The sequence below is a fragment of the Aulostomus chinensis genome, chromosome 7, assembly GCF_037954235.1.
Source record: "Aulostomus chinensis isolate RoL2024-O1b breed Wild chromosome 7, RoL_Achi_v1.0, whole genome shotgun sequence".
Classification (NCBI taxonomy): domain Eukaryota; kingdom Metazoa; phylum Chordata; class Actinopteri; order Syngnathiformes; family Aulostomidae; genus Aulostomus; species Aulostomus chinensis.
Genome location: NC_141326.1, coordinates 24,963,586 through 25,035,674, shown reverse-complemented (window position 1 = coordinate 25,035,674; position 72,089 = coordinate 24,963,586). Strand labels below are relative to the sequence as shown.

General features: G+C 42.0%; 1 protein-coding gene across 2 annotated transcripts; it reads right to left on the bottom strand.

The window, feature by feature from the left end:
- Positions 1–25,753: 25,753 nt before the first annotated feature.
- On the bottom strand, positions 25,754–57,249 carry wnt7bb (wingless-type MMTV integration site family, member 7Bb). Of its 2 annotated transcripts, none has more exons than XM_086209507.1 (4): positions 56,680–57,249; positions 49,799–50,025; positions 33,732–34,003; positions 25,754–29,683 (listed from the first exon to the last, which is right to left on the bottom strand). In XM_086209507.1, the coding sequence occupies exons 1-4, from the start codon at positions 56,748–56,750 to the stop codon at positions 29,204–29,206; spliced, it is 1,050 nt and encodes a 349-aa protein (XP_086065633.1). In that variant the 5' UTR covers positions 56,751–57,249; the 3' UTR covers positions 25,754–29,203. The 2 variants fall into 2 exon arrangements, with proteins under 2 accessions (XP_086065633.1, XP_086065632.1); XM_086209506.1 differs by lacking the exon at positions 56,680–57,249 and adding an exon at positions 54,313–54,814.
- Positions 57,250–72,089: the final 14,840 nt, after the last annotated feature.

The window sequence follows — 72,089 nt, the reverse complement described above, 5'->3', positions numbered from 1 at the left end:
TGATTTGTTGCATGTTCATGCTCTTATTTATTTCCAGTCGTGCCAGCATGTTTCACACATATCACCAAGGGTTTTAATCTTTGCTGTGAGAATTTGTCTATTGTGCAAATGCAGAATGTTGAAGAGAGGATACAAAAAAACCATGATCACAACACAAGTGTTCCTTAAAATGAGATGAGGTCAATAGAAAAGCTCATGACTTGTGACATCAAAAATGATGTCACAAGTCAACAGGAAGAGACATGACAATTGAAAATTGCTGCAGATGTTCAACTCAATTTTTGTTGTTTTTCTTCAAACAACAAAATAACTTAATGTTTCCATCCTTGAAGCATTTGCAAACATTTCATTCTAAACAAATGTCTCTTAATTTTCATCTCATTCAAGAAAATCCTTGACATGCAGCAGGATTTTTGGTGGAGATCAATGAAGTGAATAATATGAAGGATAACCTGAATCAGATGTATGTGGTTTTGATCGGAATATGAAGGAGAGCGACACTGAATACTTCCTCTCCCAAATGTAATACATGGATCTTGCCTTTCACAATTCATTATGTCCAGCCGCAACAGAAAAACCGGCCCTTTGATAGTATTAGCAGTAAAACTTTTGATAATGTTATTGAAGAACTTATTTCTCCACTTATTCTCTCTTCCTCCCACATGTTTTTGGTTTTAGGATGCATGAAGTTTCTGTATTAGCCAACAGCTGTAAAATGGCATAAAATACATTTAACATCAGACAAAATGAGGCTCTTAAAAACCTTCTGAGTTGAATATGAATCATAGCTTGTTTCTCTGCGGTGGAATTAATCTTGGCAACCAAACATTGATTGGGTTTGAAACAATTCATCAAGCAATTTAACTGTGAGAATATCAGTCAGCAAGGCCTTGATGGTCAAAAACAGAAACACTCAGGTCTTAACAAGTAGCTGACAAAAGGAATGCTGGAACGTTGAACACAAGGAGGGAGGGCAGGGAAGACGCATCTTACTACAATGAAGGGGGGGGGGGCAGTGAGACACAGGTGCAACACATTAGGGTGGGGCCAGGTAATCACATAGGAGGGAGGCACACAAGGGCAGGAAGAGGATCTGAAAGAAGACAACAACAGGTCAGAGCACGGTAAAAGCACAAGACATGAAACTTGATGAATGATGAAACAGAAAATACAGCCTGAGTTGCAGAGCAGGACGTGATAGTGAGTTGTGGAGGGCACCGAGCATCAGCGCCCCCCCCCCCAAGTGAAGTGATGGTCTAACTGTCCAGGTCTGAAAACAAATTAATGTTACGGATTAATATGTGACAGTATGTTTACAGGTCGCAGGCAGTTTGTTTGTGAATTAAATTCATCAAAACTCAAATTAGAAGTTAGTTTTGAGAAAAAAATTAACCACACAACCCTCCCAGTTGCATCTTCAGTTTATTAGATTGCAGTGAGGAGGTTGAGTTTGGTGTGATAACCTTTCAGTCTGGCGAATTTATGTGAGCCTTCTAATAGATATCACCACTTAAAGTAAATCATTGCCCTGGGGTTTATATTCAATTGAAGCAGTAAAAATGTAAATTTCACAGAAGGCAAAACTTTTTTTCATTCAATCAATCAGTATCAATACAATACTTGATTACTAAAATGACTGACAGCCAAAGTGCAGGCCTCATGTTGACTTTGTCCACTTGTTCACGGGTAGAGTGAATTCTGATCAGACTGGTTTTGTTTGAGTTGCTGTTCTTATTTTATGTTGTTTGCTCCAAACTGCTGGTCAGAGAAAAGGTGGAACGCCAGGGTGTGTGTCCGTCCCCAGGTTGTGGGTTTCCCCACCAACCTGTCTGGAGTGGACACTTCTTCACCTCCACCCTCCTCCACCCCCCTCCTTCACGCAGCCCCAGAGCTCCAAACAACACATAGGATTAATCCATATAATAAAGCAGGTTGCTGAATGGGTTTTGTTGAGAGTAGAAAGGAGGTAATGCTCTGTGTTTTCTAAATGGGGAAGCAGAGGGCCTTTCAGAGGGAAAACATGCTGATTACTGTATTGTAAAATGGCTTTTGATTCCCCTTGCCTGTTTTAATCCCCGGGACACAACAGTGGCCCTGTCTCCCACCAATGGCAATTGAGCCTCTAAGGAGACTTGTATTACAAGCGAGCGGGGTTTAATTGTGAGCTCGATCAGTTATTAAAGAAGCCAGGGCCCACTGAATTGGAGACTGGTGGGCTAGTCCTCCACTGCTTTTGACCGTTGTGCCTCTTTCTTTCTAGACTGTGGTTCGCAGTTTGTTTTTTGCAATGCATAGGCCCAGAATGAATACAGGCTCACTATAGAGTTCTTTCTTCCCCCTCCTCCCTCTACGTTTTTCCTTCTCTTTTCCTTCTTGCTTCCAGGGAACGCAATTAAAGGAGAATTTTATGGGAAGATAAGGCAGTGGTGGGGTGTAGAGGGAGAGCAGGCCAGAGAAGCTATTATCCGTCTCATAGGCTTGAATGGTTGGCCCCCCTCAACGAATACAAAAGGGGTGGTCAGAGCCAAACTAGAGAGTGGCCCCATCTGAAGAATGGTGGCCATCCATGGTGGCTGGTCCCTGCTGGTTTCACTTCCTAGGTTTTTCACCCAGAAAAAGTGTTTGGTCTAAATAATGAAATAGATCTTCATCCATCCTGCATCCTCAAAAATGTATGGAAATATTAAAATATTAAATACGTCAGTCAGGTTTCTGTGGTTGGCTGTATCAGATTTGATAAGCACCTCCAAAATCCTCTAATTATCACCTCTAGGTGTGACCCTCCACGAGGTCCCTTGGTAAATCTAAAGGGTCAAAAATAAATAGGGGGAAAAATGAGAATGTTTGTAGTGCAAACTTATCATTTCCTTGTGTTGATATAATTTGATTTCCTCTCTCTCCACAGACATCTGCTCTCTCCGGGGACAGCAATCCAAACTCATTCCGGAGATTTAGCGTTCTCCGCCGGTATCTGCTTGCAGCCAAACGCAAGGTGATTCCATGTAGTGCAGATTCTTCGGAGGTCATGGTGGTTGAAGGCTAAGTATGCCTCAACATTGCACTCCAAAACAAGCCATTGTAAAATCAACACAAACTGTAATGAAGAACCTTTTGGGGAACACCAAGTGGCTGTGTCCATGCACGCCATGGTAATAGGCATGATAATATAATATTATTTACGTTTCATTACTATAATGGTGTTGTTCCGTTCCTCCTGGGCGAGGACTTGGAAGAGGGAGAAAAGCCACAAGAACATTGCACGAGCATGAACAGCCCCTGCTGCTGATTGGCTGGAATAATGTTGTGTGGCTGGGTCCGAGACACTTTGTTTGTTTTCCATTTACAGAGCCAGAGTTGTGTATGAACACCAGATTTTTTTTCCATAGCTCATACAGCAGACCATGAGGAGATATGTGCTGTATTTCACCAAAAGTGTAGTGAATGAGAATCACTTGGGTTACCTTTAAATGATTGCCATCCAAATGTTTAGAACAGCTAAACTAAATCCATGTTTGATTACGACTCACCTCAAAACACTGAACATATTCATCAATACTGAGCTCTGCTCCTAGTTCACAAGCAGTCAAGAAGTGAGGCGTGAAAATGAAGCAATCCACCGTACCAGCTATACGATGTTACTCCGGCCCTATTCATGCCAGGTTTGCACTCAACCCGCAAGCTGCAGCCTTGTGTTTCTTTTTCTCGAATGGAACGATGCCCTCGTCTCCCACAGCCCATCACTGCAACTGATGCCAGTGCTTGTACTGTGGTCCAGGGGGCAGCTCGGGTCAGACAGACTGGGCTGTTGATGCTTGCTTCAACAACACAAATCCTGTTGACTTGTTGCCACTGCAATTCCTTCATGGTCAGGGAGGTGGAAAGGGTGCAGATGTGTTTCGTGGCTTGGTGACAGTGGACTCTTGTGGAAGGTTCATAGCAGAACACTGGATCCCTACATTTATCAGGTTTGGAAGAATGCCTCCACGAAAGGCTTGATCCCTCTATGAAGCTGGGCCAAAGCCATTTTGACAGTGGCTCCTGGTCATAGAAGACAAAAGTGAAATTGCGATCCTCATGTTTACCGCCTTTTTTACTATTCAAAGCACAAGTTATTTAAAGACGGGCAACTTGCTAACACAGTATTGTTGAGGTGGTGACCACAGTTGTAGGCTTGTGGCCATTCTGGGCGCAGAGAAAGCCACGGACACAGGGCTCCAGAACCATCATATACTCCAGGGCTTTCAATGGGGGGACAGGAGAATCTGGAAGAGAGGCAGTGATGGAGAGTTGTGGATTAATTCTCTGTCTTCCCTTTACACTCCTTGACTCTTTGATGCTTAAGAAAACTAAACCTGTATTTTACTATAAGACCTCAGTAACCTGGTGCTTAGCTACTCAGTGACATTGGATGGTTTGCCTTACTTCCTCTGAGATTTAGCTTCTTTTCCCCATGAGCCATGGCCTTAAATTATTTCTCTTGGGAATAAACTCCAATGTTCTTCTCCCAAGTTGACACCTTTACTATTGTCTCCCATGAGTTGTGGTTTCCTGCAACAACTCCAGATTTTCATCCTGGACATCTCAATCAACAACTGTCTTTCAAAGCTGTCTAGGCTGCTACTCACACATCTGGTAACTGCGTCTCCTGAACAACCAGCATGTCCATTCCTATTCCACAAGGCCTAGTTATCCCGTTTTGAGAGAATTCACCTGGCTATCAACTGCTGACCCTCTTGCAGTGGTTGCAGGAGTTCACTGAGCAGTCCAGTGTCAGTCTCAGCTGCCCAGCATCATTATTAAGGTTCAGCATGTTCCCCCCATGAGCCCCCTGCCACTTTGTGTCAGTATTCACTCAGGTCCTGTTCTGTAGGGAACAGGCCAAGACTGCTGATGTCCACTGAGTTCATGTTCCTGTCAGCTGAATCCAAGCCAGTTCCTGTGTAATTGGCTGCTCACACTGTCTCCAAACTTGACCCCATTTGTGAACTGCTCTGATCCCTGTTTATTACAACTCAGCTTGCCTCCAATTTTTGGCCACTGTACCTGAGGCCCAGTTTCCCATGGTAGTGGTACTGCCCTCTAAGTATTCACACAGCTGCAGTAGTTCCAGGCATCAGCCTTCTAAGCCTCCAAAGACGGTGCTGTTGCCTTAAAAAGTTTTTAAAGCTGCAGCATTCCAAGTCTTCTGAGCCAGAGCCGTAGCTCCTAAAGTCAACAAAGCTTCAGCTGCTGCTATCCAAGTCTTCCATAGTTGCAGCCATTCCAGCCTTCAAAGCCACAGCTGCAGCAGCCCAAGTTTCAAGAACCTGTGCTGCAGTGGTTTCAGTCACCAGGATCCGTACTGCTGTCATTCAAATCTCTAGGGCCTGTGTTGCTGCCAGCCCAATCTCATGTTTTTCCTGGCTCCACCGGTGCATCTGCCTATAACCCAGCTGCAACAGTCTGCTCATCTCCCAGTCTTCAGCTCTTGGTCAATCCCCTGATGTCCTCACAGATCAGCGTCAGTCTTTAGCCTCAATCTGCCAATCCAGCTCATAGTGGCCCACCTCCACAAGCCTCCCAACTTCCCTGCAGAGCAGATCCTCTTGCCCTGTCCTCGTGCTATCCACCTGAGGTCTCGTGTCTTGACGCTGTCAGGCTCCCAGGTTGTTCACCTGAGCCTCACATTTCCACTCTCCTGAACTCTCGCCTGAATGGAATAGTTTACTCTTACCACCTGAAATATTGTCAGTGAACCCAACTCCTCTATCTGAATTGTTCTCTTACCTTCCATTTATACTGTGTACCATCACAAGTAAACCATAAAAGATGGCTGTGAGCTTTCCCCTTCTTTCTTGTGTGATCCTGAGACTGGGCCTATCCCTTGTCTCACGATTGGGCTTTTTTTTTCTTTTTATGTGAAGGACTTGCTGAAACAAACAGACTATAACAAAGTGTATTCCATCTTTATGTGGTAACAGTATGGTGCTACACAAAAATGAAAGCAGCAAAATTGACACAAACATTATTTTACATACCAAGTCTCTGGAAGCAGCAGCCTTTGGCTTGATAAGATTTCTTTTTTTACAGGTTCACCAACAATTCAGACAGACCAAGAACAAAACACCTGTTCAGTACTCAATGTTACCTCAGCATTCCTTTCCATCCATCTGCCTAGTTATCCATCACAGAACAATGGTGGATTGAGGACACCCTGGGCAGACCTGTGTCTTTGGACTCTGTCATGAGCTCTGTGCCAGTGTGGGTAAATAGAGGCTCTTTAATATCCAACAGCGGGCCAAGAAGTGGGAGTGGGGTCAAGGTTTGGAGCTCAGGAAACTGGCAGCCATACAACCATTGTTGCTGTTTGCTGACAGGTATGTGTGTGTGTGTGTGTGTGTGTGTGTGTTAAAATAGGAGTCTTTCAGTGGAGCTGCTACATGAGCCCATGGGGCCCAAGCACCTCTCACCCCTTCGTTCTCTGACTTCTCCTCAATGACAGCTTTTCAGCAGTCTGGGGAAGAGGAGGAGGAGGAAGAGGAGAGGGAGAATGATGAGGCTGGCTGACGGATTAGAAGTGTGAGTATGAGACTTTGCAACAGTACAAAATGTGTGAGCAGGTACTTTATAGTCAGGGAAGCTGAACTTGAAACTCTGTTGGATTAAGAGAAACAAATTAGTTCAGCCTAGAAGATTGCTTGCAGTTGACATGTATTATGTTTTATGCAGATTCAAAAACATTTCCATGCATTACCAAGCGAAATGGACTACAACACTTTTTTTTTGTTTATCAGATAAATGAAGTTAGCTGAGACTTTTGCACGTCCATGCCTCTTTTAATTCAGTGCCTGTTACAATAATTATGATAGAATGATGTATAAGTAATGTTTGAGAAAATATCTCACTCAAGCATCCATCCATCGTCCATCGTCATCTTCCGCTTATTCCTACACATTAAGGGTCACGGGGTGGCTGGAGCCTATCCCAGCGTCAACAGGCGAGAGGCGGGGTACACCCTGGACAGGTCGCCAGTCCATCACAGGGCCAACATAGAGAGACGAACAACCATTCACACTCACATTCATACCTACGGTCAATTTAGAGTATTCAATCAGCCTAGTCCCCAATTGCATGTTTTTGGACTGTGGGAGGAAGCCGGAGTACCCGGAGAGAACCCATGCAGACAACATGCAAACTCCACACAGAAAGATCCCGTGCCCGAGCCGGGACTCGAACCCGGAACCTTCTTGCTGTGAGGCCACAGTGCTAACCACTGCACCACCGTGCAGCCCTCACTCAAGCATATTTAACTCTAAATATTTTACTTGTAGTAATGCAGCAGTAGATGCTGTGTACTTTCACTACCCCATGGAAGCAGGTGACATGACATAGTCTGGTTTATTAATTCTTTTTCAAACTTCCATATCTCTTTTATGATACACCACCTTTTTCAACCCAACTGAGCTTGAGAGCCTGTTAATCCAAATTTGTTGCATCTTTATATAAATGAAAATGCTCATGAACAACTGTGGATGGAGACTTAATTATTAGCATTACTCTGGGAAGGGAAGCAGGAAATTGTATTTCTCAGAAATACACTATTGTTTTAAACTTTAAGCTGCCCTTTCACAGTGCAGTTTAGTCACGTATTGCCTTTGTGTTGACACTTTGCAAAACTATTTTGCAGCCGGACGGCTACCACATTTTCCTTCCTATGTCACCCGTGCCTGTGACACACTGAGGCCCATGAAAAAAGGTCAAGTCTTACGCATTTATACCATGCACATATCAGGAAAAATCGTTACTCTGTGGCCTTGGAGGTTTTAAAACAGAGGGTAGCAAGTCTTGCCAGCTATATTGGGTTATGTGTTGACAATTACTGTAGTGAGAGGGAGGCAGAAAAGGGGAGGGAAAGCTGTGTGAACTATAACCTTGCCACTTTGCGCCATGGAGCCCTGCCCTGTTAATAGTTTCCGTCATAGGCTTGTGTGGAGGAGAGCAGGAGAAAGAGGAGGAAGTGGAAAGGGGAGTAGTGGAAGATGCTTCGTGTGTTGCTGGATGGGTGCTCGCCGCACCATGGAGAGGGAAGCGGCCTTGGGCACTGTGGAAGAAGTGATGAAAGATGCACTTTTCTTGTAATGCAAATCAATTTTGGTTTGTTGTTTCATCAGCAGGCTGACGCTATATGACTTCAGTGGATACTATGATTATGATGCGATTATGCAGCATGCATGCTATAATTTTAAAACCCATGTGTCATACGCATGAATGAAATTGCTTCAGTTTAACAATGACGAAAATTCATTTTCAATTACTGTAAGACTTTCAATCAGAATTTGATTATGGAATGTCAGTTTCTATTATTTTAGTCAATGTCTGTGTTTTTATATGGTTTTTGTCTGAGTGAAACCTTGTCTTCTCTGTCCTGGTTTAGCCTGGCCTGGTCTAACTATATCCCAGTGTTTTCCAGGTTATCGGTTTCACCATGAGCCAAGTATCGGTCTTCCAACATGGCCGTCAGAGGTCCAATCCTGTCTAAAAGTTGACTTCACATGTGCAAAAAAAAAAAAAATCCACAAATACACTGTGATAAATGCTGAGATGTCCCAACAGATTAGAAACAGATGGACAATTATATTGTTCAGTTTGAATATTGTAGCCTTGGTTGCCAGTTTGGTGTTAGAATGAAATTTGGGTCTTTATGTTCTTTTGAAACATTTTTGAATGTTGAACTGTCATATTTGAGCTGTCATTATTCCCTTCAAAATTTGAGTTATATCCCTCAATCTGAGATTTATCTGTACAAAAGCATGAATTATCCACACAGCACATTTGATTCTAAGATTAGGATCATAATGCATCATATATCTTCCTGCAACACAATGTGACAGTAACGATTTCTTACCTCAACCAAAACTGCTGTGTTCCATAATCAAAGTGATCCATGTCCAAGTATCTCACCTCTAACTAGTGAATAAAGGAGGTAGTCACTCCTGTCCTCAGGTGGGGAGATATGATTTTGGAACCAAAGAGACAAAAACAAACTTCTGAGGCTTGCACCGCCCAAGCTACCACAGCCCTGGCACTGTCAGACCTCAGTGGTAGAACAGTAGTATGTAGTAAAAGGCAGCTGTGCATTACAGATTATACATGTCAGAATGGCCCTGCTGATACGGCGGGTTGAGAAACCCGTCTGCTTGTCCCTCTGGGAGATCCCGACCCAAGGAAAAGCAGTGTTTTCCTCTATAGGGGAGAACAGCCGTGACATGTTAAGCCCTTCAACCTAAATAGAGAAGAGTATATTTAGGGTGAGTCAACATCTCCAGAAAACAGTCCCCCATGCTTGAGTTAGCAAGCCACAAGGGTCTTTAATGTCTTTTTATTGTGAGCTAAAAGATGTTGTCAAGAAAAATTCTAGAGGGAACAATGAAGCCTGCGTTATTGTTTCTTCATATAATTCCTCATGCGCCTCACAGTAATGCCTTTGCCAACCAGTCCAGTTGCTGTTGCATTCATGTTTGTCCAGGCCTGTGGAACTACCAAGCAAGCAATTCAGAAAGATTCTGAATATCTTTTTGTTTTGGCGAGATGGAACTCATCATTATTCCCCCAAGGTGTAGCTGGGATTGCTTTGAATAATACGCAATAACACGTTTGTGCAGTCGTGACCTTAACTTTTGACTGTAAACCTAATCAGTTTATCACTGAGCCAAAGTCAGCATTTGTATCAAAGCTGAAGGAGTTCCCTCAAGGTGTTATTGAGGTAATGCGCTAAGTAATGACCAAAAACACGTTTAGTGTAGTCGTAGTGATCTTGACCTTTGACTTCTGACCATCAATTGGTTCATTCTTGAGTCAAAATGAACAATTCTGCCAAACTTGGAGGCCTGAAAAAATAATGCCTCCATCCATGGCTGTCGTTAACATAGAGGAATGATAAACTGTGATTCAAGAAAACAATTCAAGAAACAAAAAATTCCAACATTAATCCTTTACCCTGGGAGCACATCTGCAATTCCATTTCATTGCTGTCTGGCCAGAATATTGAATGTCCAACAATACTACTTTTCAGGAAATAAAACTAATTCAAAAACAAATTGGAGCTATTTAACTCAGACAAAGTCAAACAAAACCACTGGTTCCCTGTTATCTTTGACTCTGCTGTGTGCGTCACTGTAAATCAAGCAATTGAACTTCGACTTGAGAATATTTGACCTCACATTTAAATGTTCTTGTGTTGTATTGCAAGTAAGCTACTACTGAATAAGATTGCTAGTTAGACAAGTATCATTGTATAAAAGCAACACATAAATCAAAACTGGAGTCAGTCACTTTCACTTCCGCACAGCATGTTCACTCCAACTGAATGAACCTCCAGGATTCCAATTCTCACAGAAGATAAGTTGCATTATTTCAGAATTGGTCACACTTCATTTGTCAGTGGGCAGGTCATTTGAAGACAATAATCCTATGACAGAGATTGGTTGGATGGAGTTGCCACAAGCAGGGGGGTCAGAGAGACCATTCAATGACCCCCATGACTGATCTGCATGTGGATCCCGAAAATCTCATCTGGGGAAAACATGTGCAACTATTGTGATGCTGAAAAAGATGACTTTGAACTTCTTCTGCTCCGAAGCGTTTGCTGAAAACAAGAAGAGGGCTTCCAAAAAAGACATTTGAGGAGTAGCGGGAACACAGATTGACAGTTTTTGGTTTGGTGTGTGTTTTTCTAGAGCGTCTGTCTTCCTGCTCGGGCTCACAGAGACAAGCCGGAGGAAGTGTTTTGCTCCTCTCCAAGGCCTTGAATGTGGGGAGGAAATCATCCGCACATTGCGTGAGACCCGGCCGTTGTTCACTGGTGTCTGTGACAGCACTCATCAGTGCGGCATTAATTAAGGATAAATACAAAGCATAAACAATAAACGTGTGACCACAAAAACCACAACTACCTCCCATACCAATTCAGAACCTCGCCAAAGAAAGTAAATACAATAATCCTTTCAAGATTTGTTTCCCTCTAACCAGCTCGAGAGTCCCCCTATATGAGGAGTTAAGTGAAATGTATTATTCAACAGATAGGAGCGTAAGGATGTCATTCATTGGAATCAAGCAGACCAGCGTTAGATCGTATTTCACATGGCAGCTTGGCAGGATCTGACTGCAGATGTGCAACTTGGCATATCATGTCAATTCTAAAATAACCTGTTTTTGAGTGCTGTGGGTCTGGGTCCATGTCTGAGTTTTGCTGGAGCACCCGTTGGAACTGATTTGTACGTGTTTATGGAGAACTGTGTTTAAATGGTTCTGTGTGTGTGTGTGTGTTCGTGTGTGTGTGTGTGTGTTCGTGTGTGTGTGTGTGTGTGTGTGTGTGTGTGTGGTTGAATGGGAGTAAGTGAGTGCGTGCAGAGGGGGGATGGTTGAGGGGACAGCTGTAACGGAATCACTTCATAAGTGAAATACCACTCCCTGTACAATAGCCAACCACAAACCAGAGCTGTGGTGCAAATGTTTTTCCAACATGGCATGGATCTATCCCTGCATACTGAGATTAAAAAATGCATTTTTCACTTCCTTCAAACGAGAAATGGTTATGACTGGTGCACTCTAAATTTGGGGTCTCAAATGCCATTCATGCAAACATTGTTGAACAATTTTGACTGTTTCTGTGAATTTCCAAATCCCGGCTTTATGGTTTCCAGTGCAGGAGTATCTTTCAGATTGCTAGAGTTAGAGTTGATTATTATGTACGTCTTCCCTTCTATTTCGTTTTATTTTGGAGACAAGTTTACCAAGAATGTCTTCAGAATGTCTGTGTCACTGAAGACAGGCCATTGAGGGGCAGATAAAGGGTGCTAAAATGCATTCGTTCTACACAGTTTCACATGCTGAGGGCTACTTTGCATCCCCCTGAAGAGTTAAGATTCAATAGCCTCTCACCCTGAATTTGTAAAATAGCTGTATTGAGAAAGCTGAGGGGATGAACTACATTCCAGAGGCCTGCTGGGAGAAAACAAGATGGCCGTGTGTGACATGTGGCTTTGTTGGCAGGCAAGGGATGTCTCTCATGGCCATCAGAGTGTCAGAACTGGTTACCCCTAATCATGCCTGATAGGCAGAGAGGGCCTGGGGACAACCGCAGGGCCTCGTGATTCAAATCACAACTGCTTACAAAAACGCACCATGACCACACATTGACAGATTAACATTCCGCATGTTTAACTCATATCTCAGGAGCTGTGAACAAGCAGTGGCAAACTCCCTCCCAGATTCCAGATCACATTGTTCGACCTTTCCCCCCCACACCCTCCACGATGTGAACCTGAGGGAATGGCAGCATTGGAATGTCCGAGATGGAATTCCTCTGAATGGCCGTTTGACCTGACTCACCACTTAGTGTCAGCACAAGGAACGTACTCAATCATTAACAACTGGACCATGGTGACCGCTGACTAGAATGGCTGGTGCAACACAGGCCTCATGACTGGCATGTTCACTCTCAAACTTGAGCAGGGAAAAGCTTCGGTGCTGCTTCCACTATTCGCAATCACGTTCTTAGAGCAATGACGGACAGGGACCGTGGGAGATATCCCCATTCCTAAAATTTGAAACAAAGTCAACAAAGCAATGAAAAGTGCAGAAAAAGTACAAAATGAACAATTCTTGAAACAAATGTGCTAATGCAGCAACTGTTCATGAGATGTGTTCAAATGTAACTTAGATATGTGTCTGTTATCTGGAAATAATGAATCATCCAACTACAAAAGAATAAGCTGATTGACTGGACAGTTTCTCCAATAACAAAGCATCAATCCACTAAGCGGTGTGTGTGTGTGTGTGTGTGTGTGTGTGGGGGGGGGGGGGGGGCGCACAACGAACGCCGATAGCTTCGCAATACCATCCGATGCTCTAGTTTGTTTACTCTTTCAAGAAGGTCATGTGGCCACCAGTGTTTGACTGTGTCTTCGAAGAAGGATAACTTGAAAAGTTGTGAATGTCTTTCGATGAAATTTGGTAGATTCACATATTACTTAGGTTGAGGAGTAATCGATTACAATTTGGATTGAACTGAATCCGGATCCGATGATGTCATAGCGCCTTGGCAGAGGTATGCGCTCTGTGAGTGTCCTCTACTTTTTACTCCACTCTTAAAACCCTGGCAAAACCAGTGTGTTGGCCTGGCTACACATTGACTTTTAAAATGAGTTAGTGGAAGCAATGTCAGACTGAAGATGGAAACAGAGTGTAGTCACAATTCTGTGGTCGTACTGGCTCATAAGTTCAGTTCTGAAACTTACTCATGATGGTTGTAATATTTTTATATGATTACTGCAGTAAAATAATACGACGATGATATTTGAATATATGTAGATGACATTAAATTTAAAAGTTGAATGATTATAAAATGGATTTTGACTTTGAACTCTAGTTACATTGTGAGCAGGTAAACACTTAGATTTGCCAGATGCCTCAAACAGTGTTGCGAGCATCTGGTGGAGTAAGCCCACGTGACTACCCGCACTGTGAGGCCTCCCCTCACCACTATGACCACACGAGGCTCTCCTATAGCTCTTCTGGCACAGAAACATTACAGTGTGCTGTATCACTTTTTCATGTGCTATACATCTACCACCGTACTCCTGCGCAATCCACAAGGTCTTTATGTGGATTGGAAGTGATAGTGGGTTAGTTATAGACATAAGACACTTTCCATGAGGGTCGTGGTGGTGGTGGTGGTGCACCTGTTTATCTAAAGCCCAGTAAATGTCAGAGTTACTGCGGTAGATGGGGCTTTGTCTTTTTGAGTGAGCGCGAGTGTCAGTGTGTGTCTGAGACATCTTATTGCTTCGCCAAAATTGCAGAGCACAGTTTTTCTCTCCACACGAAAACACGCCACGTTGGTTTCATTTGATATCTGATCACAGATTATGTTCCCCAGTCATAATTAGGAAATATCTCCTTCAAACATTTTTTTACCAGCAACATTATATTATGGTAAAAGAAAATCATTCCTAGAATACCAAAAGGACAGCGCTGAAAAACATACGTCACTTTTCAAAAATGTATGAGTGATCACTCTCATTGGAGGCCCTTTATTTTTTTTTCTCTGAACACCCAAATTAGCTTAACCAGTGCTTGACAACAGCCAAACCATCAAATAACTTACATGCAGCATGTGACCAAATGTGAGAGAGCTACCAAGAAAACCCGAACAAAACCAAGTTCTTCACTAGCTGGGGGCTGTAAATGAGTCCAAATAATGACACAACGCCACCCAGAAACAGCTGTTGGGGGATGATGGGAATAGAAAGTGGACTGACAGGGCCTTGGGGAAGCATGTGGGGTCCCTTTCAGGGCTGGGGTGGAGGAACCTGTGAAAGGGCCTGCCACAGTGAAGAAAGGAGCCTCTCATGGCCCATTGTGCATGAATACTACAACCTCTAGACCTGTCTCCCGAGCTCCAGCCATCAGCCTCCCTCCTGACCTGTTCTCATTCCCCAGGCTTGCCTTCTCTCACCAAGTAGGAATGTTTATGTTTGTTTCTTTACCTCTTTCACATTATTTCAACGCTGTTTTCACCCAATTAACATCCGCACACCCTCCAACGCTTTAATATCTCACAGAAAGTTTGAAAATGACCTTTTAAACGCTTTGCACATAGAGAATGAGGACAACCCCTGGGGTTTTGTTGCTGAAAGTGGAATAAGACACAGTTAGAGAGTTAAAAAGTTAATCTGAATTGCAGACATAGTCTTTAGGTTGGTGCTTCACGTTGGCGGTGACACGCAGAGGTTATGTACCTGTAAACACCACCACTACCTACTAAATCAGAAACAAATTCTCAAGTTAAAAAACACAATTTATGGAGACAGAACTCATCCATCTGATCCAACTACTGCTCTTCTCACATTACAAAGTGATAAACTACACCTATGGCTTCTTTCACTACTGAGGACAATTAGGCTGAACATCACTTCTGGTTAATGGCATCCTTGAGGAAATGTAATGGGTTTTTAAGCAGCAGTTCTTGCAGGTGTTTAAGCAACAACCGAATGTTAAGAAATCCCAGGGCTCAGTAGGTGTGCCAGGTTTTACGAGATGACTACTCACATTAGCTGTAACACAGGAAACATGACAATCATAAACAAACCTGATTACTCAGTTATTCTGAAGCACAAACAAAGAAAACTGGTATTAAAAAAAGTTTACCTGACCTATTTATTGTAACATCAATGACTTATTCTTTTCTGTTCAAGTGTTAACAACATGCCTGTGCTTTTTTTGTCCTATCCAATTTCGTTGATACAGATCTCTGCGATGACCATGTGTGTCATCAAAACCAGTAGAAACAATGGGCAAAACTACAAACACAACACCCAAATGAACCAGAAATGATCCTTTAGGTTACGTTGGTGCAGACTATGAATGAGTGACTGCTGTGGTTTATGCTCAGTATGCCCCAAATTGCAGTGACCAATACTGGCATGGCACTTTGAAATAGTTTAAAGCAGAGCGGAACACTGAGCTCCCTGGCTACTACACTGGCACCTTGAGTTTTGGAATCATTTTTTTTCTTGGGTTTGAATATGGCAGTATTTCAATATCACATGAAAAAAAAAGAGTTATAAACGGCTATGCTTTCACTGCTGGTCGTGGTCGCCCCCTACCTTTTTTATGAATCTATGCCATGTCTTGACATTGTGGCTATCCAGCACTGCCATCACGAAGCTTCCAAAATACCAAGTGTTTGGCTTGCAGATTGTTTTGCTTATATGTTCAGCCTCTAATCTGCAAGATTTATAGCTTGTCACACCCCTGTAATTAACAAACTTCCTAATAACTCATCTCATACATTTATATCGTTACTATCCCCACATATCAGTGCACAACCGGACCTATTGAGATGTCAGCTTCAAACTGAAAACATGAGGAGGTTGCCATAGAGACAGTCATCACTCAAAGGCCCCTCAAAACCAACTCCGCTTTCAGCTGTGTTGGCTATTTATTCTTTAGCCAGATTTTAAGATCCCTGTGGAGTAACTTCAAGTAGCATATTTCAGAAGAAAGAAAAGAAGACATGTGATCCAGCAACAAAATGATTACTGCGAGTCAAGTCAGCTTGTTTTGCTGGGAAATCACAAAGGAGATGATTAGAGGAAGAAGGATATACATGTAAAATAATTCCAGACTTTGTCTTATAGTATTAGCCAAATCTGATGTGAGCAAGCACACCCAGGAAGTCCAGATCATCCACACCATCGAGTTTCGTCCATGCAGTCATGGACCTCGACAACCACAACACGTCAACCAATAGTCTAAGGCGGACTTTGGGGTCAAGTCTTTGCCCATGCTTCTGCCCGGCAGTGCAAGTGTCTGGTCAGACCCTCTGGTCAGGCACCACGCCCTGCCAACAACCACCGTCTGACAGCTGCTGTTGCCTCACCAACCTGAGTGCATAGGAAAAAAGTCCATGGAGACAGTAGGGACATGACAGGACAGGAGCGGTCTGCGTGTGTGTCTGCACGCCCCATCACTTTTACACCACGTGGAGTGACCAGTATTCTTTAATGACCCAAGTGATGAGAGGTGTAACTGCAGGTCGCAGGCCAGAAAACTGGCAGGAGTTAAAAATGGATTTTACTGGTGATCCAAGACAGACCTAATAGCACTTCACAAGGAGGTCTAATGCGTTAATGTATTTGTGGATTACATTTTATTGCAATTCAGCTCAATAAAACAGAGAAATGTAAGGGTAGACGTTTTCTTTGGAAGGATGATATAGAGGTCCATATGCAGAAACCATGATACTCCGAATTAGAAACATATAAATTTTTCCTCTGCTTACTGCCCAAGCCCTCTAATTGATAGAACATATCCAAATCCTGGTAAGGTGATCCTAAAATGAACATACTATTCAACTATTCTTTCAAACCACATTTAATTTCATATATTGTAATATGGCCAATGAAAATCAACATCAAGCAAACTCATAGTCAAACTCATTTATTTTGCCAACCTCACATAATAAGAAACAAAGCCTTGATTTCGCTGTGTTGTGTTAACAATACTCAAGGCTAAAGATCTGATTAACACCACGTAATGAATTATTTACAACACATGTGGCACTTCAGGGTCGTCTTATAGTCACACAGCGATAGAAGTTATTACGTAAAACAAAAATATCCCTTTCATTTAAAAATGTAATTCAGATGAACCATAAATAATGAAAAACAACCAGTTATGGGTATCAACATGTTAATAAAACACACATGATAATATTGTAAATAATCCAGTGACTGTAACCATCTGGTGTTGCTTCAAAGGTCTCCATCTTACTACACTTACATTTTCTAATTCATTTAAAATAAATAGAAAGATTAAACACACAATTGACAGTTAATATTATTGATATTTTGCATATTGGATATTTAATGGGATAATAGAACCAAGGAGCGTAATTTAGAGGAGGGATTTTTTTTTGAATTTTTTGCAGGCTGAGAGTAATTGTGAATATGACTGCTTCTAAAACCTCCAGTGTGTTGGTGAAATCGTACTTCAGAATCGGCTTTAGTCACAAAGAAATTTGTTTTCTTTTAGACGCATAAACATAACGTGGTAATAAGCTCAAGAACTTTGAGATTGTGCCAAAAAAGTCTCTGTTCAGAGGGAGAAACCACATAAACTTGGACAAGGTGGCTGCGTTTGTGCAAAATGAAATCACACTGTAAATGGACAGGAAGCAAGAGTATCGATGGTTACATGTGCGTGCAGTACAGAGAGGATGTACTGTATCACAGGTCACAATAAGATAATTGATCGAGTTCATTGACCCTGAGCATGCGGATCTACAACAGTTTTAATCTCTATATATTGACTTTTTTTTATTTTTTTACAAAACTCTACTTCGACTTATTTTGCAAACATGAAAAAAAAAATGTTATCATGAATTACTTCTGCCAGATGAATCATGAAATGAACATCGATATTGTGAAAGCCCTACAACCAGTCCTGTTTTTACACACAAACCGTGTACCCAGTTCCTAAGAGGCAACACTGAATTAAAGTATTATGTGGTAACACACAACTTTCTCCAGCCAAAAAACATTGTGGGTTTTGTTTTAGTGCCAGAGCAGTTACTGCTGAGGTTGACACCTGCAGTGCAAATAAGTGATTGCTCATTACTGACTGAAAAAAACATGCTTCAAATATACCTTTGCAAGTCATTTGTTAGTGGTACTCTAGGATAATAACAAGTTTTAGAATTTAAAACCAAATGTGTAAGAATTCCAAATGATTGAATTTGGCGATAAATTGAACTCAACTAAATCACAGTGTCAGAATAACATTATTTTATTCCGATGTGAATCTACACGAAGCTCTCTTTTAAAATTAAGTTATTATTGTTTTTGTCATCTCTAACTAACCAGAATGAACTGATAAAAGTCAATGACATTTTCTTTTGTCAACACCACAACTGACTGAAGTCCTTCATGTTACTTGATTATAAACATTAGGTTTCCTGATTTTGCCTCTAGATCTTCTTTTCTTCTTCTTTTTTCTATTTCTTCTTCTTCTTCTTCTTCTTCTTCTTCTTCTTAACTCTGGTGGGGTATTAACAGAAGGAGAAGAGTTTGGAGGAGGACTGTCAGTACCAGAGCTTTGCCTTAAACAAAGACATGTGTTACCAAAGGGATGTCAGCTTGCCCGCTTCCTAGAACTGTGTAACTCAATCTTCCCACATTCTCATCCACTGAGGGGGGATCTTAGGAAGAAAGGGTTAAGTATGTTGATCAAAGGCTCAATGACGGACCAAAGGACTTCTCTGTATCATCAGTGTGACCTCGGTGCATCCAGCAGCCATTAGGATGTCAGGACTGTGGCGAGGCAAGGCCCAGTTGGTGTGGAGGCAGCAGGGGTGGGGGTGGTGAGGCTATGAGGGTCTCTTGGAGCTGGGGTGCTGATGGGCTTGTGTGGTAGATGGGGAGCTGGGGGGGCGGGGGGGGAGTGGGGGTGGGCTGGACCCACAGACAAGAAAAAGAGGGGAAAAATTGGGAGTATGGTTGGCGGATTAAAGCCCCAAGCAGCCTTTAACTTCTCCCAAACCACATGGAGCTGGTGTCCAATGCCCTACATATTCAAAGACATGTACTCGAGCCCACTTCCAGCCAGTGACACAGATGGAGACAGAAATATACAAGCACTGGGCAACCAGTCTCTCTGATGTTGCTTTCCGTGCGGTGCACTCTGCTGACAGATTGAGTTAGCTGTCAACTCTCTGAGCAGGAGACGGACAAGTTTGCTTGTGTTAAGCAAACTTTGTCACTGCGCTGCTCATCATTACCTGTCACAAACACTTAACATCTTGACTACTTGTTGGGTTTGACACAGCAGAAAAAGCCATTAAAAATGGTAAGATGATTAGCGTGAACAACAGGGCCCAGTGTTTCTTGCTGCCCGCTTAGCTGCACGTTGAGCTGGAGCTGTTTGTGAGTTGTTCCGGTGACCTTCCATCCCCATGGAAAAGCAAAGGTTTGAGCAGAACTTTCCATGTATATGACCCGCATCATGGAACCTCTTCACCTCTACCATTGGTCTTTCCACAGGCTAAACAGGGAAGCACGATACACATGCCCAAAATCTCACTGACATTGATTGGCTATTCCTAAATGTTGCTACTTAGTGACTCAAAGAGTAATCAACTTGTTGGTGCTTCAACAGTAGCTAACAAAATCTGTTATTTCAGCAGACTCCTCAGTAAACCCAAAGGTGAAATGAGGTGGCTCATAGTGAGCAAATCATTTAATAACAGAGTAAGCTAACAAAATACTGAGAATGCCAATATTTTCCAAATGGCAGCTGTGAAGTGTCATGTTCTATGGTCTCAGCTGTGTAGCATGTTGTTTTTATCAGATCCGTGGTTCAGTACTTTGAGCTCGTGTCCACATAACATTTTTTCTGACAGAAAAGTGGTGGCGTGGTGGCTTACAGTTCCAGAAAAAGTAATATGCCGATACTTGCCATGTGTCAGTGGCAACAATGCTTTAACAAATTGTGCGACAGACCAGCAATGGGCCCTTAGCTTTTTACTAGGAGCACAAGGAGTTCACAGTTTCTCCCGTGCCCAAGTGGGCTGTATCTGGGTGCTCTAGCATCCCCCCACGGACAAAAAGCATGCAAGTTAGGTTAATCAGAAACTCTGAATTGCCAATGTGAGTGTGAAAGGTTATGTGATGGACTGGTGCCCTATCCTGGGTCCACGACCCTGATGGATGGACATAATGCATCAGTCAGCTGAGTGAGGCTTGCCAGCTTCTTCATGCTGCGTCTTCAGTGTTGATCAGATCCCTCAGACATTTCCTTTCTTTCTCTATTATGGTAGATACTTTCAGACATCTACAGATATGGCAAGAACAAGCTTCTCCTTCAGTTTGTTGGTTACCAAGGTGATGAATCCCAACCCATTATCAGGGAATTCTATGATTGCGTGACTGAAAATGAGACACAGTGATGACTCCAGCGCCTTTCTGATGAGTTCACAATTTTTCCTTGAAACACTTGGAGCAGTTGATTGAAAAAGGCTTAGCACTCTGACCAAAAGACGCCGGCTCCAGGGATTCTTCTTGATGCAGCAGCATGCAACCACAGCAACATTATGTGGACACAGGCTTTGTCTGAGCTTCTATCGTTTATGAATTATTCTGAAAATGTTTCATTGGTGCATTGGGCTAGAGGCAGGGTACAGGTCACCAGTCCATTTTAAGAATGACATGTAGAGACAGACAATCATTCATACACACTTCCAGCCAGTTTTTATTTGTGGGAGGAAGTCCAAGCACCCAGGGAGAGTCCATATAGGTAGGGGGGAAACATGCAAAGTCTACACAAGGCCCCAGGACACCAGTGGGTTTGAACCCAGAAATTTCTTACAATGAGGCAACAGTGCCAACCACAGCACTACTGTGCCTCTCATTCTTCGTAATTTTAGTAAATGAGAAATCTGATTAATGAGGCAAGATTTCTGAGGTATTAGCAATCCAACTTTTTTGTATGGAAGGTCTGTGTTCTGCTTGATCTCCTACAGCGGGTGAGGGGTGAAGTGCAGAGGAACGGAAGGGTCTTGTAGGTTTTCTCAAGGTGGAGTCTGCTTTTAGAACCCCAACCTCACTTCATCAAAACAAAACGAAAAAATAACCTCAAGGAGAAGCCGTGGCCTAGCCAACCACTGGACACTGAGAAACACAAAAGTGCGTGTGGGCTGTCCTCGAACTCCCTTCGCCAAATGTCTCGGTGTGGAAACCCATTTCCCATAGGTCTGTCTTACATGCACGCAGGCAAACATGCATGGAGGAATAGCTATCAGACAGAAACACAGGTGAGGTGTGCAGACGAGAAATGCATGAATGTTTTTGAATCTACTCTGATCTCTGTGCACACATGAACACAGCAAACAGAGCAGTGGCTGGGGTTAGACCCATCCCATCATCTCAGACTGCTGATGCTGTCCTTACTGCAGCATTGAGGCCTGAGGGCGTTACCGCATAAGTATTAACCTCGCTCATATTTTACAAGCACCACTTACTGCCCCAGTCCAACATAAACAGGTGTGCACGCCAAATTGGGCGTCATGCTTCCCCAGGCTAATGTCTTGTCTGCTTTCATATATATATATATATATATATATATATATATATATATATATATATATATATATATATGTGTGTGTGTGTGTGTGTGTGTGTATGTATAGTCAGTAGTTTCACTTTCCTATCTGTGAATCAGAACAGAACTTATTTACATGTTCTTAATAGATATTTTTGAGCTTGTTTCGTTAGAACCACATGTAGGATACATGTTGCTTTGCCTGTAGTGCTCTTGTGTGTGGTTGGGGGTTTTCATTAAAAAAAATCTTGTAGAAAATAATTAAATACACTACCTCAGTTCAGTTTATTGTACTTGTTCGTGTCGATAACCTTCCAATCTTCTCTGTGCAAAAGAGACAACATAAAGTTCTGCTAAATCTCAAGTACGCATCAGGAAGAGACCCACGCCAGCACAGTATCAGGACAATACAGTTGCAGATGGATGAAGGCAGTCAGGTAGTGTTCAGAGTCCACAGTCTGGGGTCTTGACGATCCCCACTTTGCCTTGTGGTCTATGATGTCACACAGGGCTCTGCCTTTGAATGGCCATGTGTTCCTCACCACTAATATCAAACAGATGATGAGAAACCTCCAAATGATGGTCTTTCACTAAGACAAGCAGTCAAAACAAAGTTAAGGGAACACAGAAAAACACCACTAGAAGCGATCGCACACACAAAAAAGACGATATGTTCTTAATTGCTGCAGGCTGTGTTGCGGGCAGCGTTTAACTGTATTGTACGCTCTCTCGCCTTATTGAAAAGTTTAACATTTAAACTTGTATCATCATGGAAAAAAGACTGATTGCACTCTTTCAACAGTGGCTACAATAGAACCTATCATCTTAAGCAAAGATTTCACATCCTGGAATAACAAACAAGGATTGCCTCCAATTATACATCATTCCATGAGACCCTTTAACGTCCCTCGTCTAATTGAAATATGGGGTCTGGAAGACAACAACCCTTTTCTTCTCACTTGGGATCTGGATAATCTCAAGCATCAACTCACGAGACCTCTGACTTCCAAATTTTTTGTTTCATCCCTTCATTGAGATAATTCATTTTTTTCCAACCTTGCTTTTCTTTCCTCCCTTTGCAGATGTGTCTTATCTCTCAAATGCTCGTCTCCCTTTGCAAATGTTACAAATTACCAAAAGAGGCAGATCTTTGGTGCTCTCGCTAACATTTGAAGGACTTTTGTCATCCAACAAAACAGTGAAAATTTTACTTTTTTAAAAAAAATATCTTGAAGTGGTGTTTAATGTTATTTTTCAGCCCATGTACTATGACATTTCCTTGAATTGCACTCGAATGAGGACAGATTTTTCAAAGACATCGACTGTTTTGATCAAAATAGGTCATCTGGATCCAGAATACAGTCGAGATGATTTCCAGAAACCTACATCTAGTTCTTTCGGGCATTCCATTTGGACTCAAGGAATTTAACCGGAGTTTGTCTCTGATAAAGTATCACTTTAAGCTGTATCCTGCCAGTGGCCTTGAACAGTCTTTGGGATGTAGGATCTACAATTTGATCCAGATCGCCTCCAAAACTTAATCACATGCTTGTAACATTAGCTCTCCACTAAATTCAACCAAAATCTATCCATTAGTTTAGAAATCACATAGATCACATTACCTGGTGGAGGTACATAAAGTTGCTTTGCATGCTTTTGCTTGGATCTTTTTTCTGTTACTGTTTGCCATTCCAAATCCTCTGTACTGCAGGAACGTTTCCTCCACCATCTGAGAGTCACTTTTGAGGATCAGCCTGTTCTACACACTTTATCAGTTCACATCCAATCAAGTTTTTTTCAGGACTAGGAAATCAATGAGCGCCATTTATGAGAGCAAACTCTGTTTCCTGTCTGTTTGCTTCGGCTTGTCAGCCACAACTGGAGGTGACTTTTTCACATCCCCTTCAGAATCAATTGAAGCTCCCGGGCAGGACGAGTTGCCAGTGGACTCTGAATAGCAGGATCATGTGATGAATTTGCATAAAGTTGGCAGATGTAGGGTACATTTATTCTCTCTGATGTCAGTGGACATGTTACCTTGTGTTTCCTTCCAACTGAGCCCAGAATCACTTCCATGTGAATCCGACCAGAAGCGTGAGGTAGCAAAATAAATGCCAATGATCTAATGATCCTGACATCCAAACAATAGCTGCTCCACAAGAAGGCACACACACAGCAGACTGTTTTTCTATCTCATATTTTTAATGACAAAATGTTTGTCAGAAACAAATGGATTTATTTTTGTCAGTCCAGGGCATAGCATGGGGAGCTTATGTGGTTCCGGTCCCCAGGGCTTCAGACAACTAACAAAACACATCTTACTTCTGCTCTGCTGCCCACCTACAATGCTTTTCACATTCAGGAAGACAAGTGGGAGCGTCCAGTGAATGAATAAAGTAGCATGGCTCTCTTCCACAGAGCCTCTTCATAGGGAAGAGCTGCATGTGAAAGTCTGACAGTTTTGTTTTGTTTTGTTTTTAGGGAAAATCACAGATTTTTGATCAAATAGAAAATGATGTAAATTAGTATTTGAAATCCCAGAATGCTTCATAAATGCCAGTTCTATCCGAGTTTAAGCTTTTCTTTCATGACAAGCTGGTTTAAATTGATAAAACTTTCTCGGATTCAACCACCTCCGTGTCTATAAAAGGTGAAAATTATGGATTACCATACCTCTTATCATGCTTTGCACATAGTCTGCAACTTGGCGCAGCAGCTGCACCTACTCGTATATTGTATCCACTCTTTCTCCAAACCACTGTCAATTATCTCCTCTTCTCCTTTTCACTTTCAGTTTCCGGCTACACATGCACCTCCTTGTTTCACCAAGCCATCCCATCCATCTCAAAAACACCCTCACAAAAGAACTACACTCTTGTTTGTGTGTCAGAAACAAGAGGCACACTGAGCCACTTCTATTCACATCAAGTCATTTGCATGAAGGTCCTCTTCCCACTTAGTGACTCCAGTTCCTGCCAACACAGAAAAGCATGAGGAGAGGCTCGAGTGTCGTGCCAGTTATCTTGTCATCCTGTGCCCCTAAATCCTCATTCAGTTTCTCCTGTGTATCATTTACTGTACCGCAGCATACTTTGAGAAAATACGCTTCTGATATCATCTGCAGCTTCAGCCACAACAGAAAATAAACATGCAAAGTGATGAGGTAACGAGCCGGTGTCCACAAGTGGCTGTGACCACCCAAGACAGACATCCCCAATTACGCTGGAAAAATCAGTATGGGTGCTTTTCATCCCTTAATGAAAACCTACTCCGAGTTGATGAATAATCACATTTTGCAGGGTTTCTGGGGATTTATTTTGTGGGGGGTATTGCAATTCATTTTTAATGGAAAAAAACTATTTTCCATAATCCTTGTTAGCTCTTTCCTTCTCTTTTCACGTGTCTCATCGCATCTCTTCTTGACACAGAAATGGAGGAAGCTCCTTTCCATGCTGAGAGAGATAATTGACTTCTGTTCCGTGCATGCCACAATCAAGAGAGACGACCACAGCATATTACCAGCATGTGCTGTGTACAAAATAATGTCAAAATCAGCACACTGCTTGGTTTATTTGTTTCTTTTTCTTCATGTTTAATGATTTATGCTTTGTAATGCAATGCCAGTTGCTATATTAAGTGTTGTTGGAATCTTGAATCACAGTCTTATGCATAACATTTGGCTTCAAACCTGAACACACACACACACAATGACCAGATTAAATGTGTGTTTTTCTTCAAAGGGAGAGAATTTATGGAAATAATAGCTTTGGATATTTGCTGGAGCAGTTGATATGGGCACTCAGCAAGACATTCTTAAACCAAATAAGTAATAAAATGAAAATGTACATTCCTGACTCAGGATTCAATGATATATTTTGTAATAAAATGTATCAATATACTAAAAACACATCAGACTTTCTGAATCCTCGTCAAAGAAAATTTGGAAATGCTATAATTTTTAAATGTGTAACGCATTTCAGAAGAAAATAATGCCAGAAGGATACTATATGCAAAATATTTTATATTAATAAATTACTTTTAATAAGTAAATTTGTAAAACTATTTACTGTACATACTGAAATCACTGATATTTATTAAGTTAAATACTGATTCACATCCTACAAACTAAATGGCAGTAGATGCAATCTCTATCTCAGTAATGTGTGGTTATTAGTCATGTGCAAAAAATATACATTCTAAACCAGTTAAATAATTTGTAAACCAAATGACTTAATGAACTGACCTGTAGAAACTATAAACCTCTCACGGCCTACGCATTTGGAAGAGAAAGAATACACCAAGGAAATGAAAATGACAAAAAAGTGGTTATGACTTGATATGCCACAAGGCACTGTATATTCCTAGGAGAAATGTTAGCCTAGGGTGTATGTACCACATCAATAAAATCAATAGTTTAAAATTTTGGAAAATATTTTTGTTTGCATTATTGACAATAAACAGTTAGTAGTGAAGATGTACACGTTACTTCATCCAGAAAGTGTAATGTCTTTAAGGTACTCACACGTTTGTGTTCCCTTGTCTTGACTCCGGATATCAGATAATACCGACCATACATTTCTAGCTCGAAGCAAATGGTGACCGACAACGACAAAACTGTCCATAACATCAAACTCTCAAACATCTCCATCCAGCCACACGGGTCGTTAATATTCCACTTCTATTTGAGTGAAAAATAAGTCAAATTTAGCAACTTCAGTTTGGCACAACTATGAATGCGTTGACCTGTTGACGCATGAAGTTGTTTTGGACAGTTCTGCTGTTTTTATTAGTCGGTCTAGTAATGTAGGCGCTATTGAGTTCAAGACACGTAACTATGAGTACTTGAAATGCAAATGACAGTTTTTGGACTAAGTAACACTTTAAGGATGGAGCAGGAGCAAGAAGGTAATTATCTTAGCATTGGAAGCCTGGAAGCAGAGTGAAACTGCCAAGTTCTCTTTAAAGTTGTAAGATAGGCCTCCCGACATGTGAAACTCACTCATGAATAGACCTCGTGCAAGAACTTTTTTGTTGTATCAATGAAAAACATTTGTTTAATGACTAATTTACATTGGTTAACTGGCAGGACATTGGTAGTATTCAAGATTCGACTGGTTGTTTTCAGTTAGCTGACTTTGGTGACATTGTCACGATTAAAGAAGTGTTCGCACAACTGATTCTTGCATGAGGCCCAGTGTATCTTGCTTGTAAAATCATAACACAAACACATGTAAAAATTATAGTGATGATTTTATGGGGATTTACATGCTATGACATGTTCTTGATAGACAGCAGCTGGGTGCACTGATTTCACTTTGTGTTGACTTGTTAAAGAAATAGTGGTTTGATAACAGCTGTTGTGTGCTTGCCCTGATGAACTGTTCCAAAGGCTCAGCTACTGAGTTTGATATTTTCTGTGACAAATGATAGCTAAACTCCTAAATTAAGACCCAAAACTGTAATAAACCACATTAATCTTTTAATGTTATGTAAGAACTGAGCTAATATAGCCAGGAAATAAAATCATGTTTTAGCACCGATCACAAGATGAAATAGTTGAGCTATAAAAGGGATACCTCATCCATACAGAGAATTTTGCCTGTCGAGTACTCAGAAACTAGATGTGTTGAGCTCATGAAGATGTTATTTCTCCCCTTACATGACAGCTTTCTTAGTTCAGAATGCAGAAGCTGAATGACGTGTGTGTGTTTAGCTTGATGCTAATGGCGAATGAAATACCTAACAACAGCTATTTTGAAAATTCTTTTTTTTTTTTAAACTGCCCAAAAATATCCATTTAAAAAAACAGTCACGCAAATCACCGATGTGATCTGCTTCTTTATCCAACCATATATTTAGCAATTCACAAACAATCTCAGCCAAAAAAACAAACAAACTACAACCCTTCTGGTTTGATGCATGCTCGCGATAGCACTGCACCGGGAGGGTTATAGTTTGTTTTAAGCTCTAATCAAAGTGATTGTGGATTACTGAGCTTGATGGATAAAGAATATGTGGATTATACTGAGCAGAGCTCTTGAGAGTATGCGATCTGATGTTTTTGGGCAGTTTCATTGTTGTTAGCCGTCAGCTGCCATTAGCTTCAAGCTACATAAATGTGGTAAGGTCGTTCTGCATTCTGGAGTCACGTAGAAATAATGCAAGAGGTAAAAAAATAAATTCAGAGTACTTGAAAGGCAAAATACACTCTTTGGGCGAAGTACAGCTCCTGTTCTGCTATGAAAGTGTAACTACTCCCCTGACCACAGCTTTGCAGATATAATAAATGAAATCATCAACATCTGACTCAAACTTGAGGCAGGTTCAACTACAAGTGATGACTTTGCAATTAACTGCCAAACTGAGGCAAACGGGAGTTTATTTAGTTCTTTCGACTGAAGAGAAAAATATCAGTGCAGCACTCAATAACACATCCAGCAACATATCAGTTTCACGTTAAATGACTTGAGGAAGGATCTTTGCAGTTAAATGGGTTTTCTTGCTACTGAAATTGCAAAAACATCCAAATAGATGTTACTTCTTGGGAAAAAAGGATAGCAAACACACTATGCTACAGTTAAATGGAACCAAGATGTTGGGATGTGAAACACACTGTAGGCAAATTATGTTTTTGCTGTAAGTACACCAGTAGCAATGAAACCATTTTTCTAAAGAAAAGATGAGGTGTTTTAGGGTCGGGGGGTAATTTCTAATAGAACAACAGCTTCAGTCAGAGTTTCTAAAAAGTATTTTTCTTTACACTTAGTACAAAAAAAGACATCTCTACCCGTTAGTGCTTCGTTTTAAGATACTATTACATAAATAGACAATTTATTTTCAGTGTTCAGAACAGACAGTTCCAGTGTGACTGGAAAACTAACATACTCCACCATATTCCAGTTGGCAGCAGAGAGTTTAACAGAGTTCTCCACTCAGTTTTTGGTGCACCTCAACGCACCTTATACTTACAAAATGTTCTTCATTTCTACAAACCTCCAACATTAGCCCCAGCCAATTTGGTGGGGTCATTCATGTCAAGATTCACTTCTGCCCCTCCCCCCCCCCTTTTTTTTAGTGAAAATAAGACAAAACACTTGAATGTTTTCACTCAATGACTTGGCAAATCCTCTCTGTGTCACCCCTCATCAGCTGCTGTCATTTTGATCCACTCCCATGTGACTGTGTTTCATCTCATCATGCATGAGTCTCTTGTGAATTTATCAATTACAAATCCCAGAGTGAAAAGCACAGTTCCCACAAGGGCCTCATTCGTTACCTGCAGTCTTGACTTCACTGGGGATACATCAGTACATGAGCACAATCTCCACGTGACAGTACAGATCTGGGGTATTACCTACGGATATTTAGCATTTACTTTCTGAGAAGCAATTAGATAGATTCTTCTGTGCAAAATGATGCCATGAAGAGCTGATAGTGTAAATGCCATTCCTCTATTTCACAATCTCTCATTGGTCCTAGACACACTTTTATCTCGCTCTCTTGGGTCTTCCTCATCCAGCAAGTTCTTGGCGCCTCACTTCCTGACACTGAGTTCCTTGCATCCTTATTTGCAGGTAAACACCTCCGTCCTCTCACTGCATGTGTTACACTTGACGAAGCAGCACCATTGGAACTTACAATTGCACTGCCACACTTTGGTATACTGGTGCGTATTGTAGCCGCGACCGCAGCACATAAGATCACAGCCATCTGTATGTGGCGAGGTGCGGTTGCACAGGCGTCCCTGGGTGCCCACGCTCCCTGTGGCTGCGTCCTCTTCGCAGTAGTTGGGTGACCTCTCGATGTAGACAAGGTCTGTCTCCATGGGCTTGCGGTAGCCCTGAGTCTGCTTCACCTTGAGGTGGGTGGGCTGTCGAAGTCTGCTAGCCCGTACTACTTCCACATGCACAGCTTCGTTGTACTTTTCCTTGAGAACATAGCCAATCTCACGGAATTTGGGAAGCGTAGTCCAACAAGTTTTGGTGGTGCAGGAGCCTGAGACACCGTGGCACTTGCATTCCAGCTTCATCCTTTCTTCTAAAACCTGTGGAGTGATAGAAGGACACATCACAACAAACGTAGACATGAAATTTCATACCCGACTTCAAATTGATACAAGAGAGTTTTCCTTGATTCATTACATTCAGAACTGACAAAGATAAAGTGCTTGAGTGAGGTACATTATGTTTGTCCCCCACCAGCAAGATACTGATATGTGAAAAAATTCACAACTTCACATTGTTTTTCAAGCAAGTTAACACTTTAAAATATGGGTTAAAATGTCATTTATCATGATACAAAACCCTTTCAACAAATTAAACATTTTGATCAAGTTCTAGTAATCCCAATAGAGTGTAATCTGAGTGCATCTGTGTCTCATTCAGACTGATGCAGTCTGCTCTGTGGAGTGATGACCCCTGACCAGAGGCAGGTGCGTCTGAGCTGCAGGATCAGGCTCAGGTGTGGGAAGGTTATATAAAAACCCGCCATCCAGCACGCTATGCTGACTCATAGTCTCTTTAACTGAGCATAAAGCATCTGTTTGTCTTTCTTCTTGTGTGTATCTTCCAAAGAATTCACTTCCCAGTTGTCCTGGTCAACGTGTTGGAAGTGGTTTGTTATCCCTTTCCCTCTCAGTCCTCTTCCTCTTCTACCTGCTCAGCAGTTTGTCAAATTTGTTTTCTTTGCAGTGGTGAATTTTATGACCCAAACCTCCCATGGTCGCCTTGGTAACCCTGAGAGGGTTACTTTGAGATCCCCCTCTCAGTCTGCAGTCAGCTTCCACTCCCCAATACCGATGTCAGTAATTCCCCATAAATAAACTATGCTTTTGACATGTCTTGGGAAAATGAATTACCTCTCAAGAGCGCAATTACACCTCTCCTAAACCACGTCAGTAACGGACAAGTAATAGATAAAAATAAATCTTTAAAAAACAACCATTCATCTATAGTCATTTATAGCTAGATAGAGATGTCATCAAACTGCTGAAATAAAGTAAAAACATGAACTAAATTCTTTTTTTATTTTTTTTTTACACATACACAAGAGACTCATCCTGACTCAGACTTGGTCACCACTAGCTGAAACACACAGGCTGATGTCTTCTCTGTTGCTTAAACAGGAGCCATATGGCAAATATTATGCATTATAGTAATAATTTCATTGTCGATACAGTGAGACTGAGGAGCCAAATTGCGCCCAGCGTAACATGTATTTAACTCTTCTCAAAGGAGAGGGTGGAGTTCAAACAGCTCACATTAACACATGTGTAACAGTCCTGACATGACTCCTTTAACCTAATTAGGAACCCCTGATTTTTTTCTGTCTGAGATGTAAATTCAGTTGGCAGGGCATTTTTCCTATGCAGCTTTTTCCTGGCATTTTGCCCCGCCAGCAGCACAGCTCATCCTTTCTATCAGCCAACACGAGCAGGAATTGTTCACTATCTGTCTGTCCTGTTCGTCCACTTTTGCGGTCACTGTTTCCCTATTTGAGGACACTGATTGAAAAATAATAAGCTTTCCCTACCTCATAAAAGCTGGAGTCAGCTGTCAATCGTGTCATGTTGAATGAGGATTTCCAAAAATGTAAAACCACAAGGAATGCCTGGCATATAAAGGGGTCTGACAAATAGATGGAAACATTTAGTTTATCCGCGTCCATCAAAGACTCTGATCCGTTACTAATTACAACAATCGGATCAGATTCCTAGCTGAGGATCACTTGTCAAACATAAACCCCAGTTGTCTGTTGAAAAGAATCTCGCTTTCTCACTGGTTCAGTAATGGAAATGAAAGATATCAGCTGGATCCCATTATGCAACACCAAATTTATAAGCTCATTTTTCTTGAATTTATTAGTGCAGAGAATTTTTTAAACAAGCTTAAATGGCCACACTCGATGCAAAAAATGAAACCACGGGGACAATGGATAAGGAATTCAGCATTTAGGAAATCCCAAAATTAGAAGTGGGAACTTAATATTTGTCCCTCCATAAAAACACTGTTTAATCTATCAAAATCACAAGGACCCAGCTTCAGATGACGGCTGTACTTATATATTTTTTTCAACACCATTATGTCGAGCAAACAAAGTCAGTGACCTCACTGAAAATATGAAAATGAGCTTTGTTATCGTGAGATAATCCACTGCGTAACTCGGTATGCATTAAAAAAAAAGTCACTACAACACGGCTGTTCTTGGCTTCTGTGCATGCTGCAGATAATTCAACAGCAAACTCACTGGGCTCCACTAACATACAGTCCTCCTCTGTACTTTGTCACTGCAGCGCCTTCTCACTGTCACTTTGAAGCAGCACTATTCATCTACACAGCAATCATTCACAGTTACAGTGCAGCAAAAAGCTCCACCCACGCAACCACAACTCATATTTATGCAGATGGATGGGCACATGTTTGCTGTGGATGCGCACTGCCTTGAAGACAAGCTGACATTGTGAAAATGGAAGAAAAAAAAGCTGGAAACCTATTCTGAACAGTCTGGAGCTTTACTTTTCCTTATTTCTTCTCTTTGCTCACAAGGATTACTTTCACACCCATTTACCTCACGATTGAAACTTTGGCCATATGAACATCTGACATTGTAACTTTATATGCACATGACAAAAACTAAGGACAAGCATGACAGATCCTCTTTAATAACATCTCCAAGTCTATTAAAGATTTGGCTTTCCTACTGTCTCTGCGAGGAGCAACAATGACTTTTTCACATCCTCCTGATTCGGAGTTTTGGAGCCAGCGAGGAGTAAAACGTTGCCAGCTCTGCCAGTCTAACATGCCAGCACCCTGGCATGCTGCACAGACCCTTGTCAGTTTGCTGTGTTAACACCGGAATTGTCAGGCTGCTTTCACATGCCGAATAAGCACAGTGAATTTTCAGTGCAATGCTTTGGTGTAGTGCAGAGGACTGTAATTATGTGCTGCTCCTGATGTTACATTTAATAACTCAGCAAAAAAAAATCCAAGTGTAAATATAAAAATCCTTTCATCACTTTTATTTACCTCACACTTCATGACTTTTCTGGAGTGACTAATAGCATAAATCCATCATAAAGTTAGCCAACACTCCTCTTCTCAGAAATGAAAGACTCATTCTTATAATGGAAAGAGATTCTTGTAATCTGCTGATGCCAAACAAGCTGCTGAGAGGATTACTGGGTGATCCATCAACCAGCAACTTAGCCACTCAAAGCTTTTTGGTCTTTGCACTTTTTGCAAACACATTTAAATCTGCACATAGTTTAGAATCGATAATGTTATGCTATATATGGATAAGGTTTTATGCAAAGGAGGATGATAGAGCGTCCTAACGATTATCCCCAGACCTCAGTGACTTATCTAGGTGAGTACAGATATTCTTTATGTGTGAACTGCAAGAGTACTGTCAAAAATATAAAACAAAGCGCATGTCCTCCCTAAGGAGTCTACGTGGCTCCTCAAAATTAAGTGAGAAACAGAAAGAACACAAATTTGTGTACGTGTATTTGCTACAACACCACATATTTTATTCATGATAAACTAAAAGAGTGTGGAATACAGTGAATTACTGAACTCTATCCATACAAATACTCCATCACAATGTTCTGTGATATCGATCAGAAACTTCTATGAAACTAAATAATAATGTGGTCCGGATTCAGGTCAAAGGCTTGAGTGATTGACATCCAGGAACTGACCAATTACAGGCAATTCATGCTCGAGTGAAACACCACTATTACTGAGATACCGCTAATAGCTATATCCTGCCAATGACCTAGAACAGTCGGCAGGCTCTACAATTTGATACAGATTGCTTCCAAAATTTAATCACTTGCTCATCGTAATGTTACCTATCTTTCCACCAAATTTAATCAAAATCCATCCATTGGTTTTTGAGATATTCTCAGAACAAACAAACCAACACACGCCAGTGACCATATTTCCTCTTTGGTCGAGACATTAAAGAGGGATTGTCCTATGAATAATTTTGAAAAGTAGAATGAGAGACTTCATTTGATAATACTGGATCCTGGATCACTCCTTGAAGAAAAACTCTAGCAAAATATATGAGAACCCCCAAAACCTCTTTACCTTTCTCCCTGCCTCATTGTTATGCAAGTTCATCAGGCGGCGTGGGGTCTTTTTAATCTCCCGGGCATCCACAAAGCGTCGAGAGAAGTCGATGCCGTACTTGATATCAGCAGAGCATCCTCCCCACTTCCAGCCTTCCTCCTGATTGTAGTACCCCTGCTTCTCCCGGTCGCAGCCACACTGACTGAGGTTGCCCTGGCTGCACGCTGCCGTGATGGCGTGGGCCACCCCCGCTGCTGTGATGGCGTAGGTAAATGCTGCTTCCCGACTGCCTGAAAGACGGAGAATAGATGGGTTTTTAGAGGAATTATGGGTCAACATGGGATGTACGACTTTACTTTTACTGTAGAAAAATACACAAAACTCAAAATACAGTATAGCTTGACCCAAAAAACAACCATGAAAGATCCAAATGTCATGTGATTCCTGGCAAATGGCTGCTATGACTTTGATCTTGCTGACAGGAACTCGCTCCATTGTCTTATTAAGCCACCAAACTTCCCCTCCCTCTACTACTCTACTTCCCTCCTGCACCTTTGCAGAAATGTGGTCTCAATTCTGGCCACAAAGCCCTTGGGCCCAGCCAGCGAGAGTGCAGTGTTGGAATGTTGGTGTGGGGAGAGCTGGTCTAGGTGCTGTCCAAAGTGCTGAATTCCTCTACGGGAGCACCTTGTGTTGCTTCCCACACAGCAAACAGCTGGGGTCTGCAGGTCTCGCTGCCTGGCTCACAGGGCTCCGCGGCAAGAGAGGAGACACTCTCGAGTCAAAGGGCAAGAAAACAATATGAGATCAACACCCAAACCTAAATTCACCGGTGCTGCATCTTATAAACTGTATGGAATCCTAATTTAAGCTATCTATTGATCAGGTGGATATACTTAACCCTCTCTTACTTCCGTAACCTGTGAACAACTGGCAGCCTCTGGAAATAAACCCTCTAGCTTAATCTGGAACAGAACATAATTTGTTCAATACACCTTTATGTATTTAAATAAAGAAGACCCTAAAATGCTACTCATGAATTGAAATACTTCCATGACTCCATAAATGCTATGAGATGAGTGTATTGATGACAAAAGATTTCAAAAACAATTACTGAAATTTGAATAATTGTGTATTTAAAAAAAAACAATGCTAATGTGTTTGGCTAAATTAGCCCCAGATGATAATAACTAGGAGTTGATTGTTTTGTCGGACCAGCTCTGACAAAAGATATTCCCTTTATGAGAATTTCTTGAAGATCTTTAAATTATTATATTTGAACAGATAGAAGCAGAGGATATTTTAGATTTCCATATACATGATTGTTACTCCCAATATTTTTGCCTGGTAACTCTTTAGTTAATTGAATTCGCTGTACTGATCATATTACAGTTGGAACTCAGTACAAATGCAGCCAAAGATGGATGACAACAACCCTTCTATACATTCACCCCCTCCTCCTAAATATTCCAGCCAGCCCTCAGCTGAAGGGGTCCGTCTTAAAAGGTCTGTCCTGGTCTAAAACCGACCGAGGGCTATTACAACACCAATCTCCCTTCAACTGGCAGTAATCGGAAAGGGGCAGAGCAGCAGAAACCAGGTAAACCACAGAGTGTTTCCAGGGACTTTTTTAGCCTTTGGAAAAAATTGTATTGTATGTCTTTTAATGTATGTTGTGTAATGTACTCAGTTGCAATTATACGAACCTCTAAAATACATTCTTCTGCACTTTCGAGGGACAAAAACTTCCTGATTTGTTATGACAGCCCCTTAAGTTAGTTTGGCGACAAACTGATTTCACAAACTTAATAAAAAAGAGCAACCCTGTTGTGGTTGCTGGTGTTCTGGTGTCCTCTGTTTCTGCTTTGTTTCAGGTTGAATCTGGATAAAATGTTGAAGAATAACAAATCATTCCCACTCATTGATAAATGTTAACCAGCTAAATCAAAATGTTCTACCATAGAGATTCTTTATGTCAATGATTATCCCCTAAAATTTAGTTGAGGGTATCAGAATATAATTGAGTTTAAACAGATAATGTTCTGAGGGAGCCGCAGCCGTTTTGAATCATCAAGAAATAGATATTGCAGACACAGACGTCTACAATAAACAAGCTGTCAAATATCACGGTCCGTCTAGTCCACCAAAAACAGAAATAATACCCGACAAATGAGCAAAGCAGACAGTTGTTTACATCTGCAGCAGCAACATTTAAGAGGAAATTATAAGGAAATAAAACACAATAATACCTCAGAGATGAGAGATGATAATAGAGTGGCCTACACCCTGTGTCACCATGCCCGTTCAAATAAACTTTTAAGAGTTTTGACTGTTACTCGATGCTTATTTTACCATATTAAATGACCAGACTGTGTGGTCAGATAGAGCCATGACTGCTAGTCTTACACTTGTTATTACTAGTTTGCACAAAGCATGAAAGAGCATCCTATTTTTCGGCAGTTGAAGCAACATTTGCACCGTGTACATGCAACACTTTGCAGCTGTTTTCCATTTGACTTCTTCTTCTCTCTCCAGAGGGATATTTTGCACCTCTTACTCTAATCCCAGGGACATTTTCTGAACTCTCAGAGACATTTTCACCCGAAAGCCACTGTTAATTTCCTATCCTGGCACTGGTGCTGCAGAACTAATACCATGGCCACAGGTTTGCCCAGTGGGGACTGACTCACAACCACTTGCTTCTCTGGTTAGCAGTAGAGCTGTGCCCCACCAGCCTGTGGTAACATTCTGCTACCCCCACCTCACACACACATGCAGGCGCACGACCATAACGTAAGTGCATACACAGGCACGCAAATACTCAGTGACCAGCCACATAATAAAAATACACAACACACTTGCACTCGCTTTCTCTCTCTCTCGCTCTCTCTCTCTCTCTCTCTCACACACACACACACACATGTACATTCACTGTTAAAAACAATTTGGGATATACACGCACAAACAGAGCGTCACTGTAATGTTTAAAACAGGATAAGGCCAGTTTCCAGAGAAAGGGTGGTTTCCAGCACTATAGATGTCTGCCCATTTCTGGGCCTATGAGCTTTGCTGCTCATGGGGAAAATGATGATGATGGGGCTTGTACTGGTTGTCACCCCCTGGTGGGTCTGGCACTACCAACTGGCAATAATGAAAGCCAATTAAAGCCATGGAAGTTGGTGATCAAGCCCTTTTTCTTCCTTTTTGCACTGAAGCAAGAACATATCCAAAATCAGATGTTTTGCTCTTAAAATACGTGTCCTCTATTCTACCAGGGACGCTCACTGTGCCAATTGTATTTGGTATACCTGCGAAAAAATAATGCAGTTCAAGAAAACAGCCATTCACTGGGATAACAAAATTTCTTTTTTATTAAATCTATTTGAAAAAGGAGTTAATATGTTTTACTGGTCATTTTGTAGCCTGCAATTTGTGGTGCTGTTAAACTGAACTCCCGCTTGTCCATCAAATGGAATCATTTTGTGATGAATATTGTAATTGACACAAATGGCTATGTTATTCTGTCTGATGCACGAGTTATGCAAGAACTAGAGAGAAACCCATTCACAGGTCAGACTTGTGAGGGATTAAGGTGCAGGGAAAAAAATAACAATATAACCACAAGACTTAACAATATTCTAAAAATAATATTGAGAATGATAATAATGAATAAGAAGTTCTTGTGCTGATGTTGTGTGTGCATCATCAGTGTATCCTCAAGAGAGGAAGGCCCTGTTTTGCTGAAAAGCCATGCGGAGAAAATTCACCCATAACAGCAGCAGAAGGCTCTAAAGAGGCTGGCCCTAGAGTTCTGACAGCCCTCCAGGAGGAACCACCCTGGGATTGCCTCTCTAGCTGCCAGTGGAAAATTGGAGTGACCAGAAAAACCTCAATGAACTTGGAAACATCCAGGAGAGAAGAATGGGGGGAATATTAAACCAGATGTCTAATGGAGTTTAGTGGCAAGTGTCTGCTACACTATCCAACTGAGAGCAAAGATGGGAAGAAGATCATCCTCGCTTCACCCAGAACAGGTACAGGAGTTAATAAACACCACGCTGTACTCCAGAGTCGGGGACTAAAAGTGGAGACGTAGTGAGAGCTACTGACTCAGTATGCCTTGGCCTTCACATTAGACCACACCACTTTGGACACTAGCCTGTGCTGCGATGCCCGTCGTGTCTTTTGATGAGCTACAGAAACTGAGACACAAAAAGAAATCTCTGGATGTAGTGGCTCGCCACTAAAACGGCACTCTGTGTTTAGAGTTGGAGGCAGGCATACCGCTAGACAAATTTCACATGACACAGCACAGGAGATTTACAACCAACGACACCATACAGGCAGCACTGGTGTAGTATAGGTTAGCTGATGTAGTAACTGACTGACCTCAACAGGCCTCACTGTCCTCACCGCTAACAGGCCATGGTTAGCCTTTGCTGCTGACAAAAGAGGAAAGGAAATGGATAAAGGAGGCTGCTGCACTCTCCTCTCGTGGATAAATTTGTTTTTACGGCTGGGAAAAGATTAAATGGCCAATACAGACGAAAACTCTTCTTTACAGTTATTAATATGTGTGAACATCTATGACGTGTTATGCAACTTTACTGTGAAATAATCATGTTTCTGCCTAAAGATACAAATAGAGAGTTGCTGACAAAAAGCCAAAAGTTGCTAAAAGTTCTCAAATCCTATGATTGTATATTCGGCCAGAAAACTTGATTTTGAGAAGAAATTAAGGTTTGAACACAAAGCAAGCTTCAGTGAAGGATGCACAGTGGCTGAAAAGGAAGAGAAGTTCAAGCAATGGTACTGTCAGGGGTCTTGCCAAGCAAATACACATTAAAATAGTCTCTCACACACACATACACACATCGTCAGAGCCCAACAGTGCAGCTGAATGGCCTCTCCACACAAGCCAAGCCTGTTGGTGGAGCAGTGAAGGGGAAAGCTTTTTAAAGGCCCTGTCATCCCGGACATGCACTCACACCCCGGGGACACAGTAGGACAGGATTGCATAAGAAATTACATCTCAACAACGTAACGATACACTGACGTTTTAGGGCTTTGTATCCATTAAAGCACAAGGACACCCTGTCACAGACAAATGGCACCAGGGTGAACAAAGGGAAAAGTGTCACCTGCTGGTGGCCAAGAGTCCCTACACCTGTGATGATGTTGGCTGAGAGAGCACTGCAGTCTGGGCAGTCAAGGTTTCTCTTTCATTGAGAGGACAGAGGAGCGTAGAATTCACCATACTTACAAGACAGCAGTATTTCAATAGTGGAAAATTAAGTTAGAATACTTCAGACCACTGTGGAACCACATACGTCCTCACTGACTTCAACCCATCAGGACCTGGAGCAACATCTGCATGCTTCTTCCTTAACATGACATCATTTTAGGTGTTGTGTATTGATTTTTAAATAATATTTAATGAAAAGTAGGGCAAAGGTAAGCCGTTTCACATGTTTCCGTCTGCTACAAAGAAGGATAAGTTTATCCTTTTCAGACAACCCTCAGGAGAAGGTTATTTACATTTTTAAAAATAGCATTGTTTTCTCTGGGCGTCTAAATGAGTTAAAGTTAATCCTTTAGATCTTTCAAACTTGTCTCCCAGTCTGTCTTTGCCTTGGTGCACGCCAAAAAGCAACACACAAATGCAGGAAAAAGTCCCTATTGACATGAAGAACTTATGAATATAAAATATAGGACATTCCACCAAAAACCAAAAGAGCAAATCAAATGGTAATCTGATATTTGTAGGCTTTTGAAAGCTTGAGTTCATGTGCACTATATTCTAGACTGTACAAAGCCTATATAATAAAAATCACAACACCAAAAAACACTGCGCTGACGCTCAAACTGTGTCTCCAGGGCCCCTTTGAAGGGGAGGAAAGTAGCAGGAAAGCCCCTAGCTTTGTGTACCAATCACTGAACTGACTAATGCGCTCTCTACTACTGTTTTCCGTTCCGCTTTATGTACCGTTGCTATGAACATATGCTCCCACTAAATTACAGACAAAGTTGTGGTCCGTGAGGTTTGCAGCTCGAGGAATTAGCACAGCCGTGTTCCTGTACAATAAAATAATATTGTTTTACCAGAACTACGCTCCACACTCTCAGTGTAGTCACATCATAGAGCTGGGGAAGTGACACTCTCTGGCACAGTAGGGTCCTTAGTTTAACTCACACACGAAGAAGAGCTTTCAGCAGTAAAGCTAAAACAATCATGAGGGTGTTTAACGTTGCCGGTGTTAAATGCCGAGAACTAAACTAAGCTGCCTCCCAGGCATAGAAAATTGGGCTGGCAGAAAACATCTCAAAAGCATCCTTTTTCTTCCCTGATCTCCCTGAGGTGGAGATGAAGCTTTTTCACTGAATACCAGGACTTGCTAAAACAGGCACAAATCCTTCTGTCCACCCTTTCATCCTCATGATGAGCCCCAAATCAGGACCTGACCTGCTCAGAGCAACAAACGTAGGTCTATATGTGCTGTACACGGTAATCGAGTTCATTTGAGGACAATGTTGAGGATTTTCCTCAGTTTCATTCCCATTTTGATTTTGTTTCATCTTGGGTTGAAATGTGTTTACTCAGATTTCTATCAATCCCACATCATATCACTGAAGATATCATTATCCTCATCATTATAATCAGTGAGTCAAATAGGCCACTGATGACATGTTTCCGATCTCATTACAAAAGAAACACACCTAACATTCCCATACTTGCTGATTCATCAAGCCTTGGAATAAAGCTCCAGGTCTTATAGCACTCCCTCCCTCCCTCCCTCCCTCCTTCGCTCCCTTCCTCCCTCCTACCAGTATCTCCTTGTCTCTAACCCAACACCCCCCTTGCACTCTCACCTAAGTGGCCCGGTCGCGGTGTGATTGTTGGCACATGTAAATGTCCAGTGGCGGGCCCTGCATGTAGAGAATACAGTGACTGGCCTGGGATTGTGTGGAACAAAGCGCACTGTGAGATTACAGTTGATCCTCTTGCATCCTGTTTCCTCCAGCAGTACTGGCAGACACAGACAGACGCAGATCCCACCGATAACTCAACGCCACGGGGAGGGTGAAACACACACACACACACACACATATGCACACACAAGGGCTGAAGGGCTAGGGTCCAGAATGACCCCTGGGGCCACGTCAGCAGACAGCCAGTGGGTGGCAGGACAGAGAAAGGGAAAGAGAGAGGGATGAGGAAAAAGAAAGGGGACCTCCCGACACACCCACACAGTCTGAGACAGATCTAATGAATGAACAAGTGAACGGCCTGGCGGTGATAGCGCTGTTTGGTTGCGTAGGATGAGAGGCCCCACCCTAGATAGAGACACATGTTGTGGGCAGGGGAAGTGAGGCGAATCATTGGGAGAGAAAAGAGTAAGAGATGACCTTTTACTGAGCCATGATGACCACAGCCCACACACTGTAAAACAACAAAGCATCCTACTCCCCTCCTATCTGATAAAGTTGGGGGAAAAGATTCTAAACACACACACACACACACACACACACACACACACACACACACACACACACACACACACACACACACATATACGGCCTTTCTGTTTTCTCTGGACTGCACATGGAGGAGAGCAGAGAGGATTACAACTAACCACATGATGATGGGCTGAAAAATAGGCCTTTTATCCACCACCGTTCCACCATAACACAATGCACGCATCATTTCCACACATTTAGCCACATGGTATCAAGGACTTGGCTGCTTGGAGTGAATCTGCCACATTTCTCTAAGCTTGGCACTGCTATGAATCCTAGATATTTTATCTATAAAGCAGCCATTATATGAAGCCTTTTTTTTTTTGCCAGATAACAGAATTGGGTGAGTGATAGCTGAGTTGATAACCACAATTTTGCCTGAAGGGTGTACAACCAAGAAACTAATCCCACTAAGGGAACAACCTTGGCGGCAGTGACATGATTGATGGTATTTTGGGAGAGTTCGCCGGTGTCAAAGTATGCACTTGTGAGCTTTTGAAAATCCCCCGTTTTTGAAGAATGACTTTTTGACTGTCTTTATTAAGCTAGTCTTGGGTATAGCACTCAAAGCCAACTGACTAAGCTCATATGTCAAGTGGGGTAACAAGAAAGAATTTAACTGTGAAGTTTCACTTGCAAGTAATGATCACCTTTGAAAATATGCAATGAATTTTTCGCAACGTGATTGTAGGAAGTCGTCCAGGTGACAGAATATTTGTTCTGTTGATGTTTCACTTAAGACATGAAAGTCTATTTTAAGAGTACAGTTTGTTGAAAATTTTCAGTTGTCCTAATTTAATATTTCAACTCACATTTCCTTTTACTTTGTCAAAATGAGAAAATAAAGCATGAATGGAACCACATGGTCATTCGAATAGATTTTTTTTTTTTTTTTTTGTCCATTCATTATTAGCCTTTGGTTGGACTGTGATGTTGTACTTGCATTCTGTGGGGATACGATTTCACCACAAATGACCATCAACTGATTCCGAGAAGAGGAAGGAGCTCGGCCAATGCATTTATAATCTGCAAGTATTTTGTTGTCCTCAAACCGGGAGCTTGTAATGCAGTGGGGAAGAGAAATGCAGGAACACGCAAATGAATGGCTACTCGAAGCCTTCAACAAAATTAAAAAATAAGGATTATGATTATTAATTATGACTGCATATGTATTACTTTCAGTCTCCCTGACTCAAGAGTTGCATCAGTGACAGTTGTGTGTTCTTAGGCCACTGTTTTCCTTCACGAATTAAGGAGATCTGCAATACTTCCAAATTGTCTTCAATAAGAGTATCGCCCTAATCCCCGAGACAGAACTCTCAGTTGTCAAAAAGGAAACCCTTTTTTTTTCAGAATACATGAAAACATGAAAATCAAACTGTCTCGAACAATAACCGAAACCTTCAATCCTCGATGAATTCAGCGTCTGAAATGGTTTTGCAAACAAAATATCAAGCCAAAAAGTAATTTCAACACCATCTCCTCCTCATCACTGAGTTCTGTCTGACCCCAGCAGTAGTGACGGTCCTCCTCTACTGGGAGGGAACACCTTGCATCTTCTCCTGATACAGGTGAGTGCTTTCAGACAAACCTGCCTACTTAGACATGCTGGATCTGACTACTAGACCCTGATGTGGCCCCTGTGGTCCTGGCAGGTGGATCACCCACTGCCTTCATCAGACTGAGACTCTTTAGTGGAAATGGATGAAAGACAGGAGGAGGGAGGGACTGCCTGGTAGTTATCAAGGAGGATGGGAAAATACAGACATGAACACACCCTCTATTGTCCCTCTTCTCTCCGGTTTTAAGCTCCCACATTCCGTCATTCTGTTTGTTTTTGGTGAATTATTAGGAAACAGCTCACCAGGGCATTTACCACAACAGCTGTCATGTCTAATTTCCAATATCTAAGAGGCAGAATACACATCCGAGTAAATCAGACTGAAAAAGCCTTCTGTTTCAAAGCAACAACATCTTTCCAGTGAAGCATGTGGATCCAGTCACCTCTTCAAGAACAGACATATTCTACATCTATTACCTCTGAAACAAACAGCTCACCTGCTCAAGTGCTGCATCCATTCTTGTGCAATGAGCCAGAGGCTGAATGATCGAACTTTTGTCATATTTCATGCCTGTGCACAACAAAAAAGGCCTTTCAGATCAAAAGCATGAATCAGGACGGTGACAAACTGGCTGGAAAGTCAAACAGAGAGTAACTGGAGCAGGCCGTTTTATGACAAGGGGGCCAGGGTTAGCCTTTGATGCTGAGTGTAGCCGCTGAAAGGTGTCCATTTTCAAGCTCTAATCACCAACATCAAGTGCGTTGCTATTTCAACCATGTTTTAAGGTCATAGGCAGGTTCTTTATGTGTGAGTCATCTCTGTTACAGGTGTTTAGCCAAAATATTTGACGGTACACAAGATGAGCCTTTTCTTAGTCAAAGCAATAGGGATCTGATTATGAAAGCTGCTGCGCAGTAAACAGGATTCATTCATATGTGTGTTAAAGCTGTGTTGTGTGGCGCAGATCTCGCTGGACCTGCAGCATATTTTGGGAGATGTATAACAAAAACCTCATGGGTGCTTTCAATGCACTGTACGCATGGATGAACGTACTCAAATAATATAATGACGATGACAAATCAGAGCCGCGGGATCAGTCTTGACAGGAATATTTCAAATAGGATGATTAATGTAGAGACTAAGCCAAGGGTTGTGATTTGAGGATGACAACATTTGCCATTTTGATCCTAAATCTCCCGTTTTTCCTTTGACTCGCTGATGGATTAATCTCTAATGTTATTACTGCTACTTAATAGACTGCAACCAACCACTCCATAGCACCCATTTCTGTTAGCAAAGGATAATTCACTCCACATTTGTGCTGAATGAAGGTACCAATTCATGCCAACACCATAGCAGGGCACTAGGAGGAAATGAGATGCACTTTAATTGCCAGTTAAAAATCTGACTGCCAGTTTATGGTGGTGTTCTCCAATTTGTCAGTTCAAGAGCAAACGCCAACCCCTCCTCACAAAATGGCAAAACTGTTGAGGGATAGAGCTGTAACAAGAAAAAGGGATGCATTCATTTTTCCATCGGTCCATCTACCCTCAAATCTTGCATGCAGCACACTTAAGTCAGGCAACAAAGGAAGTGCCAGCAGAAGCCATCTCCTGAATGGAACACACTTTTTCTGCTTACAAGACAGAGAGTCAAATAAATCTATCAGCCTTTGAAACTGAATCACCTCTGTCGAATGAAGATATATCAGGCTCTTTAATGCTCAATAACCTAACTATTAATGTGTGCTCTCTTGGAAAGCAAATGTAATACCATGGAGCTGCTCCAGAACAGAGGGACTGCCTCCAAGAGCAGGCAGCACATAGAGAGTGCATTAGACTTGCGGTCGGCTGATCTTTAGTTCTTGAAAAAATGCCGACATGTCCTCCCTGCAGTCCAAAACTAAGAGTGGATCATAGAGAGGGGGGAAAGGTTTAGTGTTCATAATTTGGGGGATTTGAGTGTAAAACTTAAATGGGAGCGGAACGGGAATAGCTTTTCCCTTGTACTTGATTATGATGATGTGGGAATTTGCAGATTCGGAGGAAGGGATTGGAACATTTTTTCTAAAGAGGTGTATTCCATGATTTCATATGCCATGTTAAAGAATTCCCTAATACATACAGACATTCTTAAATCATGAGCAATAAACACTGGAAACTATCACAACCGAGGATGTTGTGTGCGAGTTGATGGCAGGTGTTGACAGAGAACACTAAATGGCCACTTTTCCACAGTGTCTAACTGGCAGGGGAGTTGTGTAGTAGCTGTGGTGTCTGCGCTCCCACGGCGACTTGTTGTCGTGCATTAATAATGAAATAAAAAACTGTTTGAGTAACATTAGATAGTTTCAGTTAAATGAGAAAAAAAATATGCAGTTGGGTTGCATAAATAAACCCTGAACATGCACTTTCTCTCCTCATATGAAAATGGAGCATGCTACAAGTGCTGCATGCACCATCTGCTTGAGACACAACAAAAACAGTGTGCAAGAGAATGTTAGCACAGACAGTGAAAATAAACTACTGAACCTGTCCTGTGTCAACTTCCTCAGTCTGCTCGCTATCAGAACACCGTTACGCGTCCAAGAGAACCATCCAAACCAATCCTGATTTCTACCCTTTGGAGTACACGGCATGACATCAGTACCTACTTCACCCTACATCCTTAAACAGTCCTTGATGGAGAGGAATAACACAGCATGTGAATGTATTCATGAAAACTACGAGAACAGCATCTCCTCCACAACCTAAAATAATGTGTTTCAATTCAAACTTTCTCCTAGTTTTTAATAAAATTTTTAAAAATGGGGTGCATTAGAGGGCGCTTAAAGAACGCATACCTCCGTCGAGGCCATGAGATGTAATTCGATCCAAATTCAGTTCCAGGCCATTCCAAAATCTTATCAATTTCCAGTTCCATCATCCTACAAAAATGCGTCAAAATCCATCCTCAACTTGTTGATTTATCCTGCTACAGACAGTCAAACCAATGCCAGCGATCGCATTACCTCCTTGGCGGAGGAAATCAATTATTATCAATATCAAATGAAACTTTTATCGTTATAAAATTGTCAGCTATACGAACCTAATCTGTAAATGTATATTTATGATCTCACAATTATCTTCTCTCTGCCCGCAAGCATAACATTTTTGCCCGCTTAATAATACAATATATCCACATATGGCTTGTGCTATGGCCTGGCAGATATAACACCGAGGAAGAGCAGAGTCGAGTGCCAAAGTTGGTAGAAATATTGGGTTTAAATCTTGAACCCTTTAAACCTTATACGGTCATCACTGAGGAGCTGCAAATTAAATATAGTTGTATTTTACTACCAGAGGATGCTGTGGGAAACCCTAAAAATGTGCAGAAGCTACCTGACACCTGATCCACAAAAACTTTACTTTCACTTTCAGTTCTTGCCAGATTTATCTGGTAAATCACTTCATGTCTGTGCGTGAATGGAGAGAGTTGAAGAGCATCACCTGTTACTGAAAAAATACGTAACCATTGCTCTGTTTAATTGCATCCTCAAAAGCTTTATTACGACGTCTCAGCGCTGTGACACAAGAGCTGAGTCCAAGGCTGAAAAATCCCCCAAACGTAATATATTTTAGCATGTTGTGTTGTTAACCATAACCATTCACCAAACAGCATTCATTCGTGCTGATAAAAACCACAAACTGCTGCAAAATTAGACTGTCCGTCCAAGAAAAATGACCGGATAGGTCATAAATGCAAGCAGTGAAAATGACCTCTATTGATGTTTTTAGTAACAGACGCCAACTAGCAGCCATAGCAATTATGAAAGTAGGAAATGAGATGACGTCAATATAAAGTGATACAAGGGACCTGTGTTAACACTGTTAAATTACATTTTTAAACTGTTTTTCATTCTATTGGGAGTATTTTTTGTCAGGAATAGACACCTTGAAGAATATGAGAACAGAAAAATTCAATATTACCACAATTATGGGCACTTGCAGGTCAAGTGTTTTCAAATTTTGAAGTGGATTAGAGTCCTTGTCACAGGCCAAAGCAGGTGACCTCAGGTGGATGTCCTGAGGCAAGAGCAGGTAGATGAAGCCATTCTGTAAGGTGATAACAGCGACAGACTAGGGGATGGCTGTGTTTGCTCAGGGATGCAAAGACTCTGGACACTGGATGCTGGACCGATGGCAAATGAGCTGGAGGGTGGACTGGCTGTGTGAGCTGGTGAACAGCCAGTCCACCACTGGAACCAGGAAAACAGAAGACTGGGAAGACTCCCTCATTTGCACTGGAGGCCATGAAGGCTGCAGCACAAGCTCTGAAGATGGAGACTGCTGAAGCATGGGCTCTGATGACTGGAACTTTGGAATGAAGGCTGGGGAACTTTGGAATGAAGGCTGGAGACCGTCTTCTCACTGAAGACCAGCTGGGTTGGCCAACTCAGGAAAGGACATGGATTTGGGGAGCCTGCCGACTCCTCGGGACTGAGCACAGACATGGTCAGCTGATGGCTCAGGTAGAGGCTGGGGCAGCAGAGACTCTGTGGTGCTAAGCAACCGGTTCTTTGCTCCCCCACTGAGGACAAGCAGACTGAGCTTGCACAGACTGTGACTTAGACAGTCCTTATGACTGCAGGCTAGAACGACAGGATGCAAGTTAAAGGCTAGCAGGCCGGGGTGCAGGCTAAACATACAAGGAAGGACCGCTGCTTAGCCCTCCAGCTCCGATCAGTTCTCCTGCTATAAGGGCTGGAGGAGATCTTTGTGGGTGCCAGCTCTGAGAGGATACTTCAAGCTGAAAGTTGGAGGTTTTGTCTAAGTGGTCCACAAAGCAATGACTGGTCGACTTAAAAGATGATTTTTTTGTTGTTGTTGTGCTCTCATAAGGGCAGTTAACACCATCACAGTTTCTGGGATGGATGAAATATCTGAATACAAAAAAGTCAAATCCAAATACAAAAACTTAAAGTGTAAAGTCCCCGAGAGTCCAAATAAGGCAATTTCAAAATCAATAAGCCTAAACCTATAAAAATCCAAAATTTCAGGTACACCAGACAGCCAGAACTGGAAACCAACGCACATCTGATTAGCACTTGTGCATTGAAGCACTATTTGCAAATCCATTATGGAAACAAGAAACACAGAGCAAATATGATGCTCAGATGAGGTCATTAGAAGATGGAACATTAGTGAGCAAAAGTGTGACACTTGCTTCCAACATAAGCACACCCCCACCCCCCTGCCCCGATAGCTTCCTCGTGGCTGATCAGGATGCTGAAAGCAAGTTTTGAACTTTACGTCAGAGTTCAAAAAAAAATTAGCCAAGAGAACAACACATGTTAGCATGAAAAATTAAACTCTACCTAAAATATGTCATAATTAAAGCAGAGAGTATAATGCATAAAACATGCTAGCATCAGTCAAGCAAAATGCAGAGGTGGCACCATCTAAAAGACCAAAATTATACGTCTAACATGTTTCCTCAATCTCCCGAGTTCCTCTGAAGGACATAAAGAACCGATCTGAGGGAGGATAAAAGGGAATTCTGAGTGTTGAGGAAAACAACATGAGGTCCATTACAAAAGAAAGTGCAACATTCACAACAAAGAAAAAAAAAAGTCTTTTGGAGCAAGCACTTGAGCTATTTCAGCTACTTCTTAAGAGGAGTGATTGTTAACAGAGCCACTGGATTAAATGCGCAGCCCAACCACAACGTAATGGCAACAAAGCATCTTCTAAATGAAAGGAAATATATAAAAGTCCCTGTAAAACAAAAGCAACGCAAAAGAGGTTTTTGTGGACTGCCAAGATTCTCAGAGAAAAGCATCATAAATGTAAATGTGTCTGCTTTAAGGTCTTTTTTTCCTGCATGTATGCACACACCCTCATGAACAGCATAGCATGGACACAACCAATTTAACCCGATTAATAACAGATGTGTCTATCTATTCTGGTACAACAAGTAATAATAACGCCATTAGTTGTCTCTTCATTTGTAATATCATTTTTTCAACTCTACGTTTTCCCCATTAGAGCTCCAGTGCCTTTCGGTAGCTTTTCCATAACTTTGGCATAAGGTCGGCATGCTGCTAACCAAGAAACTCCTAGCAGAACCTACATCAACAGAAACCAGAGCCACGCTAGGGAAATACAACATTGTCAATTGAAATGAGGACGACTAAGATGGGCTGGAATCAGCAGTATATGAGGTCCTCTTGAGCAATGCCAACACGAATGGTTATACAATAGAGCGAAAGAGACCGTGTGTTACTGGTTTGAGTTTTGACTGTGTGATGTGTGCAGCTTGGGTTTGGCTTGTGAAAAGCCATATTTCATGGGGCTCAGAGGGACTGGTACCAAAAAATTTTTTATACTCTGCGTGTCATGTTTCTTAAAACAGAGACAATAGGATGGCTTGAAACATGTATTATGTAACTTCTGTTCCCTCTTCAACAGGAAAGTCAGGGGAATTATCATATTGTCAGTTTCATTATCATTACCAAATGACAGTGAAAATAGGCTTCCCAACCTCTGTTTTGCATTTGCAGACGTGTGCAGTTCATTTAATGATGCACTGAAGGCAATGTACTGACACACAGTTGTAAAGGCCTTCCACTGTTAATACTCATTATTAATCTGATAGGGAGCGATTCAAACACAAGACACCAGTTTACAGCTGGATTTTCACATCAAATGTAAAGTTTTGTGCATAATTTCAGACATATTTACCCAAATATTTTTAGAATATCTGTCATCTTTGGGATCGTCATTTGCATTTCTACTAACTCCCAGAGTTTGAATGATGCTGTGCAACAGATCGTGTGTTCGCAATAAAGGTCACACCTGATGGCGCAGCAGGGTGCAGGAAACTAAGGTTACATAAATACATTTTTGTTTACCTTGAAAAAAGAGCAAGGAAATGTGTCAGCACTGTCCTCGTAGACAAGAACATAAATGCACAAACATCCAAGCATGCGGTGCCCGCTCCCTTTGTGACAGAACCCAGACTGACCTACACGCAGCTCCTGACCGAAGACTGTCCTTTCTCCCAGCGCCGAACAGTTCCAGCGTCCATATCGAAACTGATATTGGCACTCATTGATGCCCATCTGAGCACCTTCACCCACAACAATGATGGCGTCCGGGCGGCTCTGGCAGATGGCCCGCTGGCGAGGTGCCAGCCCGGGAATCTTGTTGCAGATGATGTTGGCACCCAGAGCCACCACCGATGACAGGGCCCTGCCAAAGCAAGAGAAACACACCACCACACATGCATCCATACACATGGATCACGCATCAGACATGCATACACATGCCAACACACAGACATTCGTGCATGCGTGCACACACACACACACACACACACACACACACACACACACACACACACACACACACACACACAGAAATAAACTCCGTTAGAACTTGCAGAGGATGGTCAGACTGACTCACTTGTGTGAGACTCTCCAGAACAGGATTCATTTCAACCAGTGATTGATGTACGTTCCGAAGTGAAGTGAAAGCTGTATTGCATGAAAGTATTGCTATTTAACGGATTAGATGTAAATCCCAAACCTGAAATCAAACATAAAACATTAAAAAAATGCAGACAGGAAAACCTGATAAAACAGCCCAGAGACAGAAAACAAAAATCCTTGTTTGACAACTTGCAAAGGCCATTCTGCACTGGTTTGGACGGTGGTCATCTGGGTAATAAGTTGAGGTTTTGTGTTAATTGTTAGGTAACACAGTAGTGCATTTAGTTGCCAGAATCAACTTTTACGCAAATATACACTTGCTCAGTGTCACATGATGGAGATGCAGGGCTTATTTTTCAACCAAATGTGACAGAAAATATTATTTCTTATGATTTCTGTAATTATATGTTTTAAACTTATTCAGGGTGTAAAGTGCTACCTATAAAATTTATGGGACTGCTTTTACTTTAGCCACATCCTACGGCTGGTTTGCATGGAAAACCCAGGAGGTTTTCAACAGAGATTAATCGAAAGAGCACTAAATGCTGTTTAGTAAATGACACCCCTCCTTCTCAGCGCTCCTCACAGAGACTTCATCACAACTGATCACTCAATGTGATAATACCAAAACACATGTTAAAGATGAGTTTGCAGCCACTGAGAAAGCCAAAACAGATTACGGCTAAACAAAGCGCGGACTTTCTCCACAACTGTTTATAGCTCAAAACCATGTAGATGCATACTTTTCAAACAAGTCAGGCAAAAGGAGCCATAAATGAGCGTGGAGGCAAACGGCAGCTTTGAAGTATGACGTCGACCTCCAAAGGCTTCACCACAAGCAGGGCAAACTTATGCAGGCGAGTTGTTAGACAGTGAAAGACGTCGGCGGCCGGGGAAGGGTGAAAAGGAATCATGCGTGAGGGGGGACAGGCAGTTAGAAAGAGAGACTGATGAGATTAATTCTTGTTGGGTTCACAATAATCTTGGTGGAAGATTAAGAACAAACACATGATCATTGATTACTCTCTGAAAACCATGTTGCTAACAGCCTTTTCCACAAAAACAAAAAAGCATCTCGATTTCAAACGCAAAAACTTCAAATGAAACCTAATTGCAGCAAGACACATATCTGTTACCAAACTTCGAGCTGCACACATTCTCTTTCTCTTCTTTCTGCAGTCAGCCAAGCGTATCATATACAAAAGTGCTATGGTTTATTTACTGCTGATTTTAAAAACTCCACTCTTCGATTTCAAAAAATGACCTAGTTGAATGCACGCACGGTATCTGAATTTCCAGAAAAAAAGAGAACCACAACAAAGCTGTTAATTTCGCAAAGGGCATTATTCTTTTCGTCCTAAAAACCAAATGCCTTTTGAGCATCGTACCTTCCAAAAGATTACAAAAATGTCTTTGAGAAGACAAGAAAATTATCAGGTGCATTTAGCGTAGACAGAAATCATCGGGCCTTCTTCTGGTTTCAAGTTCTCTTTGCTCTCACTGCTTTTCAAACAGGCTTGAACTCCTCTGACCGACTGTGACCCTCTGCAGTACATGTGGTTGTTCATGGCAACGATGGCATCTAGTCCATACAAACCAAAGGGTCAGGCTCATTACGACAAATAATGTGCAACAGAAGAAGTTCACTTTCTCACACGAGACACATTAAATTCACCTGGTTTGCTTCTTTAGCTCGATATCCGTGCACTTAAGAACTACAACAGCACCCAGACATTTTCACGGGCGTCAGACAGAACTCCTCCTTGCTCCCGCTCATGTCATTCACCTGCTAACTCACAGAATCAGAGAAAAACAGATTCCGCCGCAGGACCCCTAAACCATCAAACAACACCAAACTGAAAATTCCACAGCTAAGCTTTTAAATCCCTGCATCATCAAAGTGCACAAATGTGATTCTGTTTGCTTAGTGTGTGCGTGTGTGTGTGTGTGTGTGTGTGTGTGTGTGTGCGTGTGTGTGTGTACACCAGCAGCATGGAGACAGCTTACTCATGGTAACATATCTATGATCAGACTCCCAAAATCCTGCGAACTGGCATCCACAAATGTGCTGCTACATTTTTCCAAAACCTGAAGTGTGATCTAATTTAGGTTGCAAAGTGGAAGCTTGGTCAGAATACCATTCAATCCTAGCAAAGCTGTGATGAAGCAGAAGAATCGTGTTCATTGCTCAGCAAAAGGTGGCATATTTGAGCTGAAATCACAAGTGAACTTGTACCTAAATGAAGAGGCTCCATGTGATTCTGTGCCTTTTGCTGTGCAGAGTCCATATTTCTCTTCATCAAGGACTTCGACCGAATGTTGTCTTTGGAGATTTTCAAGATAAGATCAGACACTTGGTTTTTTAAATCAAATCACGATCCGCTGATGAAATGTGAGAGGGACGTGTGAATGGGACTTGACATTAACCGATTTCTTCAGTTTCAGCAGCTTCCATCATGGTGTTGCATGACCTTACAAGCAACTAGTCTGGCATCAGTGCACTCACAGCCACCTTCTCCATCAAATGGGTCACTTTGAACTTATCTGACACTCTATTAAGCACTGGAACATGAATCTTCAACACAGGAATGCACTCACACACGTCGAGACTCAAATTAACGAAGAGAAGAAATGCTCCTCATTTTTCAACAGGAAGTTTTCATACTGAAGTGCTAAATTTTTTTCTTTTTTTTTCTTTTAGGAGAAGAGTAAAGAGGAGTAAAAGGTGTTTAATGCAATCATTTGTTTTAAAATACATTCAAGGTATAAAAAAGTGAAATGTAAACAGAACAGAGTAGAAAAAAAGGGGTGAGATTGCTGCCATAGAAACATAACGGTGACATTCCTGGATGCTGAAGTGTGAGGTGTGGAATCCCTGAGCTCACACAGGGTGGATCATTTCCCTGATGCTCATTTGCCACCTAATTAGCTCCCTAAACTATAAGAAAATACAGCATGTAGTTCAACATGCCAGAGTTTCAGCTTAAAGTGAAGGATTGGACATTATTCTGAATCCTTTCTCATGTACACGCTCAATTTGAAACTTACTTAAATAATGAAAACAAACAATGTAGTTTCAGTGTGCAAGCCACTACTATACTTAGCAGTGTAGCCCCCTTTTAACTGCAAACCAAAAACCATATCTATTTTAGCCTCAGGTTTGGGGTCTCCGGGCAGCAGAGGAAGCGGGCAGAGAGGAGCGAGCGAGCATGGGTCAGTAATTATTTTGGAAGCTCTAAGTATTCTGCAAGAATCATTCTCGTGTATTTCGGAGCCGCCAGCGTATTGTAGTGTCAATCACGTGCTGGAGGATATTTAGAGATGTGGCTTCAAATGATAACATCGACACACACACTGAGAATCATCCGGACATGAGGTAATGCAGAGAGGTCATCTTTCACAGCGTGCTGACAGGTTAACTGAGCTCGCACGCGTGAAAACCGTTCATATTGTGATATATTCCTAGCAAAACAAACCAGCATCAAATTGTCTTGAACATCTCTGCCACTCTGTGGCCAAAATGAATCCATGTTGCAGTCACCAAAATATTTCATTTGTCTGATCTTGCAAGAAAAAAAAAAGAATACTAGCAAAACGGCAGTGAAATGCATCCGTGTTTACTCACACAACATCATCCGGCCGCAGACGCACATTAGCGCGTCTCTTAATTAGTTTATTCCCACGTGGATCATTCTCCCGGTGATTCTCCCGGTGTTCCTATGAGGTTCTACGCTTGTGTAACATTAGCAAGCATGAGGAAAATCATCCTAAAAGAAAAATCCTTTAACTTCAGCTACGTCTGCTCTTTGTGCCGTTGATGACGGCGTGTACAACTTAAATTCTCCAATCTCTGGACGCGTTTAACTAGGAAAAAATATCATTTCAGAACCGGCTGTGAATGATTGGAATAAGAGAAATATCCTCGGTAGTCCGGTGTGAAGGCTGCATGTGGGAGAAAAGCGAAGCCGTGCGTCTTTGTGCAGCTGGGGATGAGCGCGCGCCCCTGTTTGAAGTTAATTATGGACTCAGTTAATTGGTTCAAACTTACAGGTAGCTGCCACTCGTCAGGATCAGGAAGATCTGTGGATAATAGACTGACAGCAGTACACTGCGCGACGAGAAGATGATCATGATGACATTGAGCAAATGGCCACGTTCGGACTGATGAGACGAATCGGGACAGGATGATGGAAAGAAGAAGAAGAAAAAACTCCCCTAATTCCCAGCTCTTATTTTTTTAAAGTCCCTTTCGTGTAAAATCAAAAAAAAAAAAAAAAAAAAAAAAGCGGCGCTGTGAGTCTCCTCGTCTTTGGTGCGGTGGCTCTACGCTGCTCCAAGCTCCCAGGGCCGTGTGTGCGCTGAGATTGGCTCTGTCATGTCTCAGCGGCGGAGGCTGTTACACAGTACTGCGGGTTCCCGAGCCGGAATGATGATGGTTTTAGGGATTTTGCATGGCAGAAAAGTGCCTCTCTCCACTCTCATGAGAGTCGTGCCTGCCATTGGGCAGGCACAGACACTGCTATCCGCCCACTTTGCCACGGTAGGACAATAGGGGTGACACTGATCCGATCCCCCGTTGGACATGCAGGAGGTTTCATTCATCATCATCACCCACTTACCCCCCCCCCCCCCCCCACTTCATCACCACCACTATCACCATCAACCCATCCCACCCCTCCACCCCCCACCCACCAACCCCACCATCCAGCTGAAAATAAACAAACATAGACTGCTCGAGCCTCACACCGTCATCACGGATCCTTGTGTAACGAAATCAGCACATTTCTCTGGAAGGATGAGTCATTCTGAATCAACAAGTTGGTGTCATGTAAGAAGTCTTTCTAAAATGACACACATTACTCTCATCACGTTCCTGTGCGGGCAAGCGACGTCCTGCTGAAAAAAAAAATGTCTCTGATATTCCTTTTTAGCTGTCTTCCGAAGGATGGCGAGCGTTTCTATAATATTTTATAAAGACATATTTATGGGCCTCAAAAATAGTCTTCAGTGCCCTAATTATTTCCTGTGGTTACAATAGGCGTCGATAATATTTCTGCTCCGTCTGCCTGTCTGGTGCGCTCCGATGGTGTTTGTCATCTCAAATCATTCATATATCCGTTTTTTTTTTTCCTGCTTGTACATCTCTGCGTGAACCGTATTGGCGCATGTTACTACGCATCTCTCGTTCTTGTCTAGATTTGAATCCGAGCAAAGAAATAAAATACTCGGGAGATATTTTGTCTTAAGAGCTTCAAGTGGAGAGCTTCTTCTTTTCTTTTTTTTTCTCTTCTTTTATCGCTTCAGTATCTGACTGTCACTCAACACCTGCAGGCTCCAACCATTGTGAATGAAGAGGGTACAATGAAAGATTTAGCGAGAGTGAGGGGATGGAAGGAATGAGCCAAACGGTCGACCTTAGTAAACACGGAGATAGGTGCCCCCCCCCCCCCCCCCCAACCCCATATTGGAGCTACTGTCATGTGATATGAGCATCTGTGGAGCTTGAAGTCAGTTTCACGCTTCACTCCACACGAGGTTCCTTGCAGGGAGGGCGGACAATTTTGTGTTTGGTTCATTTGTGGTTGTAGTGAATCTCAACAAATACACACTTGTACCGATGTACCCTATGGATTTGTCTTATTCTTATCAAAGCACTCGTGCGGTTTCATCACTTAAAAAAAAATCATTATAAAACTAATGTGAGGATTTGGCTTGATTTTATGAATGCATTACAGGGTTTATAACGTTGCATCTTCACATGCTGCTCTTGACCTCTGGTGCAAAAAAAAAAAAAATCTAATTTCAAGAGGAGATTTCGCAACTTTTATCTTAGTAAACATTTCACAAATTCCACACATCGTTCCGACGCATATCCAGCGGGGAACATAATTAAAATACGACAAAATTGCTTTTCACAAGACAGGATTAGTTTTCTCCGTGTGTCTAACTGATATTATGATCCGAGGCACTGCAGCAGCGAAATGCATCAAGGTGAAGCATTGCAAAACAGGTAAAAACTCAGTCCGGGCAATGGAATGTGGAAATACAACTCAAGCTGCCGCTATTAATAAAGGTATGCAGTGGAGCGCTGAATGTGAAGACAGTGGCTCAAATGATCTTGTGTGACAAAAGAGCAGGAGTCTCATGGGGTGAACTAGAGGTTCTCACATAATCAGAGACCTAAAGAACCAGTATGAAGCGATCAGGACTGCTGGCATTCATTTTACGCACAACACATTCCTCAGGTGAAAGCGTGGACATGATCTTGTTTTTCTCTCCGTTTACACCTGCAAACATATTTTTTAAACGCCTCGCTAAAGAGTAACCGACGCTTCCTTGTGGTGTTTATGTGTTTTGAGTAACTGAATGTAATTGTCTAGTGAATGGCAGGTAATCACAGGTAACACAAACTCACCCAAGTCTGAGGTATATGATGCCAAAACACAGGAACACGTAGATACTCCGCTTTCGGAGGGGTTTGTGCATGATCGTTCCCACTTTGTCCAGAGGCCATGTACTGTAACATGAAGTGGTCACGCTTTCCTTTCACATTGGCAGGTGTCCTAACCCTTCCAAATGCACGTAAACCGCCGATTTTCCGCAACACCGAGCTGAAGCGCCTTTGAAATCTTCGAGCGGATGAAATCCATGGTCCAGCAGCACAGGTAAGATGCTGATGACGACCTGAAAAGTGGCTGAGAACGCCAAAATGAAACTCGAGAGAGGGTCGGACTTGAAAGGTGAATGAGTTCTTGGAGGAAGTGCCTCCTATTCGTCCTTTCTTTCACGGCAGAGCCTAATTAACTATTCCCATTTGCTGCGCCTGGCAGGTAAGAAAAAAAAAGGAAGTTTGCAGTCACTGCCAACTTTTTGTTAAAAAAAAAAAAAACTTTCTTTGTAGACATATTCGGTCCATAACTTTCAACAAGCAGGTACTCTCATACAGGTAACAACAAGGGCTACACGCCTCCTCCAGTATGCATCTGCAGGGAAAGGGACGGGCTTCCACTTGGAGCTCTACACGTGTAGTTGTTGTAGGCTATAGTACAAACTACAAGGGATGAAGAGACATGGCCTTTTATAGGCCTGAAGTTGGGGCTGTAGTGGTGCTTGTTGCTTGCAACTTGGGCATTGCCCCAACTGTGTGGGTTCCCCTGATGGGCTGCACCACAACAGTAAGCCCCATAAAGTTAAGCAGACGAGGAATGGCTTTCCAGCTGTGTGAATAAAACATAGCATTGCATGACTAATAATGACTTGTAATAATGAACTGGCGTCAAGTCACTGAGGCTCTATCGGCCATTCTAATTAAAAATGAATTGCATAAACAAAACAACATTAAAAAAAAACAAAACAAAACACTGAGATGGCTTGTGTTGAGCCAGGGTGTTGTGGATTTTGAGCAGATGCTCAGACTACACAGTCAACTCCTCTGGGAGCTGTTTTGACTCAGAAGACTCCCTCTGGTGGCAGTGAACAGATCCGGTGGTCACACAGATAACCTCTGGCACTGCACATCAAAGTCCTTTCAAAAGAGGATGAATATTGAGCCTGGAAGCATGTGATCTTATTTTACTGGAAAAATAGAACAAACAGGAAGCATCAGAGCAATAAAACACATGAGAATCTGACGTGTCTTGTACACACTGATGCTTTTCACCATCACAGTTTGTTCTAACTTTTTTCTTGCAACAGCATCACGGACTGAATATTTACATTGTGACATATTTTGAAAGTGGTGCTACTTTTTTGCAGGTTGTTTTCTTTTTTCAACACAATTTTTGATTAAGGTAAAAGTTACATTTTGGTTTAAATTCAATATTGTGTTGTTTTTTTTTATAGACAGTCCTTTAAAAGATATTTTCCTATTAAAAAGACTAATCTGAAGAAGTTGTCTTCTGTCCAAGCATCACATATCTGCCTACTTTCTCATCGGGTTGGCTAGCAGATAAAAATCTGAGGAATCATCTTCTCAGAATTTTATTATGTGAGTACAGTTTTTTTTTTTTAAATACACATGAGTGCAGCATATTTCCAAGAAACTGCCTGAAGAACGGCTAACGTGTTGTAATAATGATGGCATAAACTAAAATTACAGACATGAGCTATCTGTGCACAGACTGCCAGGCTGTTGTTGACCACGAGAAACAGACAAAACCGCAGAGACTTTTGTTTCAAGACATCTCTGCATTGTGGTTTCAAGGCCTTTTCCTTCAAAACATGCCCATCAAAATTCCAGATGGATTTTAGAAATAATGAAAGTCAACACGCGGGAGCGGGTGACATATAAAAGACATATATTTGATGTCTACCCCGTAAAAGATGGCCTTGTTTGTCTTCAGATGTACATAGCTCATCGTCGGGGCTTGGGTGGGGATGGTTCTATTTAGTTTAATTAAAATTTTCAAAGGGCCAACGGTTTTTATTAAAGCAGGATCAAGACCAGGGATAATATGCGTCAGCATTGTTTGTCGCCCACCATTGTCATCGCAGACAGTTCACACACATCAACGCTTGCTTGCTTGTCCCCGCACACACACTCCAGTGCATGCTAATTCATACTATCTCCCTCTGTGTCCTCATTTACAGCACGTATCCGTGCAGACCCACAAATCAAACTGTAGACACAAGCACTGCGGACACACACAGAGATTCTCACACACACACACACATACACACACACTGTAGCACTTGGGTGGTATTTGGAGGATCTTGTGACACACTGTTTATTTAACTTCAAAAAGCTGAGGCAGGGATGAGAGCATTTGGGTCAGCAAGGACATATCAATCTAAGTAAGTCATACGCCACATCACTGCTCGTGCTTTATACTGCCTTGCAGCCCATTGTATTTGAAATATATCCTCCTCCAGTCTCCTGAAAGGAGGTCACTGTCCTCCTTGCTCTTTATTTACCCTCCTCTCTGTCTGCGCTATTACTTTAATAACTGTCAGCCAGAACGTTTTCAAGATTGCACCATTGTGTATCTGTTCCTTTTCATCTGCATGCATTCTTCCCAAACTGTAGAGAGGAAAATATTGGGGGAAAAGGAAAAAAGAAGGGGGATCATATTTTGGCAAGTATGGGATGATATGTCGCACTGTCATTTTGAATATTATTAAGTACTCTTGACCGACAACTAAATAAGAAAACCCACCAGTTGCCCATGTGTTTGCATGGGAGCTGGTTCAGCTGGAAACAGTGAGATGGCTGAAATACAAAGCGTGCCAAACCATGGAGTGGCGTCTGGGGCTGGGTCCACCACATCCACACTGGGCCCCAGGCAAGAGGGGGGTGAGAAAGGCTAGTACTGTATGTACTCCCACCAGAGTCCCCCTCGCCGCCTGCCCTCTCCCTCCAACCCTGCGTTCTCCTTGATCTTAACACTTCCCTCTATTAACCAGATTATGTTAGTTATAGCAGGAAGGTGATCTGCCCAGGAAGAAGTGGATTCACAGGGAAAGTGAACCTTCGGATCTGGATGTCACATGTCTGTTCATTTATCTAACGAGGTCAAAGGTTAAACTAAGCTTACCAGCCCTCCCATCCTGACCAATGGGTTTGACCTTTTCCTCTCTCCTGCTCAGTCACAGCTGTGGAAAGGGCAAACAGGGTGTGGTCTGATTGATTTCTCACAATATTCGCTGATTTATATCAGGTCCTCATTGGCTCGTTTGTGTGCGCGAGTACACACAAGTAGATCTGCCATCTGCAACGGTCCCAGACTAAATGCCCTCTCCACAAAAAATGGCTTTTATGAGGGTCAGCCCCTCTCCCTAGTGTCTGGTACTGCTTGTATAACACTTGAACTGAAACCCAGAGGGGAGAGCAGTGTTTTTTCTCATGTTAAAACCTTCAATCACTAATGTGCAATGTTGCTATTTTAAATAGGACTCGCTTCTTAGCAAGGCTGCTAGCCAAACTGTCATGGGTGTTTTCCTGATCAGGCCAGGGCCGCGAGACAGAACAGAGAGGCAGGATCAGTTTACCCAAATCTGACAGTCTGGAACAACACGCCAAAAGCTGCAGCCTGTATTCAAGAGCACATTCAGTAAAATGAATGAAATAGCTGAAGAGGAAAGAAAAGAAGTCATTTTCAGTGACAGAGATTAGGTTTTGTCGCTACTGGGTTTCTAGCTCGTGGGTGTGCGTGGAGTTATTTTGTATCCAAAAGTGATATGCATATACTAATTACTGCGTGAGATTCAACAAGAATTAATATGCCCCTGAGCAAGAGTCAGTGATATTTGCATGCAAGAACAAACAGATGATAGTTTGCTTTTACTTTTTTAGATGAGTAGAAAACACCACGCGCACCTTTGGGTTTCTTCTTTTGCGGTGCAAAACTGTCAACACTTTTTTAATGAATCCATGTAGAGTGATATGCGTGTTATGGGGAAATGAATGTTTTGTCTCAAATTGTTTTATTTTCTCTTTTAAACAAATGATTTACACGCGAACATTAGACTAATGTTACAGAAGTATAATAAAATAGGGCTAAACCAATACGCCACTATTTTTTTTGATTTATCCTTCAAATGTGGTTATTAAAGACTCCTGACAAAGATATGGAAAGATGCCAGGATAACTGATGATTTATTACCTTTAATACCCAAAACAACAGATATCAGAGCAAAGAAGAGTAGTGTTACTTCCCATATGGTAATAACTTGACTGACACTCGCCTTTTTGGGGTCGAGGCACTGATCTTAGGTTATAAACAATTCTTAAAATCCATATTTCAGCCAATATTCTTTTTCAAATAATCCCTACAATTTTTGTAATGTTACATTGTATTTATGCACGTTTTACTCACTTCTGTAAGTACTTTATCCTCTGACATCCAAATCGATCAGTTTAATTTCTGTTTTTTATTTTTTGTAGATCTTACTGTTGGGCTGTTTTGAGTTATTGTGCTGCTATGTGTGTACTGTTGTGCTCAAGCCGCAAGCCGAATGTCCCCCAGCGGAACAATAAAGAATAGAATTGAACTGAACAACATAAAAATATTAACTTATTATCTGTTATGTTGATTTTTTTTTTTCTTTGAAACAATTGTTTTGATTGCTAAGCTGTCCTTCCAAAATGTCAGAAACAATAGTCATAAGACTCAGTTTGGGGCACCAGATTGAAAGAATATTATGTCTTAGGATCAAAATAAATTGAAAATGTGCACCCACATCCTGACCAACATGCTAACCCTTAGCTGATACACATCGCGCGGCCACGTACATCCTCTAAATCCCAATGAGAAAATGTTATAAAGTCATGGCCTGATTGGGATGAAGAAACTATTTGTTTGCAGATGCTTGAATTGAAATCAGATGGACAGGAGGTGGTTGTGACACAGTTTGCGGACGAGCCTGTCAGTTATAATGAGAATGGGACATCCGCGGAGGGGAATGAGTGTTGTGTTTCAGGGACATGTGGTGTATGGCGGAGAGCATTAAGGGTTCATTACTGCTGTTTTTACATTCTCATGGAAACAGTCAGTTTTGACTTAATAGGAGATGAGAGGTGAAGTTAGAGACAGAGATCACAAATAGAAACTTTGTCACTAAAAAAAAAAAAAAAAAAGATCCCCCCCCACCCTTAAAAAACACCACATACAGTCCCTTTGGTCTGAGAATATAACCCAAATATTTACATTGACAATAAAATGTGACAGGCATATGGCTTGTGTCTGCAGCAATGAGGCCAGACCTTGTGTGCAGTGGAGCAAATGCAAGCAATATTCTTTGTTGCCCTCTAATAAGCCTGAGGATATGAGAAAAGGTCTAAGAACAGACAGAGTCGATTTGGCACTTGAGATGGGATTTCATCAGAATGATTAATATCATAATATGTTCCCTGTGTTCAGAAGTAACGATTTAACAGGATAAGTGCTGTTTTGTTTTTTAAAAAAAGCGGCTTGACTTTAAAATTGGGCATTAACGTGGCATCAGTGACATAAAACTGTAAGTTTGAGGTTCCTTTTTGACATTTACAGGACAGTTTAGCACTCCAGAGTGGCTTTAGTACTTTAAATCACCATCTTGCATCAGTGATTCCATCACATATTGGTCCCATTTGCTGCACGCTATTAGTGAACAGCATGTTTTGCTCCAATAGGCCAGAATATCAATAAGATAGCGTTGCAAAACTGAATTAGGTATTAACTTTCCTCCCCTTTCGGGTAAACTTTGCGGATACATCAAATGCATGCTTTGACGTTGGAGTTTACATACCTGTGGAAGCTAAACAGAGAGCATTGACTTAAGGTGTGGCCCCATATTTGTAGCTGACCGTGGCTTTGGACAGGCACAAGTGCATGGCCACTTGCACAGGCACGCACTGACACACATACGAGTACACACACGCGCGCACACACGCACACACAAACACAAATGCAACACATGCACACAACCTCACCCCAGCCAGCTGGAAGTGTTTGCAATGTGAATGGGTCGTACATTCTCCTCTCTCACACACACAATGACCCATGCACTGTCTGTGTTTGCACTGCACCTACCTCAAACAGCGTGCGTTTCCGTCCCCTTGCATTTGAGCACACTCTGCGGCCCGCTTTTGTGAAGACACATACAAACCAGGAAGGCTTGGCCTCAAGTTGCACTGGGAAAACAAGGGCCAAGTTCATTGAGAAATCAACTAGAATTTCAAAAATGCACCTGATACATTATGTTTTGTGTTTTATCCTCTAGCAATTGATAATGTTTTGGCATTCCAATCAAGGTCACAGAGATATAAATCCCACACATTTTCACATGTTTAACAATAGCAGTCACGAAGACAAATCGGCTGTCGGGAAGGAACTGGTTTGCAGGGGTCAGGCGGTGGAATTTATCTGCTGAGTCACAGAGACGTTACTAAAAAATACTGATTAAAAAAGACTCTTGTCTGCCAAAGGCAGATGTTCTTTGAATATCTTTCATATTGTCTTTAATCCAGTCAGTCAATGTCCTTAGCTGAGCTTCAAGAAGACATTGCAGGACATGCATTCATGTCATCTTGTACGTCGCTCTGGACAAAAGCGTCTGCTAAATGAAATTGTAGAAATTGTAGAAATTGTAGAAATCTTTATCCCCTCGGCAGCCTCATTCACACACTCACACCCACGCTGATGCTAAAGGCCGCTGCGCAAGGTGCCAGCCAGCACATAGGGAGCAAATGGAGGTCTGGCTCAAGCATACTTCAAGGGTTTCTTTTGGGAGCCAGGGGACTGGCATTCACTGTTGGAAAGTAATGTTATATAATGTGGACAATAGAGTTAAGGTCTGGTTAAGTTTAGGAAAAAAAACACTCGGTTCATGTTCGGAAAAGAACGTGGTTTGTTTTAACATCATGATGTGCAGCGTTGTCAATGGGACTCGAATACCCATCTCCTGCTATGAAGTGGGACCGACCCCCGCTTACGTAGGCTATCTTGTCTCAACAACAATGCTCATCGCATGATGTTGTTCAACCAGGGATTTCGTGTGTCCACTTTGAGAGAAAAACCTCATTTATTTCCATTGGCATTGTCTCCGTGGTGCAGCAACATCATACTCACGCATTTCGTGCTATCAAGTGCTACTCTGTGTTAAGAGGTCGCGGTCGCATGTATTTTCTTGTATTTTCTGTGAGATCGACATGAAACTGCCGACCCCCGTTGCGTGCTTCAGAATTTCATTATTCTCCTGATGGGTTGAACAGCTCTCGATGAGTGCATCAGCTACATGTCGAAAACATTAAAATAATGTTTGGTTATTCTCAGTCTGCTCCATATCTATATGCCACTGCCCTCATGGATTGCATGCTGTTTATCTTCAGCATTGCTTGTGGCAGATCGAGGCTTTTATAGCAATGGCCTGATATGTTTGGATATAAGAATGTGGTTTTGCTGTTTTGGCACTGTCAAAGTGTCTTTTCATATACCATCCCTATATCAAACACCGAGTATGTAATGTATATTAGGCCATCTGTGGTGTTCACTCCTGCTCATTGATGGCTTGGCAGCTATATAGTGAGGCTTAATGATACTGGCCTGATAGACTGTGGTATGAAGAAATCTTTCCTTACACTGCTGCTATTTTTCAGGAGGGCTGATGTGAAATGATATTCAGGCTCAGATTTGCTGTTCATATAAGGGAGCAATTAGCTCAACCAATCATCCTTCAAATCACGTTGTGCTGAATGCCAAGATTTCATGTTATGAAATGGTTATTTTTCTCCCTGGAGGCTTGAGGGGTACAAAATAATATACATATGCATGCAAAAATTTGTATTACTGGCATCGTGGGGACCCGTCATTGGCGTTCGTTCATATTCATCGGTAAGCCCCTTACCCTGTCTAACTCTTTTATTATCATTTTTTTATTAAGCTTTATTTAATCAAGAGTAGTCCCACTGAGATCCAAGACAGCCAAGACAGCAGGTTTCACATAAAAGGCAATGTACTGTCTAATTCTCATCGCGACCCTAAAACCAAGCCATACACGCAAACACACACATGCACACACGCACACACAAGCACACACGCAAACACATACACACAATATGTACTCCGCACATTGCATACATTGAATGGATTGAGATTCTTCATTCAGCGTGTTGTAGAAGCCCTTACAACAGCAAATACAGCTGTGAGACTTCACAGGTACTTCTTAACAACCTTTGACCATCTGGATTTGAGCAGTTTTGCCAAATTTTCCTGTGCAGTGTGGTATCTCCTACGAGCTTTCAGCCTAAAGAGGCACTGGCTCGCCACTCAAGGACAGTCTGAGACTTGTTCTGAAGCCACTCCAGAGTTGTATTGCCCGTTTGCTTCAGGTCTTTGTTGTATTGAAAGGTCAAACATCGCCCTAGTCTGAGGTTTTCCTTCAAGGACCTCTCTTCATTTGTTTGCTTTCATCATTCATTCATGGTGCTGCCACTATACATGCTTCTCTGCAGAGGTGGCAGGTGAAGAACAGTACCACTAGGAATCGTGCCATCTCTGCAGAGAACCGCGGAAGATCTCTTCTATTCAACTCGCTTCTATTCCCGCAGGACTTTTACTACCTGAGTACCTCTGGCTGTTCGTCAAAATCACAGTGGATGTATGTGATCTTAATTCCATGCTAATCTGTGATAAAAATGGACTAGCGAGGCAACACAAAGACTGGAGGAGCTAGTACTAAATAAACCCCTGCTGCTGCAGGAGGACCAATTACCTACCATCATTTGGTAAACGCAGATGTCTTGAGTTAGCATTAGTAGTCCTTTTTGATTAAGCACCTCAATAATTTGGGGTTGTATTTTTTGTGAGGAATTTTTTGTTTACTTTTTGCCTTTTGCCAAAAGGCTGTGTTGGTTAAATTTCTGGCATCATTTGGGGGGCAACGTCTTTAGCATCTGTGTTCCCTGATGCACACTCGCTGGGATGTATGCTGAAATTTACGAAGTCCCCAGATAGTGCTGATCCCATACCAAGAGGTTTTAGTATGACAGATCGGTTCTTGGTCACCTGCCTGACCAGGGCCCTCCTTCCCTGCTTAGTACTGCAGTTTATCCATATGGCCAAATCTTTCATTTCGTCCTGTTCACAATTACCGAGGCGTCTACACTCCTGGGAACACTCAAAGCTTTACAAGTGAATGTATCGCCTCATGCTGCTTCAGCACAGTTTTATCACAGAGGTCTAATGGCTTATTTGTTTGAGTCAAATTACAGCCATAAATCATCATGTTGAAACTTGTACAGTCATGTGGAAAGAAAATATCAACTATGACAATCTTAAATCTTATTCCAGGTCTACTTGGACGCTTTTCGTGGAATGGAGTTTTGAACGGTTCAAAAATCTGTCAGATGATAACAGGTGACATGGGCGGGAGACAACATAACCCCTGACCTCACATGACACTCAGTTATTGATTACCGTGAGAATTACCATGAAATACTCACTCCCTAAGTGAATACCTTCTGAGTTCTCTCTCCGGATGGATGTGTAGTCTCAGGTGGGTTCAGAGTGTTCCAGACCCTTCTGGAAACCTCAGCTTGGGCCTGGCATCGCACTGCTCGTCAAACACAGGTTCTCTTTGTTGCGTCGGCAGCCTACAGTGAACCTTGCAAGGGCCTCACATACACCGAGGAGTGTTTGGATGTCTCTGTTACACAGCCACACACACTGCTTGTTTGCCTGTTTGACTCCTCAACACTAATCTGACATCTACATTGGGTCAGGGAGTTTCTTGAAGTGCTTTAAGGCAGGGCAGTGGATAGGACGGCAGCCAGAGGAAAGGAAATGCTAGAGAGACAGTTAAATTAGAGAAGAGGAAATCCTAGAGAGACAGTTAAATTAGAGAAGAGGAAATGCTAGAGAGACAGTTAAATTATTTGGTTTCAGTCAGACTCTCTTAAATAGTCAAAAACAATAAATGTACCGGATGTCATCCTGGTGACATCAGTTCAGAGGCGGCTCATCGACAGTTTGTGTAACAACACAAGTTGCAAGGGTTATTGGACAGCATAGACGTTGCATGACACCCTTTAAGAATACACAAATGAGCTCCTTATGAGTACATTACCTGAACTTTTATGTTAGCTTTGACTTGATCTCTTTCCAAAGTGCTTCAAGGGTATAAATCATCCATAATTTACATTGAAAATCAGCGCTCGGGCACACTCACACACACACACGCACACACACACACACACACACACACACACACACACACACACACACACACACACACACACACACACACTGTATGTCAACCCTCAGACCGTTCCTGGCCTCCAGTTAACCCCACACTTTTCTCCCTGTGTGTTTGTGTCTCTAAAAGCTCACTTTGTTGTGTCTGAGCAGTGAAGCATCTCAGTGAGCAACGACTTCCTGTGAGAAGTGACTGCTATTTCAACTCCAGAGCTCATGGGCTGACTGTGGTTTGTCTGTCTGTCGGTCTGGGTGTCTGCCCTCAAGCTTCCCCTCAGTGCGTATAGAGGAAGGAGACATTTCCGCAGAGAAAGAAGAGTGACAGCCAGTGTTGCCAAGAGCTCCCTGCTGCCAGGCTCGATTCCCATGGATCGGCAAACAGAAGAGCGTTCTGGGGTATTTGACGGTAGAAGTCAAAGGGCACCTCAGAGTTCTATTGGACTGGGACTGTGGCTGCTCTGTGGGGTTCTTCCTCTTCCTCTGCATCTCTTCTTCAATTTCCTTCTGTCTGGTATCAGGGTGAAGATGGCGACAGCAGCTGGCGGACGTGGAGAGAGAGTCAGAGAGAGCCATCCTAAGCGCTTTGGCCAGGCCGTTACATCAGTCAGCATCAGCATGACAATGATACTTTCAGTCATAGCGTCAATAAACCAAAGCTGCGGAGACATGAAAGGCTTTGCACTTTCTTTTATTTTGCTGCGGTGCTACAGTTCTTTTACAACATGTATTTCTTTAGATAATTCAAAGAAAGCATCTTTTGTTAGGATTGTTCTTAAAAAAAAAAGTAACAATTCAACAAGTGCAAAAGTAAAAGTCATCATCAGTTAGCAATGAGAGACCACCGAAAGTGTGGAAAGCAATGTCATGATCTTATGAATTTCATTTATATGCGAGATGTCTGAATTACACAAAAATCCCACATTATATTGTCATCTGTAATCGGTTAATGAGTGTAAATATTGTAAAATAGTTCAGTATTTTAGTTTAACAGAAGGGCCAAAGCAAGCCTGCTCTCTCATAGTAGCATTCTCGGAGTCGTTCAATTCACTTTTAACCAAATGTGACTATAAGAAAACAGAAACCAAAATGTTTTTCCTTTCCCCACATGCTGTTCTTCTGAGTATTTATTTTATTCTTCACAGAATTTATTTGTTTTTGGTCAAATCGGCCACCTCCATATCTCCTGGAGCCAATTTTACACTCGGGAGTGGTTGGCCTATGAGTGGATTAGGACTTTTCCATTGACCAGCGGTTTACAGAGGTTATAATCTTGCACCCCAAAGACAGATTTCCCGTTAAGCCCAGGAAAGTTGTCCGACACCACTTACTGGAATCTAGTGGAATTTGTAACAAACTCATGTTGGCAGAAAAAACGCACAGACACACAGAAGCTGCACAGAACAGTGCAGATAGCAAATGCGGACAATGCAATTCCTCTATTTGGACCAATGGTGCGTGAGGGCAATAAATGTGTCTTTCCTTTATCTTCATTTAGCTTGAACAGAATAATGACTCCCAAACGTGCTCAGAGCTGGCGCCGCATGCTGTCGGACAGATAAATCATTCATAACCAAGCGCTTAAATATATTGAAGGATATAGTGGTGGTTAATGGGTGGTTGGATCCTGGCGCTCATGTATGAAATTCAGACTTGACCACTGACAGGAATCCATTCAAATGATGACATCTCTGGGAATCACTGCCCATCAAGAGCAATATGTCAAGGAAGTAGATTTTAATCTATGTGCGATGTGTCCTAAACACTGAGTTAACGAATGAGATCTTGCGATATAATCTCGAGATCTTGGAGCTTAAGCAGAGTTATGTACAGATCATAGCTGTGCTAAGGAATATGCTGCCAAATGAAGCATGAGGAAATTTCACCAACATTGTCAGCAAAACAAAAAGGCTGAAATGTCTTTTTCTCCGGTCAAAGGGCCGGAACACATCCACAGTTGGATGTTTTGTTTTCTTCAACATTTTGAGGTAACAACCGTGACAGCTGGGACTTCCCAGCAGATGGAGACAGAGTATGCAGCATAAAATATTAAAGCATGAGGTTGAGCCACTTTGTCCCTTTCCTGTTCCCCCTGTTGACAACTAGCAGAAGATACAGGAAATGTTACATGATAAGTTATTCTTTCTTCCTTCAATTTCATTTAATAAAAATACACAAGTAAAAGCTGACATGTGGACAAAATCAAATGGATACAAAGGGTTGACACGTGCTTTTACTTAAGCTGAAACCTTCCGCAGTTCAGCTAACTACATCCTTGACCAAGAGTAGTTTGGACACCCAGCAGAGGGAGATGTTGGACCAGCAATAAGGCTGCAGCTGCAAGCGTTCGTTTCAGCAGTCAGTCGGTGGTTCCTGCATGCCTGGAGCCAAGCTCTGACTGTCCCCCCGTCCTTCCGCCATCTTAATTGCTGCCATCTTTGCAGGACTGATGCAGACATCAAAATCATCATTGTTAAATCCCATCTTGTCATCAAGTACACAGTAGAGCATAGGATTATATTATTAAAAATCCCCCTCTAAGAGAAAGTGTGTATCAAATCCAACTCATCTTGGTGCACAGTCCTCATATCTAAAACAACATTAGAAAAATGACAATGTGGGCAAAGAAATGTAATACAGCAGAATTACATTGTAGAAAACAAAAAGTAGATGAATTATTGGAATTCTGCTCATAAATGTGAGAATAAAGTCAGAATATTGAGATTAAAACAAAATCTTTTTCACACGTGGTCCCAATTTTTTTTTCATATAACACAACCAAATCAACTTTCAGTATTTTTAGCACTAATCCTGTGACCACATTTTCCTTTCCGTTGGAGTGACTGTTTCATTTCTCTTTTCTGTGTGTGTGTGTGTGTGTGTGTGTGTGTGTGTGTGTGTGTGTGTGTGTGTGTGTGTAATCATTTGTTGCACTACATTACTTTTACACATTTTTACTGCACAAACTTCAGAGTGGAACTCCTCTTCCCTTTTCCTCTCCACTTTATTAATCACTGTGAGCTAAAGTTGAGACAAATCCACCAGCTGGCTAATGGAGGTCTGCTCCCTGCCTGCACGCCTGCACACATGAACACCAGTAATAACTTCATTAGCACTTCCTGACTACAGCCAACACTGCAGTGGATTAGATTGCCAGCTCGATTGTGTATGTGTGTGTGTGTGTATGTAAGTGAGGCTCTCTGACTCTTGATTGCATGCTACTTTATAGATTCAGTGGAACACATCTCCTCCAGTTCCAGGCCTGCCTTGAGATTTAAACAGTGTCTGGCTGAGACACCCCTCGTCCCACGGGGCGTATCGCTGCACAGTAACAGTACGCTTATTAAGATTCAAAAAGAGCTTGATCAAAGATAGACGTTGATAGACATGGTGCCCATTGCTGGGAGTCAAAGTGCATTATACTGGTCTGTTTTAGCATGTGGAGCCAAGCCCTTACACATCAAACATATGTAAATACTCAGTTTGATTGCAAATCTCTGACCGATCTCGGACGACTGACTCGTCAAAACTGTCTCCTCTCGTAGTGCATGGGTTGAGGTAGGAAATCTGGACTATGTAGTGGTGAACGCTACTTACACTAAATGAATAATAATCACTAATGCATGTAACAATCTGATTATTCCCCTGTGAGGAAATGTCATTCATGTCGGTGATTGCATGGAGGAAACTTTTGCAACCTTGAGGAGCAGCATGGATTTTACCAAGTACCCTGCATTAATTCAGAGAACCACAGGCTGTTCGTCTCCACACTCTTTGGTTTAAACAAACCAGACTCAGTCTTTCAATTGAAGATTTTTTTTTAAGTCAAAGTTAAAGAACAGGTCTGAAAATGTTTATGAGAAACAGAGTAAAATGATAGGTGACAAACACTTATTTTTTCTGTTGCCTTGCCACTTTGTAATTTGTTTTACCGACTGTCTCAAGAAAATACCTTGGTGAGTGTGGAAGAATGGCAAAACTGCAAAATATGACTTTAGATAAACGATCCTATCAAAATGAAATACTAAAATATATTTGTACTTTATTTACTACTCTCTTGTTGCATGACATTTCCCGCAATATGTCAGCTGACAAGACGATTATGAGAAGACCAGAAAATAAACCACGACTAATGAGGTTACCTTTTCTACAAAATATTCAAATAAAGATCCATCTATCCAGTAAATTATTCCAGTTGAATGTGCAGCAAATTTCCAAACCACACACAATCAATCTCTGCTAACCCTTAGCACCTTTAACAGAGCACCCGAGACTGCTTCAGTCCGACTCTCACTCTATGTGTGAAATCTTCTGCTCCAACTCCTTCTAATCATATGGGTCACATGGAAGTTCAGAGTGTAATATTCCCACGAGTGCCAGTTTTCAAGGATCTCCTTCTTTTCCATCATTTTCATCTATCAAACAGAGTTTAAATGTACTCTTTGGCCTTTAACTTCAACATGACAAATAATCTGTTGCTTTTTCACACAATCAAGATACCTTTTTAAATGTTCAAATGAGAGTCATTACAGTGAAGCTCCATCAGCTCTTTTTGATTTATTATGCCTGTTTCCCCTTAAATCTCAGTTGAGCAAAACTTTTCTTTTTTTTTTCCTCCCCCTTGCCGGTGATTCTTTTACTTGAGCCATCTCGGCTGTTTCAAATTCAATTCCCGCCCACCCTGACCCTCCTGGCTCTGTCATTGGGGGAAACAGCTCTCTGTTGGTGATACATGGGCCGGCTCACGAACGCAGATTTGTGGTGATGCCATTGCAAAGTGACACCAGGGGCCCAGTGTGCTGAATCAGACTGTGTGAAGGAGGGGTGCAGAGGAAGAAGGAGTGACGCTGGGAGGGAGAAAACTGTCTCCATGCAGCAGCTGAAATATCTTTGTCTGAGCCGGGTCACCAGCAGAGGAAGCTTGATTTTAGCGGATGATATCCAGTTTTCAGTAAAACACAGTGTAAATGCTTGTGTAAATAACCTTCTTGTAAATGAGTCTGATTTGCCTTCCCAGGAATATATGCATTTTTATAGCCTCCAGTTCTTAAAGATCCTTGACCTTGCTCAACCCCCAAGTGTCCCACCACAAAGGAAGTAATTGTTCTGGCCCTGGACATGGACAATGCGTGTTTGTGATCTCAGGGAGCAATGTAGG

Bases quoted from the DNA above. Each gene is read 5' to 3' on its own strand.
- wnt7bb (XM_086209506.1), bottom strand. From the start codon at position 54,395: ATGATCATCTTCTCGTCGCGCAGTGTACTGCTGTCAGTCTATTATCCA. The intron at 34,004-49,798 runs GTCAGTCTGGGT...TCCGTCTTTCAG, and splicing joins CGGTCAGGAGCTGCGTGTAG to GCAGTCGGGAAGCAGCATTT. The intron at 29,684-33,731 runs GTAAAGAGGTTT...ATCACTCCACAG, and splicing joins ACAATGAGGCAGGGAGAAAG to GTTTTAGAAGAAAGGATGAA.